Below are 72,089 nucleotides of genomic sequence, written 5' to 3' on the forward strand. Positions count from 1 at the left end.
GTGATCTTCGGTCCTGGATTTTCAAACTGTTTGAAATCCTCATCATGAGAGGATGAAATATCGTCAGAGACCTCGGACGATGCCATGAAGAAATATCCAAACTGAGGGGAATCAAACTGGATTTTTTTAAAATATTTTTTTGTAATAAAAAAAAGATCAACGATCCAAATTTAACACATAGGAGATCAGATTGTTAGGAAGATCTAATCAGAACAATTTTTATTTTTATTTTTTGTAATGAAAAAGATCAACGATCTAAGTTTAACAGATGAGATCAGATTGATAGGAAGATCTGATCAGAACAATTTGTAATACAAATAGAAAGAAAGAATTTGATCACCCAAATGCATGTCATGTGTGCAATGGACGAGACATAATAATGGACCAAACAAATCTACTGAAAAAAGAATTCTCAAAGTGCCATCTGATGCACAGGTTCCGCTAACTTTGATTGCGATTCCAATCAGAAGATCATCCACCATCCATCTTCATCATCTGAAGCACCAGTGGACACAATCATGATATACATGATCATCAATCAGGTGTACAACATGAACATGACTTGGAAAATGTGAGTCCAGTAAATGGGTGATGAGAGAGAGACTTGTAAGAGAGAGAGAGATGATAGATACATGTGAGAGAGAAACGTGTAAAACAGACGTCTAAGAGAGAGATGAGAGAGACGTTTGAGAGAGTAATGTGAGAGAGAGAGAGAGAGATGAGAGAGATGTGTTGGACTCCCCAACCAAAAAAAAACTTATCTTCTTAAGAGGGGAAGTCTCTGTATAGATCTAGCCACATCGCTGCGTTGATCGGATTGGAGAGAGGAGGCCTTTACTGCGTTGATCGAATTGAAGAGAGGAGGCCCTAGCCGAAGAGAGAGAAAAAAGGCTAGGTGACTGATGGCAGAGTATTGATGAAGAGCATAGATGTGATTTAGGGATCTGGGAGACAGATCTGACCATCGAAAATCAGATCAGTGGCCCAGGTCAAAAATCGCTTTGATACCATGTTGAAAGACATGATTTGAGGAAGAGAAGGCTTAATTTCTAAGAGTGGCATACAGCCGGTATTTATATAAGAATAAAGGAAGACTAAAGAAAGAAAACAATAAAGAAGAAGAATCTAAGAGATTACAGAGGAGAGAAATCTATGATCCTATTCTACAGATGAGCTGGCTGGATTCGGACGCATATTCGGACACGTTCCTACAACAACATTTTCTCTAACAAACGTACAAAACCAATAACAAAAGGGTGATCATGCATGGAACCAATCCAATTATGATCACAGTAAATTTGAAAATGAAGATGACTATGAAAGCATAAAGAATTCTCTTTTCATGAGTAGCCTTAATATATTGAAAAATGTAATACACAGTGTCAAGATGATGAAACTAGTGAGCCTTCAGAAACAGACTAACTATATTCATGGTATAGGCAATGTCAAGTCGAATAATTGATAGATAAAGAGGAATTCCCACTAGACAATGATACATCTCAGGTCTCAAAAGTCGAGAGAATACTTTCATTGAAAAAAAATCCTTTAAAAAATGACATCTTCAATCCTAATAAAGTAATGGAATGAGTTAAGATCTTTCATTTTAAAATTCTCTGCCAAGAAGAACTTGACCATCGAAATTTTAGTATCACTATCGCTAGTAATACATATGTCATTAATATATACTTCCAATATAGTAGTAGAGTCACCATACCACTTAATAGAAATGGAGTGGTCAAATACATGCCACTAAAAATCAATTCAAAATATTGTAGTACTGAAATGCTCAAATTGGTCTTGTGGAGACTATTTAAGCCCATACAATGCTTTTTAACGGACACACTTTCTCAGTTGACTCATGAGTAAGAAGCCAAGAGGATACATATAATTTTTTTCTTGAAGATCTCTATTAAGAAAAGCATTCTTGAATTCAATTGATAAATAGGCGAAGAATGACTTAAAATAATAGAGAATAACACGTGCGCTAAATTAAGTTTAACAATCAGAGAAAAGGTATTTTCATAAACATAAATCTTTTAATTAAACTCTTTTACATCAAGATGACTTTATAATGAGCAGTAAACCCATCAGGGTTGTACTTCACTAGGTACACCTACTTACAGTTAATGAGATAATGACTATTAAGGGGTTGACCAACTTGTAGGTACATTTCTTTTTTAAAGTCGTCATTTCTTCAATTACTATTACTTTTGACAATGTATCTTAATTTTGTTCTCTTTTTTAGTACCTTGTTTTTTTAAAGCGGTCATCTTCTCTTTTTCAGTACCTTACTTTTTTAAATCGATCAACTCTTCAATCATTATTACTTTGTATAAGGGGGTCTTTGAAAATATCTATTATTTAAGAATGAATTAAAAATGAAGAAAAAAAACATAAAATCATAAAAAGTGAGAAAGACAATGATATGAAACAGAGTAACTAATATGGTGAGGGGAGTCAAAGCGATACCAAGCTAGAGGACAACAATGCATTCACATTTTAAACGACAATGGAAAGATTAGTAGAAGAATGAGACAAAGTAGAATTTATAGCCATAGGCAGAGACTAGTGTTGGCCATCTTTAGGCGAATTGTCTTCTTCACTGATGGTAGTGTCATTTACAAAAGGTAGGCATGGCAATAGGTGAATAGAGGAGACATTGTAAAATATGATACATCTTTAAAAAAAAAAGATAACAACTTTAGAAACATACCAATGTTTATTTTCTAGATAATAGCACTTATACCTAATTTGAGAAAATGATTATCCAAAAAAAATACACTTAACAAACTTATGTAAGAGTGTTTTCCTGAATAGGGCCACCAAGATTAACATAACTGATATATGTAAAATAAATAAAGGAGAGCATATTTCAAGCAGCTTAAGAGGATAAATCTATCCAAGTGACTAAGAGAGCATAATGTTAATTAAATAACTAGTAAAAAGAACTATTACATCCCAATAAGTTAAAAAAACGATCATTCCAGTAAATATTAAGCAAGCTACCTTTAATAAATGAATTTTTTTTACTCGAAAACTCTATTTTGTTGTTGGATATGAGCACGTGATGTTTGGCATTAAATACCAATATTAGAAAAAAATCATGTAATTCCTAACATACATATTCTTTACATTATCTATTCTTTACATTATCCAACCTATATTTTGACAGTGCGACCAAACAAAGTTCTAACGTAATTACTAAAATGTACTTTTTACTCAACTTTTCATAAGTAATAATTAAGTAAACTTTGATTGATCATCTATAAACAAAATATAGTAACAATATCCACATAATGACATAATGAGAGCCATTTTTCGCCAAAAAAGGATATGCGCGCTCTCTCAAAAATAGGAAAAGAGCGTCCAGTTCTCATACATCAAAATGTATTAAGTCAAAAGATTTAATAAACCTAATCTCGATAGGTAAATATGAACTATAAATATGCTTAAAAAGCTAACAAATCTCACACTATTAAATTATAAAAATATGAAATAAATATGAAAACTATGAAGAGCACTAACCAACACATGACCAATGCGATAGTAATATAAATAAATGTAATTATCTTTATTTACACCATGTGTACAATGGACGAAAAAGAACTATCACCTGGGTCAAGAAGGTACAACACGCCACTCTCATGTCCACCATAAAAAAAATTTCCTATCTAAAGATCATGAATCATATAAGAATTGAAAAAAAAAAATCATAAATCAGTTTTATTGCTTGGTTAGAGAACTAATTGAAAGTAAATTAGATGGAAAAGATGAAATACGAAAAACTAACAGTAAAGTAATAGACGATTTGAGATAAAAATATTATTTTTTAAGAACATGATAAAATGATCCATCAACTAATTTAATATGATTGCCTACTAGAGAATATGGTAAATAGTTACCTTCTTGACTACTCATATGATCAATGGTCCCATAATTGATAATCCAGATCTAGTACAATTCAAGGTGTGCCTGGACACATTGTGTGCAGAAATATATGAAGAGTCCCCTGATGGGATAGCATGCAGAGTAAGTGTAAAAGCTAGTAATCTCTTAATAAAGTTTGTTAACTAGTTGTACTTTAGTAACATTACACATTCCCTCAACTATGATAGTGTTGGCCCCTCATCGAAGCTTAAATTGAAGATGAGGATGAAGATTCATGATAGAAGAAATACTTAGTGTGCCCACGCTTACCATAATGTGTGTACACCAAACTATCATAGTTCAAAGGGTGAGAATCACCAAAACTAATATAATTAATTGTACTATCATTTTACTAAGACTTCTCCTCTTTTTTTTTTGTTTATACTTAATAAAGGTAAACATTTTTATAACAAATGAAGATAAAATGCTAGAAGTGTATTGAAGGACCTTTGGTCAATGTGGTTATAATTAATCCCAAAGAGGATATGGATTTCCTCCTTAGAATCTAAACTCTTTAAGGCTCAAAATCCTTACTGAGTCTTCTAAGAATTCCAAATATGTATAATTTTTTATACCTCTTGTATTAACTCTTCATGAATAGGAACTTGAGGCATGTAATGGTCAAGTTTCTTCCATTGTTGGTATATAGAGATTTGATATAATCCATTAATAAATCATATTATTATAAACTTGTAATTTCTTTAATAAATTAATATGTTCACATTAGAATATCTTTATGAGAATATATTTCTACGGCTGCATTCATCTCTTTAGTAGTGATATATAATATAAAATATCCACTTATCTTAGGCGTCATAAAGTGAAGCTAACTCTTCATGACATAATTATCACATTTTTAATCTTTGTAATTTGAATATTCAACTGAAGATTTTCTCTTGCTCTTATTAACATAACTTAACTTATGTTTTCCACAAAGATATATAATAGTGGATTAAAACCACATGAGATAGTTGTAGCTATTTAGTTTCCATGTTTATACATAAATTAGGGTATTAGTTAAGTAGATTTTTTTTACCCTCCTTCACAAATAGTAAAAATAAAATAATAGTCCAAATTACTCAAGATTAAACCAAATTAGACAACCGCATGTGCAAGCATAAAGGGAGATGGGGATCTTACATATAACAGTGGATGACTCGATGAAAGACAATGTAATCCTCCAATCGTAGGCAGCACTTTGCCGCTAGTGGTGGATGCAAATGGCTATTAGTGTATAGTGGCTTGATGTCACTAATGATTACGGTTGTGCCCACTAGCATGGGTAACTATCGCTGTTAGAGGTTGTGAGGGCATCTGTTGGCAAGGATAGCTACAGCTGTTGTCGCTAGTGGTGGTGAGTGTTGTTGTTATTGCTGATGGTGGCAAGTGCGATTGTTTTCGTTAGTGATGATGCCGATGACGACGACGATGCCAAGGATAATAACCGGAATAGAGAGAGAGAGAGAGAGGACTCTAATACCATGTATAAATTAGGGTTAGGGTTTTGACTCTCTCACTATTTATTGACATAAAAATATATATTAGTCTTAAGACTATTTACAACCCATATACATTTACACTTACAAATTGTTTTAACTATCAATAATTATGAATTAAATATATCAATGAGCTAATGTTGTACAGCCATCTATCTTTTGGTCAAAAGACAAATCAAAGCCCGCTTTTGAGGTATTTTCATATCAGTGCAAACAGTTTCAAGATTGTAGTTAAATAATTACTTCTTATCTAAAGTTGATACGTATAATATACGATTGTGTCATGACCCCATATTTGAAACCTGGTTAAAGCTAATCTCAACCCCAAATTTAGAGTTGTGACTTAGGTTTAATAAAGAAAACAAATATTAATTCTACCACATTTAAAATCAACCACATAAGCTGAATAAAATCGGCATACTTTATTTAAATAATAATCCATCTTTCATCCAACTATATATCCCAACCAAAATGCATTTAAATCATTAATTTCACTTAAAGTGTTCAACTGTCATAGCGAGATAAAGGAAATCTAAATTTTATTTAAGCTTGAATAGATAATCCATGTAGAGAAAATGATCAATGTTATCAAATTCATTCAGTCACCTCCTGAGCATCGCAACTTGTTCCTTAGTCTGTGGTTTTTCCATCAATGAAAACCATAAGCACATAGCTCGTGTAAGAATTCTGTATACAATACAGAATAATAATATTTTGCAAATAAAAGAAAAATCTTTGAGAAATGTTAAAAAATATATGCATGATTCATCAACTCTTCAAGATACAGTTCATCAGTTAACATTAGGATCAATTCTCATTCAATTGATCAAATTTCACTCTTAACTCATATGAACTCAACACTTCTCTTTTCTCAATAGAATTTTATCTCTTAGCAAGTCATCTCAAGGTAATAAGTAATCACTCAATACTACCAATAGAAGGCATGTGAAATTTCTCAGCCAGGACATCACAAGCATATTCCAAGCCAACATGAAGCATGTAAAAATCATCGTAGTGACAACAAGAGGTATGGAATAATCATCTTATCAAAGCCAACATGAGGCTTATTCACTCAACATAGGCAACACAAGGTGTATTCACTCAACATAACCAACACGAGGCTTATTCACTCAATATAAATAACATGAGACTTAATCAACCCTCACTATGGTGTTATAATGCATGAGAATATCTTTTTCAAACATAGTTATCTTCTTAAGAAAACTTTTCAAAATAATATAATACACGCTTTTCAAATATAACATATATCATAAATGCTTACAAATAAAGCATTATTTGTAAATAAAAACTTCTCAAATAGAGTAATGAATTTCAAATTAAAAAACTTTTCGAAATGAAGCATAAGTTTTCAAATATAAAGCACAATCATCAGAATATAAGGAACATCTTGGATATATAACCTCTTACCAGTACATTTTCACAGGAATATATTGGTCGCCAATCAAGATCCCTCATGTATACCTCATGCTTGGTCTTCTGTTTGAATTTCTTCTTCAATACTACTATCTTAGATTTCCTAGCTTCTTTTCTTTTATGTTTCATTCTATTTCAGGAAACTCATTATAATTACTTCTCCATTTTAAAATATTTAAGTTATTCATACATTCTCAATTTATCCTTCAACATTTCTAACCAAACCTAATTTTACTTAAGCGTATCCACAGTCTGTGGTGTGTGTGTGACCCTTGAGTGCATATGAAAACTATATCTTACTTTAGTACATGTAAAGACAATTTTAGCAACATAAACTTGGTTAAGTTATAATGTCTTGTCTCTAATTTTAGTCTCTTAAGATTCTCTTATACTTAGGCTAAAATCTTTCTAATGACTCACTATGAGATTTTTAAGGCCAACATATTGGTCCATAGTACCTTGAATTCAAAATCCAATTATATTTAATTAAATCAAACCCTACTTGAGGTATGTTTACCATCAACCAAACATTGATCTCTTAAGCCCAATCATGATGATTTGAGTCTTACTCTTCTTATTAGTATTCAATACAGAAAGATTTTTAAATCCATATTATTGAGCACACGGTACCATAGTCGTGATTTTGGGAAACACTAATGGGTCCTATTTGTTAAATAGTGACCCTATAAGTCTCATTCTAATTATAAGGCAAAAAATGATCCACTTCAACTTAGTGGGCTTGACATACGCCCACTAGGCTTTACATATGTGAAATACTGATACCCACTTTATTTTCAAATGTTTCTATTGACAATGGCCCACTAAGTATCCCATGAGCACATTAGTTCTAACACCCATAGTTTCCTAACTTATACTTCGTGTACATTAAACTTGTTTCATAGGCCCAATGATTCTAGAGCTTCCAACGTAGTATCAAAGTTGGAACTTATAGATTTTATAAAGTTGAGATATGGTCTATCATAGTTTCAAATGAGGGTCTATAGGTCATCCCAAAATTCCTCCTTAGAGTGTTTGGGCTCACGTCTTCGATATGGTCTTAGATGGTTTTCCCATGAACAACCTAATTTAGCATTGTTGGCAGTCCACTCAATTGACCATGTAGCTATATTTTATATCATTTATGTGTCTTATAATTTATTGATGATTCCCTAGCCTCTGCTGGTGTTGATAACCACCAGGCCTTCATTGTTGTTGTTGCCTCTGATTTTGTAATTTCTGTTAGAGTTGCAGCTAGGAAAATTCAAATATGGATCATGTGACCCTCCTTGTTACAGTTGAAACAACGACCTTGAAAATTCTGCGGCGTGTGCCCTATAGCTACGGGCCTTATTGATTGTTGATTCTTTTATGACTTGGTCTGAGTTAGAGCTGCATTAAATATAAATCTTTATTTTCACTCGCCACCCACTTTTAAGCATTTGGTTAATCCATGTCGTACATTTTTGTTGGATCATTTTATGCCTGGGGGCCAAATATGAGGTAGATTTCAACCTCAGGTGGGCCACACTGTAGAAAATAGTGACGATAGTGACACCCATCATTGAAACTTTTGTCTTCGGTTTAATTTCCACTAGCTTTTTTTTACCCACCTTGATGGATGCATCTCATCCATGCCGTTCATCCGATTTGTCAAATTATTTTAGGCCATGAACCAAAAAATAAGACCCATCCAAATCTCAGGTGGTCCATACAATAGACAACGGTGAGGTGGAGCGTCTACCACTGATACCATTTAAGAGCCTAACACGATGTTCATAGGCTACCAAAACCTATCAAGCCATCCATCTATTTCACCATAATATTTTAGTGACAAGGCCTAAATTTGATGCAGAGCCTGATCTCAGGTGGGTCGTACCAGGGCAAATAGTGTGGATTGACGCCCATAGTTGAAAACCTTCATAGAAAAATCTGTGAGAGGCAGACAGCCCCCTTAGCTAGCAACCAGGGGTCCCACTCATGAGACCTAGTCTGATGTATGCATTTAATCCACACCATCCACCTATTTTGCGAGATCATTTTAGACCTTGAGCCCAAAAGTGGGATAGATCTTGATTTCAGGTGGACTACACCATAGTAAACAGTGGGGTTGATTACCTACCGTTGAAACTTTACTTGAGCCTACATAGTGTTGGTTTTACCTGCACCGTCCATCCTTTTTAGCAACCCATTTAAGAGCAAAGCAAATCCAAATCTCGGTGGACCCCACCTATAATGGATGTGTTTTATATCCGCCTCATCTACCTTGTGGGTCCAACCGAACTGGGCAAAGGGTGTAACCACCGTGATGCACCTGTCTACCTTCAGTGTCCATCTATTTTGGGACAGCTACTGGACCCATCAAGATGTGTGTTCGACCCAAATCGTCCATCAGTTCTGTTGTCGAGAAATATAGCAGATCCAGTCTCAGGTGGACCTCACCATCAGGGAACGATGGTGATGAGACACCCCAAGAACAATAGGATAATGACACCTAATGTTGAAACCCTCTTGAATAGCAACCTACCCAGCATTTTACATGGTGTTGTTTGTTTACCACTTTTTCAGAGCCCGTGGAACTCAGTATGATGTCCCACCATGATGTATGTGCTATGCCCTAGAGGGCCCACCATTTTGATCGCCACAAAGGCCAACGGGCCTTGGTGGGCCAATCTACTATTGGGTGGGCCATGTTTTGTTTACGGAATGATGTTTTGGGCAGCCTTGTTGGGCTTTGTTTGCTCTGCTTTAAAGACCTGTGCAAGGGCCATGGGACCCATCATGGACACCCACCAATGTGTAGATGAGGCTCCCAGGTGGATCTACCAATCTGGTCGCTACAAATGGCAACGAGTCCTTATGGGTCATTGGATAGTTAGTATGAATAGTAGCCCACTTGACACTTGTTGGACAGTGGTACTGCCCACCTGTTTAGTGCACTTGTAAGGCCCATTTTAGGGTCCCAGTTGGTTGGGTGTGTGGGATACTTGGCCCTACCTGAGGGTGGAAGTGGGGCCTGATCAGAGGTTGACCCCACCAAGAAAGTAGTGGTGATTGAATGCTTACCATCAAAAACTTCCTAAGACATACTATGATGTCTTACCTGATGTATAGTTTTACTCATTTCGCTCATCTAGGGAATGATTCCAAAGTAATGTATGTATTTTATGCACACTGTTCATCTATCTTGACAGATTATTTCATGACAGGGGCCACCCAAATGTACGTGTTGTATTCAGGCCGCCTATCTATTTTGACATATATTGAAGACCGTGAAACCACTGTGAGGTATATGTTTTATCTAAACCATGCATTTATTTTACTAGCTCATTTTATGCACACAGGCCCAAGTACAGAGCCAATGCAAGTCTTAAGTGGGCCATACCACATGGATATTTAAATTTCTACTATGACAACCATTCGGGTCCACTATCTTTTTATTTAAGGTTGATTATCACATATATTATGCAACCTACATTTTATGCATGAATGAGAATATGTGTATGTGCCAAGATTGGTAGCATGCTAGTATACCTGGCCCAGATAAGGTTGACACTGATGATATGCTTAGTGTAATGCATATCATGCTCATTTATATGCTCATACACATCATACATATGCCTGATTATGAATGTGAATGTATCATAGCATACACCCAACCATGGCCGTGGTTAGTACTCATATCATGAATTAAATTGCTTGACAGAAATACAAACCTATAGTATATGCCTCATGGCTCATTGGGAACTCGTATGAGACAGGGTAACCTGCATGATCATTAATGATTTGATGCATGACTTGAATAGTGCAATTCATGCATTATGCATTATATATGGCACATTGCATCTACTCCTTAGAGACACCAGGGATGTAATCTCGCAACCAAAATGTGGTTGGCGTATATGAGTATGGACACCAGAAATTATTGAAGTTATACGGTGTCATAGGCGTCCCTAGGTGAAAGTCCATAAACCTTATGGTACTGGTAGAATACTCCAATGTTTCGACTGAGTGGATTCATGAGCGCACGATAATTGGATACCGGTAGGCCGCATCTCCCACCGTGTTGGTGTCAATTGGAAGGGGGTTTCGGGGTTTGACCTTACCCATGTCAGACCCGTAACTTGGTATCCATTCTATTCCGTTAGGTCCCGCGGTCCTTCCGGTCGAATTTCGGCAACCCGCGACCTGTAGGTTGCATTTGCGATGATCTTTAAGTTTCGTCTTATAAACCCGACCTAATTCGACCTGAAACCTATGCCCTTGCGACCGCATCGTCGCCAAGGTTCCAACACCGCGTCTCGTGTGTCAATCCGAGTTGAAGATCAAAAGTTGTAGGTCACACATCATTTGGACTGTTGATCGTGATTGTGGGACTCACCTATTGCATGTACACATTTCGCTAGGTGATGACATCACCTTAGTCCATCATTACCTATAGCCTACCCTACCTAGCCTAGTTTATAGCCCAACCTACTTAGCCTAGCAATCATGGATTTTTCTTCTCCAAAATAATCATTTCTCTTCTTATACCATGTGTCATAATGGCTTTTCTTCCCAAAACCCATGAGTATCTTACAAACTCATGATGACAAAGCTGCAACTCCCCATCTCCCTCTCTTTCTCCCTCATTCCTCTCTCCCTCCATTTGCAAGAGAACTTGGGACGTCCCACCATTCTCAGATTTCCCAGCCCCTCTCTCTCTCATTTCCCCTCCATCTAGCCCTCCAAAACCCATCTCCTCCATTGAAACAACTCCTTGGAGCAAGAAGGACTTAGTGTTGAAGAAAGGAGGAGAATCTAAGAGGTGGGTGTGCATTCTAGGCTAGTTTTTCTGATTTTTCTTCTTACATTCCATTCTTGGAAGCTTGTAGGACCCAGCAATCGATGGTGGAGGTCCTCCTTGACTTCCTAGGTGTGGCCAATGGCTCACCTTGTGCATGCATGAGCCATGATGGAGTCATTCTCCATGGACCCCATCATGATGATTTTCCTTGATCCATAGTTTGATTGGGTCATCTAAACCCTAGATCCATGGTGGGGATGGTATCCCCACCTCAAATTTTTGATTTGTAAGGTCATGCATGTATAAATCCATGTGATATCTTGATGAAATATTATGATGTGTGGTTGTGATTGATGGAAAATGACTCAATAGTGGCAGAGCCCTTCTCCTATGGTCGTGATCATCTCTCTCTTTCTCTCTTATGATTTCCCTGATGTGTGTGGCCACCCGGTGTGCCTAGGATGTCCAGACCATCCAGCAAGGTGGGACACCCTTGCTGTCCATTTTCTGGATGTTGGGTGTCTCACTTGCTGCCCATTTGTGACATGCAAGGAGACTTGATGTGGTGTCTTGGTTAGGGCTCAAAGTCGGGTGGGTTGGGTCAGGTTGGTGCTCAACCCTAACCCAACCCAAGGTTCCTATACCTCAACCTAACCCAACCCAACCCAATCTCGGGTTGGGAATTCTCAACCCAAGCCCAACCCAAGCGGGCTCGGTCTGGTTGATCGGGTTGGTCGGGTGTATACGTGCTAATATTTTCGTTATTACATTAGTTTATTATATTTTAATATAGGACTTATTTTTTATATATATGATTTTATTAATTATATATGTGATTATTCATCATAAAGAACTTTCTTTTTCTTTAAAAAAACAAGTTAAAATATAGGACAACTACTCCTTTAAAAGTCATGTAGCATAGCACACAATCTATCTAGGAGAGAAATCCGACATAGCTTGTTAGCTTGAATACTTGGAAATGACGTGGACAAATGAGACCCGACCTCACTAGTGTGCCTTCGACACAAACGATCCACACGCAATTATAATTTATAAGTAACTAATATATTAATCGGGTTCGGGTTAGGTCGGGCAACCCAAGACCTCAACCCGAGCCCAACCTAAGTTTTATCGAGTTGGTGTTTGTATAGCCCAAGCTTGAGATCGGACCCGATATATCCTGCCCGAGCCCAACCCAATGTCGGATCAGTCACGGGTCAGTTGGGTTGAACCCACCCAACTTTTAGCCCTAGTCTTGGTCTAGAGATTTGTGGGGCCCACTAAGGTAGGCCACATCATGGTTTATTTGGGGTATTTCCCTTTGTCCAGCAAGTTATGGATTGATATGTCCAGCAATATGTTGTTGTCCAGATATTTCTGGGCTATTTTCTAGGCCATTGATTGCTGATTTTTATGTATGGAGTTTAAGCCTGTGTGTAGCTCTTCTTGTTCTCTGATTTTTGGGTATTCCCTGATGTGTGGACCCCACCTTGATGTATGTTAAACCCACCATTAGCCAGCCCTTGGTGGACGTCTTGGGATGGGCCTAAGGTGGGCTGGACAGTCCAAATTTCTGGACTGTCTAGAAGCATTGTTGAAGGGAAAACATAAATGTCAGCCTGATTTTTTGGGATGGTGGGCCACTCATGTGGACCCCACCTTATAGTACAATTAAGAGTGCATGCCATACGCCCATTTTTCCCTGATTTAGCGAACCTTGGGCCCACTTCAGGGGAAGAATCTAGCAGGACCAGCAACATTCTTTTTCAGCACCTTGCTGTTTAGAATTTGTAATTGTTATTGCAAGTGTTGATGAACCCCCAACTCACCTCCATTGTGGTCCACCTTGTTGGGACCCACCTCAGGTGCATGTGGACCATCCAGATCACCCATTTTTGGTGTTACCAGAGCTGGGCCAGCAACCCACCTGTTGGATGTTCCAGCTAGGTTGACGTCCAGCAGGGGCTGGCCATCCCTAGCATTGCAGGTCCACCTTGATGTTTATTTTATATCCACGCCGTCCTCCCCTTGTATGGCCCACTTGGACGTGGCCCACCCCCTGGTGGGACGTCCTCAGGTGGGGCCCTCCTTGCTTGTGTATTGCCCAGGCCGTCCAGGCCCTTGGACCGTCTTGAGTGGGCTAGGATGCGGCTGGACTTGTGGTCCAGCAGTAGGCCCACTTGATTTATGTGTCGTATACACACCTTCCATCTGGTGGGGCCCACTGTGATTACTGCTGGCCATCATATCATTGTTCACTCAGTTTTACTCTCTGCTGGACCTCGGCAAGCCCAGGAAGTTAGGTGGGCTGAATGTTTAGCAAGGCCTTAAGAAAATTGTACATGTAGCTGAATACTGTGAAGATGAGAGGCCTATCAAACTGAGAGAATTGTGTACACACACCATGCTTATATTTTCTGAGATTTTTGGGCTTAATTAGTGCCTTGGGAGGCCCGCTTTTGGCCTGATTGTTGAGGACCATGACAGTTCAAATTTTTTGACGTCCAGCAGGCCCAAATAGTATTGGACATCCACTCTTGAGCCCAGTTTGGTACATGGACCGTTTTCACCTTATGCTGGACCTTGTGGGCTGAAAATTGGATCTTTGTTGCCCATCTATCTTAACCAGTTTTGGGCTAAATTGTAAGGTCCAACTTGGCAAATATTGGGCATGCCTTACCTATGTATTTGGGCTTATGGGCTGCCCATTAGGTTTATCATAATGCATGAATTCAGTGGTCATTGTACTTAGGTCACGATTTGCCCTTTTTGGGTGCATGTTAATGTATGTAGGCTTTGAGCCATTTTCTTGAGGCCCATCATGTGATATAAGATGTATGTATTGTTGCCTATTTTATTTACATGATTGTATTCGGGACATGGGCCTTGTCTTAGCTTGACTCCTTGATGGGTTGTCTTCTTGGGGACAATGGTGGTTGAATGTCCACATTATGCACCCCTCTAGGCCCCTTTGTTAGGCCCATTCTTATCTATTGGTGGTTGAATGTCCACCTTAGACCTTGATTGGGCTCATTCTTACCCATTAGGCCCATAGTATTACTTACTCAGACTTTGTGGGCTACCCCAACCCGTTGGGCCCCCACTATTGGTTACACTACTTCCATACCATGTAGGATTATTTAAGTACCTAGACCCGACCTTGTTAAGAGGAGAGTACAACATCAATGCATATTATGCTTAGTTATCTTCATGATTCATTCTCATGTGCATCATATGTATGCTTGGTTAAGGAGTGATTGATCATTGTACGTGCCATTGAGCAGGTTGTTTATGGAACTCCCTGAGTGATGGAGTTGCCCCTCATAAGCGTGTTGTATGCGCAGGACTAATGCATAGTTGATTGGTATGATTCATGCATCTTGCATTGCATCGCATAGTTATTATTCGCCCTGGGATCATCAGGGTCGTAGCCTCCACAGGCACATCATAGATGGCTGGATTTTGACACCGAAAATGTTTGGTTCTAGCACTGTGGGCGCGTAGGATGTCCTTTGGTAAAAGTCTCAGAACCTTCATGGTACCAGGAGATGCTCCAACGTCGATACCGCGTGAAAAACATGAGCGTCGGTGCCGCTACCATTAGGCCGCGTCTCCCACTGTATCGTGGTCGGTTGGAAGGGAGTATGGCCTTATCCGCCCGAGTGAAAGGGCTATAAGCTAGGCTGAGTTTAACCAACTCGTAAATGGTTCCGCTACCGGCAAGCCTTGTAGGTATTGGCTGACCACAGGCGGGTAGTGAGGTCTCTTATGCTCGCTGGGTTGTGCGGCTAAGGAGGCGGCAGTCAGTGTGGAGTTTATTTGACCCCAGTGATTTTTCAGAGAGGAACTGTTCTAATATGTGGACTTAATATGATGACTGGCATAATCGTATTGCATATTGCATATGGCAATTGGCTATATAGGCCCCGCATCGCATAGCCCTGATATGGCTGATGACATTCCTACCTTGTATTACATAGCCTTATTACGGCCGGTGGTTTCATAGTCTTGCCCGCATATTCTGCATACTCTATTGCATACTTGGCACCCGTCCTACACACGTACACCACCCTCTAAGCTTTCTGTAAGCTTATACACGATTGATGCGTGCAGGTGACGCTAGGCAGTAGCTGAGCAGGAGCAGGAGCGTGTCGCGGAGCTTTCTTTTGGGAGTTTTATTATAGTTCTTGTACCTTTCCCTTCATGTGTCTTGTATTGTAAAAAGTTTTTATTCTTAGTGAATTTTGTAATGATGTTCCTGTGGTTATTATTTGTGGGTTATGAGCTTGGTTATGCCGATTATGAAACAGACTTATGTTATAAAAATCCTCCTTGTAGGATCTTAGGATCGGAACCTGGTGTATGGGTGTCAGGAATCGAGAATGACGTACTACGGAGGCTGTCGATGCCAGATTCGAAAATATGGAATTTTGTGAGCCCGGTTTCTGAGTTTGAGGCACGACATTTGTTGGTATGAGAGCATATGTATGTGAATAGTGATTAAGTGTCATGCCCCGAAATCCAAAACCCGAGAACAATGACCTTAATCCCGAGTTCAAAATAAAAAATAATGAAAAAAATAATGAATTCAAATTCCAACTCCACTACCATCATCATCTCTCACTCATAAGTCTCAAATTTATTTTATTACAATTATTCAAATAAAATAAACTTTTTTAAAAAATTTTAACACACACACTCACACCCCACACACACCCACGCAGTCACACCACAATGGGTATTCGAAACCATCACCTCATGTTTAAACTCTTGTGAGTTACCATTAAAGCATGAGTAAGGACTCATTTAAATAAAATAAACTAAAAGTAGAATTCTAATAAAAGTAATCATCTAAATATTTTGTCTATACCATTCATTCCTCACCTTCTGAACCTAAAATGTCATGATATTGGGTGAGATAAAAGCTCAGTAAGATTATATTCATCAAAATTTGAATTCCGAGGGATATACCATATGAAACAACTCTAGTAATAAAAATGAATGAAGTAGGATCTCAACAAAATAATGTCATGAATGAAGTTTAAACAATGATGGCATGAATGTAGTAATATATGCAATTGTATATTTTATTTTTATATTTTATTTAATCACTTTTTTGAAATCTCATATAACTTTGACAATAGGAACATTTTATAATCCTTACATGCTCACATATTCAATCTATTAAGGTGCATACTCAAATTCAATTTATTCACTTTTTCAACATCTCACATAGATTTGACAATAGAAACATTTTGCAATCCTTACATGATCACATATCCAGTCCAGCGAGATGATCAATGCTTACATGTGCGCCGATAAGTAATCCTTACATGTTCATCAATCCAATTTCCAATTAAATCCAATTCCAATTCTTCACAATTTTAAGTTTCAATTAAACAATGATACCAATGTAACTAACCAAATGAAATTTCATATATTCCATGATGATGATATAACCAAGAAATCAAAATCCAAACATTCCATGATCACAATGCAAACTGAGTTTTAAGCACTCTATGAACATGATGCATATAGATTCCATGAATGGAAAACCTTGACAAACTATTATTATTTGATTAAGATTTTCAAAGAGAAACTAACATTTAAGATAATAATTCACATGTGAGAATATAATTATAGTTCAAGAAAACATACAACGAATGATATTTCAAAGATAACTTTTAAAAAATCATGTCAAAAAGATTGAAATTCAAGATAACCAACGTCGAGGGAAACCGACAATGATAGGGTGAATTCAAACCTTGGGAATCAAAACTATAGTGGTAAAAGGAAGCCAGTGATTCAAAAGGGCATGAAATCAGTTATTCCCAAATGAAAATAGTCAAATTCACAAGAAAAGAAAAAAAAAAAGTTTAAAATTAAATCAAACTGGTAAAAAAAAGGAGGTAAAAGGGCTAAACCCAAAGCAAAAGTGCTAAACCTAACAAAAGGGCTAACTACATGTACACCAAAAATTCAATTCAAGAGAAGCAAAAGAGACCCCTTGGGATATTAAATTGCAAATTTAAAGAACAAAGAAGAAACAAACTTGAAAAATATAAATTAAAGAAAAATGTGATACAATGCAGAGGGAATTCATAAGAAAGGATCAAGACACAGAAAGAAAAAATCTGAAAATCAGGCTTTCTTCTCTTTCTCCCTCATTTTCTCTTTCTTTCCAAACTTGATACTCATAATGAGCCACTGGTTGGAATATGTACAACATCAGGTAATATGTACGTGGTCTTGATGATGGACAGTTCGGATCGTTTGATTTGATGAATATATAATTACTCCTTGTTTCTTGATGATGTCATCACAAGAAGTTAGTTTTTCTCTTAATAATAGTTTTTCTCTCAATAAAACTCTTCTCATCGTGTTATGTGTGCAATCCCACATGAAGATGAAACTAGTACAATTGATGGAAAAAGTATACACCACACAATGAATCGTCAAAATTTTTTATGGGCCATTCGATGGATATGATGAATATAAACGATGGACAATTGAAAATTTTTGTAAATAGGAATTAAGTGGTATATAGAGTACCTTGATGGGTAAAGAGATCAACATACGGTTATTTATACAGATAGATTATCATGTTGTGAGATATGGTACGACAGATGTAACGGTGGGTGTATGGATGCATGTATGGCTTCTCTCCTTTCTAGAAAATATAAATTTGGCACGAAAGTATGTCCAAGGACTCTGGGCCCCAAAAGCAAGTTCAATCATAGTCCAATGCAAAAGGTAATCTAGTAGGTTTCTCAGGAAATATGTGAGGATCATAACCGTGATTTTTTATTTTTTTTTTATGTTTTAGTGGACCATCAGGTGGATATGATGAAAAGTTTCGATAGACAGTCGGATATTATAATGTAGCTAGTGAGATTAAGGATGTCTAGCTCAAATAAATCGAATGGCCTTAAATTAAATTCTCACCATGATTGAACATATGCAAATGAGTTTTTGAGAAGTAATCGGTGGGTATACTTATAGCCACAAAAATGAGAATTCAACGGTGAAAAATATTTATAAATGAATGAGTAGGGTGAACGGTTTATAGATATGGGTGTGTACATCGTTAGATTCCTAGTTCGAACAGTTGATGTATGTAGGGCCATGAGGTTAGAAATTCAACGGATATTATGATTCGTGTCTGGTCAAAGAAATGGGTGGTCCGGATGGATTGATACATGTGCCATTTTGTACGAACACAATTGATTTTGAATGGGTAATTTAAAGAACGGTTGGTTTAATAAATGGACGTGTATAGGTATAGATGGATAATTTGGATGAACACATTCATGAATGAGTAGATGCACAATGTATGAACGGTTAAATTTGGGTTTACCAATGAACGGTCTAATGTATGTGATGGACGGTTGATCTAAATGGATGATGGTTAGATTTGATGATTGGATACTCTTGATAATCGGTGGCAACTGATGAATATGATTTAGTAAACGGTCAAATATATATATATATATATATATATATATATATATATATATATATATATAATCAATTAAATAAATAGTTGAATGGTTAGATTCATGTTTGGTTGGTATAGGTGTGACCTGATGTATAGATGAGCAATTAGTTTGAATGGTTAAATGAATAGTTTTAATTTGGTGGATGAACAATTCAACGCTAAAGTACTGCATGATTGGATTATCAGATGGATGGGTTGATGATCACTCATGTACTTTTATATGTGCGAAATTTTATGAGTTATTACATTAAGCATTAGAGATCAAGATCTCATTATTGTTATCTAAAAAGGCATCTACCCAACGGGGCCTAAATATATTTGGAAGTAAGGTTGGCTTTCAGTGGGGACTAGAAGGCGTCTATATCAAGACCATATTAGAGGTTAGATCGGGTTGATTTTATGAGGTCTCACTTTCGAACATAGACCCACTTCAATGTGTTCAACTCTATATCGAAACACGTCTAACATGGTCAGCTTGAAGAATCCATCTGGTTGACCCAACTTATCTGCAACCTGCAAATGACAATTTACTCAAAAGTTGGGTCATTTGAGGTTAACTAGGTTAAACCTAGGCAAGAAGTAGGCCCAGCCTGAATTATTCAACACATATAGGATGAATATTTTTAGATGGGCCCGATTCGTTAACTCATGGGCTCAGCTGGACCTGATTCATCATGGGTGAGCTGTCCTTGGACTCAGTCCCTTATCACCTTGGGTGGAGTTGGACACGCTTCAGCAGCCCAAACACCTAACGAAAGCTTGTGGTATTAGGAAGAACCATGGAGAATGGTAGAGGCATATAAAAATTATCTGCTGAAACGGGTTTCTCCTATTGTATATGTGGCCCTTGAGTTTGACATAAATAAAAGCCTAGATCCAGTTCCCAATTTTACCTTTACTTGGATTCACGGTGAACACTATCAAATAACATGGAAAATTGCCATTATTGATAGACAAATCTCTATTGGTTGATCCTTAAAAAAAAAAAAACCCTTCTTTTGAGTTAGGGAGTTGAGCCACTGCCTCTCCAAACACCCCTCTATCTCGATCCCAGGCGACACCTCCAGAGAATGGGTACACTTCAAGTTTGCAGCAATCTCATGGGTAGCCCAATGTTTAACAAACTACAGAAACCTCGTGGGTGGTCCACTTAAATTTTGCAGTGGTTTTAACCATTCATTCATTACACTTTAGTGATCCGTTGCTTTACATATTTATGACCATGGCTAGTTAGCACTAGCCCGGTCCTATTTGCCTAAGCCCTGGTCCTAACCACATTAAAAAGCCATAACCAAAACATGATCTGAAAAAATGCTTTTGAAACCGCAATGCGCCACATAACCATCATCAATGTTTTTGGACCGCTGAACCATGCACCCAGCCTGTACAAAAAAACTGAAGGCTGCCCCCAAAAGCATCCCATACAATCTATACTGGGGACTACACCTCTGTAAATTATAGGAATAACTCTTATATGAGGGTAGGAGTATCAGAGCTTGGGACACGACTGCTTAACGATCATGCTGATAAGACGGTACTTAGCCATCACAGCAATTCCATTATTTCCATCCCATGAAAATAAAGCCACCTTTTCAGTTAGGACTTAAAAGAGTGGTGAATTTCGCATTGTTTCCTGCAACAGCCAAATAGACCAATCTGATGAAATGGCAATAACAGTGACTAGTGCTGCACTGCCCAAGCAAATATGGCGTTTCATAGTGAGGCTCCCAAGCACGTTAGTAGTTGATGTCCATGCAAAAAGCCTGTAGGCATTTTAATTCACTACAAGAAAGTGCGGCATATCCGGCACTTTTTTAGCGGCGGCCATCACCAACTGTGCACGCTCAGTCGACTTTTAAAAAAAGCCCTATCTCTCTGTCTCTCTTTACCTCTCACTGTCTCTCTCCCTCTCCATCTCCGCCGTCTCGTCTCTCCCTCATACTCTCTCGATCTCTCTCCCTCTCCCTCTCCCTCTCCCGTCCTCGATCTCTCTCCCTTCCTCTTCCTCCCCCTCTCGATCTCTCTTTCCCTCGTTTTCTTCAACGTGTTGTTCCTTCTTCGATCTCTCTCCAACAATCGAATGAAATTGAAGAAAGAAGAGAAAATCGAAGGTTCTCTCTCTCTCTCTCTCTCTCTCTCTCTCTCTCTCTCTCTCTCTCTCTCTCTCTCTCTCTCACTTCCCCTTTCGATTATCAAGCAGCGGCAGCCATATGCGCCGTTGTTCATGGCCGCTGACATCTGCATGTTAGTTGTTTGAAGAAATGCTTCAACCAATAACGTGTACCACTGTTGTACATTTAATCTCTCTGTTTCTTTCATACTTTTTTGGCCCATCCATGAGTGGACTAGCCTGATATATGGGAGGGGAACAATCAACATAGATCCACCTCATTAGAGGCAGTGATCCCACACATATACCACTTTAGACCATGTGTTTGTGTGGATAGGGCATTCCTCCTCTGTTTATTCACTTCGATGATCAAAACTGTTAATATGCTGGCCCTCAACCTGGATGGCTAATGGCTAGCAGATCTGACCACTCAATCTGACCATTAGAAGAACTTCAATAGACCTTAATTAAAGGCTTTGAAACCCTTAAAAAAGGATGCATCTTTAGACCATAGATCGGCCATCAATCAAAAGGATCAATGGACGATCAAATCACATCCCATTTAATGTTGTAATGGCCATGAGTTGAGTCAGATCTGACCACCTAGGCAGCCACATTTTGACTCACTTTTTAATTTCAGCACAGGACATGTATTGGGCAGATCCAGGAATGTGGTGTTTTGGTATGCATTGATGCATATGGATGTATTGCCTGTAATGTTGTGGATTGTAGGTTACTTGGCTTGGTTATGTCTCTATGTGTTTTGTGGGGAGCATTTATCTGTTGTTGAGTTTGAAAATTGATTTTTCAACTGATTTCTAATGTAATATAGTATAGGTTAATTGTTTCTGAAAACGTGATTTGGGATGTTGACTGGACTGTCCATCACCAAATTTATGCAGGGAGAAGAAAATTTGGAAGCCAGGCAGGGGAAAGCAACATTCTGCCACTACTTTTCAAAGATTTTGCACACCAATTTTTCTGGAGGTGTGTTTTGCACAGTTTGCTTGCTGCCTCATGAAGAGGCTTGTTTAATCTAATGTAACTATTTAAGTACTTCTCATGGCAAGGTGTAGATTATTTGAACTATGATAACTGTTACCATGATGGATCAAAGCCTCAATACAGGTAACATTTTTCTCAGAAAATGAGTTCCTGCTGCACATGTTTCAAGTACGGCCAAAACAGGAAGTCAAACAAGTGAAGTTCATTGGGATATCAAAAACATTTTTAATCCATTTTTAAAGAAATGGGTTTGACTAAATTGTTTCATTTCAATCAGCAATTGTCATGTTGCCATTCATATCCATCATTGTTGTCATTAACAATCCACCTGCAATGTAAATAAAAATTAGTTCATCTCATTTTAGTTAAGAGTATTTATGTTTCAGTGATCTTGGTTTATATAAATTATGGGTTATCAAGATTACTTTTAATCATTACCAAAGTCTCTAAATAAAGTATTTTAAGTCATTTTAAGTGGCAACCAAACAGGGCCTAGGATTTGATTTCACAGTCTAATATTTATTTACCTCTAGTAATTCCTTGCGACCTTTTTAAAATTTAATGTTATCCATGTCATTGATATAAGAATGTGAACCTTTCATCCATGACTCAAGTTTTTCCCAAGACAAGGTGTGGTTGTGAAAGGGTCCAGGGAAATTGTTTTTCATGATTGGTTGAAAGGTCAATTGACATCTCGTCCCATTTTGCTTTGTTGGATACCACACATAGTGAAGGTAAAGTGTCTGTTTACTTGTTAGTAAACATAAAGCATCTCTCCAATTACTGTGGCAAATGGCTGCATTATTTGAGTAGCTGTTGTTGGCATTAACAAGTCTGGAAGGGCTTTTGCAAACTCATCATCTCTTTCCTTGAGGTGGGAATTGAGTGGTTGTGAGAAGCTGGCATATTGGAAAGAGAGTGACAGTTCGGAAAGGTCTGAGTCCTCTTGGGAGAGGTTTTTGGTTTTGCAAAATGCAACAGGACTGGTAACAACAAATTAATCCTTTTGATGTCCATCTTTAATCATTTGATTTTTGATATGATTTTTTTTTTGTTTTAATGAATGCAGTAGTTGGCTTCATTTGTAGTATTGTTACAAAGGTTTAGCCTCACAAGGATATTTACTGTGTTCAGGAACCTATAATGATGTTGTTGCCCTGTTCTCAAATTGTTTCACCTGGACCTGTGTAAAGCATTTCTCTGACCTGTATGGAAAAACACCTGCGATTTCTCAACTACTGTTTTAAACTGATTTTTGGTGTAGCTGATTGGAAATTCAAAAGATTTTATTTTTGGGATTTTTTTATTTTTTATTTTTTTTAAAGTTTGAATACTGTTTCTGTGATGGGTTTGGCTGAATTCGTATGTTGTTGGATTTTTAGTAATGAAGTCTGATTGAGTTTACTTTGATTCTCTTTTTTCCAATTCGGTTTTGAAAATTTGAATGTTAGAGAAGTGCTACTGTGATTTGTCTGGATGTATTTAAGTGACTATTTTGTGTGTTCTCTACACCATAATGAGTCTTTTAGTTTACCTTTGCTAATCTACTGCTCTGCTTTTCTGGGCGAGGCAGACTCCTATGATAGCTCACTACCATTTTGAAAATGGTGGTGTCTCTACATCCTCAAATGTGGCACTCATGTACGTCTATACTATCCAGATCATCAGGACTGTGGGCACACTTTGGATGGAGCATATCACTAACGCCACACTGATCAAGCAACCCTACTTGTCCAATTGAGGGCGAAATGAGATGGTTTCTATCATATTTTCAGTGTAGTTTTTAGGATTATGCTCCACCAGCAATTCTGGATTGCCATATGGCTGTGCCATGTGCAATGTTGAAGTGTCACCACTCACCACCATTTTAAGTGGTGAACTATATGAATCTACCCTTCTAGGTGGTGATGCATGATGCATCTTTTTGGGTTTCATTGGTGCTAATGGTTTAGCAAATCCACATCTTAGTCTCATCCACTTATAGATTGTCAGATTCTAGTTTTTTTTTTTTTTTTTTCAAATGTTATTTTTGTTTTTCGTTTAACTGTTGTTGTCATTTTGTGGTGGGGCTTCTTCCCATTTTTGAATTGTTGGTAGTGCTTTGAACTCGGATACTGTTTCATTTTCATTTCTCTAATAATGTTTCTTATCACGTATGAAAATACTGTGTATTTTCTTTTTAATATAATTGTGTATGTTTCTGAATGGAGCTTGCACTTGTTGGTATGAGGTGGTTTTGGTTCGGCCTCGAAAAAGGCGGGACTGGAGTTTTTTGCTTCTTTTAACAATACATTTTCTTTTGGCAACATGTATCCAATCACCAGTGTAGTATCTAGCATGCATTTGAATTTTTGGCTGGAAAATTTTCTTCCTGCAACTTTGCACGCTGAGTAACTGACCTCAGTCCGAGCTCTCCAGTTAGGCAGCAATGTAGCAGTTTGTTCTCCATGCTTGTGAGTTTTATCACTTTTTCAAGGAAGATTCAAAAATTAAGCATTCATAGATAAAATGAGCATTCCTAAAACATTTGTGTAACATCTACGTAGTCTCTGTGTGGCATGAGGCCCACCCCACCATTTGTGTGGCATCTAATTAACCTATCCAATAGGATTGCTCTATCAGAATTGGGGTTTTCGTCTTTTGATGATTTTTCAATTGGGTTATTTTTTCTTTTTGATTTGGATGCAGAGATTTCCAGTAAAATCCTTTTTTTATTTGATTTGGTGTTTTAATACTGATTTTGATCTTCTTCTTCTTATTGTTTTTTAAATATAGCTAACATATGCTCATTTGAATTCTTTATCTGCCATTTTTGCAGGATTAAGAAACACATCATTTGCAGGTTAGTTCTCATTACACAAACTGTATACGCAAGGCAGTAAATTTTGTTAACTTGATATATGAAACTCGATTGCAGTTTATCTTTCAAAAGAATAGAGCAAGCCAAAAGACTTCCTGGTGACCCATGGGCTGAGTTATGTCTATTCCTAACAGAGCGAGCCATATGACCTCAAGTAGCCCAAAGGCCTAATGACTAGGCACATCCAAGCCTACCATTCTTGTAATATTTTGAACCTTGGTCGCCTCTAAATACGTTATCAAAACCGTTGATCTGATGGGCCTCAAATGGGTTTGCTGTATGAACTTCTATATTAAACAATTGCTGAACATTGTAGTATTTACCGATCTGGTTTTTGGGATTTTCTTCTTTCCTACTCAAAGTAGAAATGTTTATATAATGATTATCAGCTATTCATACAGCAAACACACTCATAAACGGCGAAATCTGGATTGAACTGAATTCTAAACAAAATGAATTGTAATTTTCACTGATTTCTTTAAAACTATAATTTGATTTTGGGTTTTCAGGGATATGTACTTCTCATAATCCAAGCACATAAAAAGAGCATGCGGCCGACATTGCCATGCGAGAAGTCGTCGTGTGTGAAAGGTGGCCAAGCTCTATTGTTTTACAGTGGAATCTTCTTAATGGCGTTGGGAGTGGGCGGGATTCGAGGGGCACTTCCAGCTCTAGGTGCAGATCAATTTAACCAGTAGGATTCCAAGGAGCTTTTTTTTTTTCTCGATAGCAGGCACATTTTTTAAAGAAAGCTCAGGGTCTTTGTCTTCTCTCTCCGAAAGGTTCTCTGATGGGCAGGTGAATTTGAATTTCCTTGGAGTTTTATTCTCTCTGTCATTTTGGGGTAGGCGATTTTGATTTGTGCAAAATGTGGTTATTGAAAGTGTCTTTCATGCAAGCAATGGATAATCTAGTGGAAATTATTTGCATCGATTTGGAGGTGGTTTGGCAGCTTGGATTTTGGCAATTTTGGTGCTCTTGAAGGAAACAAATATTCGCATGCTTCCCCTTTTGCAAGACTAATGGAGGGTGGTTATGCTCGGCAGCTTCTACAAGTAAAGTTGTTTTCTTGTATTTCTTTGTACTTCACCGTTTAGCATATAGATTGTGGAACCACAATATTTTTACTTATCAGCAACCATGTCTGAACAAATGTATTATTATTATCATATCTATTATTATTATTATTATTATTTGTTTCTCTATTGCTTTCTCATAATTCAATGCTTCAGTTTCAGCATATCCTATAATGTCAAATGTTAAAATGTCTCTTCATCCAAATTAACTCTCTTCTTTAACAATCCTACAGCACATTCACGTAATTTTTATATGTACTTTGTAATTGTGGGTGTTATATCTATATCCATGGCCATGATATGTTATTAGTGTTATATCAAGCAACCTTGGGGGCTATGAAGGTTCTGCTTGTTGTAGGTGTAAATGTGGAAAAGGATGAATTTTGTGTTGTACATTTGACTTAATTACAAATTTAAATTCATGTTTTCAGCTAGAAAAAGGTGTAGATGGGCTATGTGATAGTTTTGCTAGATTGGATTCACGTGTCTCTAGCGTGGGACTGATGATGCAGAAAAACTGAATTCTTCTACTTGTGGCAAGCAGAGGATCCAGATTCATGTTAACCCTTATGTCTTTTGTTGTTCTGTTTTTGAGACAGATTGCCAGATTTTGTTCTGAGACACTGTTTTTGTCATCTAAAAAACATAATTTCTTATCATTGATTTATGTTCTCTTATTTAGTAATTTTCAGGTAACAAGTTTTAGAAATTCCAATCTTAGTTCTATAAAATGGTTGTACATCTCGTTTGAATGATCAATAAAGTTACAAGTGGCGTGCTTTTACTTTTCTGGGAAAAACGTATTGTATTTTTTGTGAGTATGGTGTTTTTTTTTTTGTTGACTCCTGCTGATAACATTGTATTTACTATTTGCATAGGAAAAGGGCTCAGATGAAATTGTCTTCAAGGTGATGGGAAGAGTTATAAATAAAATTGTTATGATCGTGGAGCTGATTAAGGTGGAGTATCTTATATCAATATTCTATGTTTCCTTTTTTTTTTTTTTTGGTTTTTAGTAGTTCAGATCCAAGTAGTAAAGATGGGAAGGACCACCTATATTCATTATCAACTCATGTTGCTGGCTGCATTCTCATTCCTTTTATGCAGAGAAGGATTATTGGTCTCCATCAGAATACATCAGTTGGATCAACTGACATAACTGACAAAACTGTTTCCTATCACTTCTTATGTTGTTAGTCTCCCTATATATTGTTACACATACAATTTGTTATTGGTAGACTCTCATGTCTTATCCAATGGCATAATACACACTAATAATTAGCCATTTGCATTGATTAGTCAATGCCAGGTGTCACAGAGTTCGTGATAGCAGAACTGCTTTACTTGCAATGGATGGGATCCAAACCAGCCAATTTATCTTTACATCAATTCAACTGGAACGACTCGTGATGATGGTGAAACGGTATGTTGGTTCTCGTTTCCAACTTGGTTTAGTCTTAGACTCAGCTGGACAAGGTTATAGGTGCTTCAAATTTAAGTTTTCGAATCTCTACTGTTCCAATTTTCTGAGCAACTGTTGAATTTGTTCAATGCAAACCTGAATCTTAATTTTTTTCTAGATTCTGTTAATATTTGTAGACTTACCAGTCTGTTTCTTTTGTTCAATGCAAACCTGTGTTTTAAAGAAATTGATGGTTTTTTTTCTTTCTTTCTTTCTTTCTTTCTGGTCTGGCATGTTAGGTCCCCGGATGCATCAGGCTTTTTGAATGCACAATCCGTATAGTTGTGAATGGAATCAATAGATTACCTTGTCAAATTGCACGGCCAAGGCCAACTACACCCGATCTTTGGGCATGAGATGCACCATCCCCAAGTTTGTATGGAAAGAAAACACATTCCAAAGATTTCATTGTTATGTCATTCTCTGTAATCTGGCTTTCTAAAGTTTGTTGTTTGTTCTTACATTTCTCCTCAGAGTATTTTGGCTTTGGTCGAAATACATGTTTCCAAATGTTTGTAATGAGGAAGTGGCCTTCAAATTGCAATTATGTTCTTCACAGGTCCAACTTGGAACTTGGAAGTAATGTGACTGCAATTTGAAGCCTTGATGCACTGTATGAATGCTAAAGGAAACAACAACATGCCAATATGCTGGCTAATACTGTTACCTAATACCTAGGTAAATGGAAACAAATTGGAGATACCTTAGCTTCTTATAGCTTCCTAAAATCTGGTTGCTTGGGTGGTCATGTGTTGTGGGTCCTAGCTTCAAGTATGGTTCATGATAAGATCAGGCATTCTTGTGGGCCATGGCAAGGTGCACATTCTATGAGCATTATTATGTTTGAAGGCAGTATTTTGTTGAAATCTTAGTTGTAAGAATCTTCTATCCATTCTTGTTTCAGGATCTTGCTCCTACTATTTGACCTGCAGTTGATCCATAAGATCTTTTGACTCACAAATTCCTTAGATGGTGTACCATATTGACATTTAGTTGAACCCTAATGGGCAGATGCATTCTGCCAAATCTCAACTGGGAAAGAAAAAGTTCCCAAATCTCAACTGGGACAAAAAAAAGGAAGAAGAAGAAGAAGAAAGATAGAAAGAAAGAAAGGTGCCCAAATCTCAGCTTGTATAATAGTGTTGAGGTGGGAATTGTTCTATTCTTATCACAATTGAGATTTGGGGCAGAAAATAGCAGTGAAATGGAATCCCTGGTTAATCCAATTTATAATTTCTATGTCACTCCAAATGCAAGGCTGGTGGTTCCTGTCAGCACTGATTTGGTGGTACTTCGAAATGAGACCGTAGCAGATTTAATGTGGTTTCAGTTTCTTGCACTTATGGTCATTCTTAATCCATTGCTTGCTTCTCAGGTGCAAAATCAGATGTGCAATAAAGGAGGAGAAAAGAAACGTGCCTTCCTAACATTAGAGGAATTGCAGCAGTTAGCAGACGACACAAATACATACAAATCTATTGGTAATGAAACGATATTTAATGAAAATATATTTCTTGCTAATTCTGAATTAGAACGGCTAATTATTTTGAAAGAAATATAGGTAAGCAAACTTTTTTGTGGGATAGCATCGTAGAAAGAATGGAAAGGAAAATGGTGTCCTGGAAGTGTAATGTCTTGTCTCTGGGGGCGGAATTAACTTGATTAAGGTTTCACTCTCTAGTATGCCAATTTTCTTCCTGCCCTTATTTCTTTCTTCTAAATCTGTTATTTCTAAAATCGACAGGATGCGGAGAAAATTTTTGTGGCTAGGGAATGCTGAATCATTCAAGTTCCCTTCGCTCCAATGGCAGGAAGTTTGTATTTCATATGGTGAAGCAGGGGTGGGTATAAAAATTTGGAATTAATGAATAAGCCCTGCTAGCCAAGTGGATTTGGAGATTTGGGATCGAATCTAACAGCCTTTGGAGACAAGTGGTTGCTGCTTCTGGATGGTGGATGAAAGAGTCCTCTATGTACAAAACCTTGCTAAGTTGACCCCGTGCAGTCAAGAGAATGTTTCTCTCTTTTGGTGATGGGAATAGAATTAGATTTTGGCTGGATCGATGGTGCAGCGCAACTACCTTGGCTGAGGCTTTTCCTTTGTTCTCTATTTGCTCCAACCCTTTTATTCCTGTCAAAGATTGTTTCTTTCATAATGGTAAAGGTGGAATCTGGATCCCTCCTTCCAGAAGAAATTTCTCTGATGAAGAGATTCAGTAGTTTATTGGGCTTCTCTCCCTTTTGCAGCAGCTCCATCCCAATCCTAGCTCTGATGATTCCATGACTTGGAAGCTGTCCAAATCAAGAGTATTCTCTATCAAATCCCTCTACAACTCTCTATCTTCATCAGGACCACGTCGCCTATTCTTTTTTTTCTTTTTCTTTTTTTTATAATGAGAAGGATTTGCTCTATGGCTACGGTTTTTTGGAAGCCTTAAGGTCTATGTCTACGGATATAACCGTAGCATTTGACCATTTTTGAAAAACTTACGATTAGGAGCGTCCAGCACAACCGCGGGTAAAGGTACCTGACCGCCAGGAAAGGCTTTACCGATGCAACCTTTACTGGCGGTTACCTGACCACCGATTAAAACCGCCGGTAAAGGCCAGTTTTCTTGTAATTAAAAGACATTCATAAAAAAACCACACTTGAAAATAGTTCAAAAGCGTGCATAGTTTTATTAATTACATCTTCACTTCTCAATCTTTTTTTGACTTAGAAGGAAATTCTATTTTTTTCTAGATCTTCTATGGGCAGTAGGAAAACTGCTCATATATTACAAAAATAATAATAAGTGTCTGGTGTTGGTTTTTGGGGAAATGGATCATCCATCATCATCCATCATAAGCACACATGATAATCCATGAATGTCTTAAACAGACTTTCATGAGATGAAGAAATGCTTCTGTTTATCCCCTGGTTCTGGGAATTGGCTGAAAAAAAAATAACTCAGTTTCTCTTGTCCACTTCAGCGACTGCTGCCCTCATCCTTATTGCTCATCTGGGGAGTGTATTGGCTGGTGGATGACGGTGAGTACCCCGGCGCAGTAGGTGAGTAGCCAGCACTAGGACTGAAAATAGAAGGTGAAGTACTAAGCTCATGCCACTTATGAAAGAAGGTAACTTGGAGAACACTAGACAACTGAAATCCACATAAAAGACACCATACCTGTACTGTGGAGAACTTGGGCTGTAATCTGGGCCAACGCCTGAACTGTATGGACTGCAGAACAAAAGGGCAAAGACTGCTGTTAGGTACTGTTTCGACATGAAAATCCCAATGTAAGAAAATTTCTACAATCATCGGACATAACATCAGTCCCACATCAGCTCTAAAGAGGCAAAGATCTTCGAGATCCCTGGGATTTTTTCTTTTTATTATTATTAACTCTGCCCATTTACTTCGAATTTTTACATGTGCCATCAATCATGCGTACCAAAAGCACATAGAATCAAACTAATCAACAATCTTTCATCAATACCACACAACACTGGCTACAACTAGTTTCCCTCTCTGAGATTCCAAGGCACGGGTCTTTGGTAGCAAACCCAATCCCATGACATGAGAGCCAAAAGATTCTAAACCGGCTTTTTGACCACACTGTTTTATGCATTATCTTGTACCATAGTTACTCAAATGCACAAATGCTCAAAACTCTGACAGTTAAAATAGTTTGTGGGTCCTGGACCAAGAGATTCTTGTTAGTATGCCTGTATCCCATCTTATACATTGATTTGTGGTAATTAAATGAGTTCGAGTAAATAAACAGTGATGCATTGATGTTACACTGATAATTTGATTTTAGTTTTTTCTTCTTCTTTTTTTAAGCATATAAAGTGCCCGAATCAAGAGTTCTACCTGCAAGGTAGACACATGAGTTTATTTCATTTCTAAATTTGCTTGGATGGGTTGCGTGTGCAACTTCATCCCAGGGTAGCAGGGGTGGGTGATTTTTATTTTATTTTTTTGTTTGGGGTGTGTGTGTGTGTGTGTGTGGGTGTTGTATATCCTCGTGATCTCAGCACTAGACATTGGAAATAGTTTTCTAAGTTAAGGTCAACCAATGGTTTGTGACACTATAAGTCATCATATTCATCTGAGCTAGCATCCCATGGTTTTCAAGCATCTCTAGTGGAATTAGTCCGGTATCAAATCATCCAAGGATCACTTGAACTAATCTAAAAGGTCAGCAATCAGCCACAAACATGTCCCAAGACCCAGTTATTGGAAGTATCGTACGACAGAGTTTTCAGGATAACTACATCTAGATGTAGAAATTAGAGAGGGGGGACAAAAAAAAGGACTTTTTTTTTAACATCTTTAGACTATTTTAATATAAAAAAATATTTTAAATACCATTCATCCATTCACGGATCTAATCCCAAACCCATGGATCTATGAATCTATGATCTTGAGTTGAAACCAGCTAAAACACCAAAATGTTTAAAAAAGAAATCTTATCTCAAAGATGAGAAACCGCAATGGGTATTTTCCATCTGAAACTTTGGAAGGCAAATCCAAAGATTTGAAAGCGCATTTATCTTGAAACGGATGGCAATAGTCTTCAAAATCTTACTCTCCTATTGAACTTTGGAAACAAGAAAAAAGGGTGAAAATGGGCTTTGGAAAAACCATCCTCGTATTTATAAGCTTCCGACAGGTTGCATTGTGCAACTCTTCCTAATTAGGTCCATATCAGGTTGAATTGTACGGTTTGACCAGACTCGTCTTGAGACGAGTCGGACCAATTAGGGACTTAGTCATCCGATTTTAACATATTGGTGGTCCTAGACTCCTAGTCGCACCAATTCCACCAAAACTAATATGACTACGGTGCGCATGACATCCAAAACCATGAAACATCACATGGCAAATTAACTTCTTTTTTTTATTATTTAAATTTTAAACACACTCACACACACCCCACACACTCACGCTAGTGGAATTTCACCACCTGTGGGTACTCGAACCCTTGACCAGGCGTTGAAACTCCTTAAGAGTCTACCACCGGAGCAAGAGTAAGGACCACTTGCCAGCATGTTATCCCATTAAAAGTGTGCCCTGATTTCTGTACAGTTGGTACAAGTTCTTCCCTAAAACTAACATAAAATTCCACAGCAGTTGAGATTTTACCAAATAGTGTCTTGAAGAACCAAAATTCTCTGATGTTGCTCCTTAAGGGAAGAAATTGCATAAATGCCCTTATTCAATTTTTCTTTAAAGAAGTGGATAATCGAGAATTGTGGGCACCATGGTATTTGTTTGACATCCAAACGATGCAACAGATGCACCTGACCATGATTATCATACAAGGGGAAAATATGGCGGATCCAATCATAAGGTAGGCCAAACCATAAGAAAATGATGTACACCACTCAGAAACATCAGTATGATGATTCAATTGGCCAGATTTTTTGTTCTTCTGATCACCATGATTGGTTTTGGACAGGTTGGATGTTATACATATACCATGCAGGCCCCACGATTCTTGACTTTGCTACTTTTAAAAGAAAATTTAAATAATAAAATAAATAAATAAATTTAAAAGATGAATTTTAATATTCCGTCCTCTTCATCATGGGTGGTAACCTTATTGTTACTATGCCAAATATATATATATCCACATTCTGAATCTTAATATAACTAGATTAGGTTACCCACTCTTGCTTACTTCAGGACCTCATACCCTGGGACCACTAGAGGTATCAACTCCTACCCTATTTCTTCACTTGTTCCAGTTTTTTCCCTTTGTTTTCACTTCTATCGTTCTCCATTGAATCAACAATTCTGTGTGTTTTTCTTCCGTACTCTTGATGAACCATCATTTATATATAGATGTGTGAGGATTTGTTGTAATAAGCCCTTCATTGAGTAGGAGAAGAGTTTGCTAGTGCATACATAGGAAACCAAACATGCCCACCAGAGCAAGCATGTCCGCACCTGTGCATGCATCACAATTCCCATCCACATGAAAAGAGAGCACAACGTAGTTCACAAGCAACACAAAAGATGCTTTGAAGTAGTGAGAAATTTACCTGCTGGGACTATACGTAGGGCTTGCACGAGAATATGATGGCGATGTTGGCGAATATGATGGTGAAGTTGGGCTGCAATAAAAGCAAATATAGAAGTTAAAGTACATGACAGATAAAGGGAAGATGAATAAAAAAGAAAAACAATATTAAAGTTGACAATCCAATCTCAGCCTGTGACTTGCCCATGGTTGGAAACAGAGTCGAGTTAGAAATCATCCCAACAGACAGGAAGAACTTAATGTAACAAATAAGAATCAGCCAATGCTCAGCAGATACAAGATGACTGAATGGCTGCTGAATTGTTCTTGTTGGAGAGATCAAAAATAATTTTTTTTCTTTTTTTCTTTTTTGGAACAATGAGTTCAACTCATCACAATTTTAACTGATCACAACCCACAAGATCATGTCCAGCGAATCACTGAGGTTTCAACTTTGACAACAGCAAGTTTCTCTTACCTGTAATTTGGAGATGTCGGACTGTAAGGACTGGATGGTGACAATCTGGGACTGCTTGGGGAGTACGCCAGCGATGGACTGTATTTTGCAGAAGGGGGATTGTAACTTGGAGAAGTAGGACTGTAGCTCGGAGATGTTGGGCTGTAGCTTGGCGATGTTGGGCTATAACCAGGAGAAGTTGGACTGTATGCAGGCGAGGTGGGGCTGTATGAAGGCGAGGTGGGGCCGTAGCTTGGCGAGGTGGGGCTGTATGAAGGGGAGGTGGGGCTGTATGATGGCGAGGTGGGGCTGTATGCAGGAGAGGTGGGGCTATAGACTGGGGAAGTCGGACTATAAACTGGAGAAGTAGGGCTGTAGCTTGGTGAGGTGGGGCTGTAACTTGGTGAGGTGGGGCTGTAGCTGGGGGAGGTGGGGCTGTAGCTGGGGGATGTTGGGCTGTAGCTGGGTAAAGTAGGGGAGTAAGATGGGCTTGTAGGAGAATATGCAGGACTAGTAGGACTATAGCCTGGAGAGCTAGGGCTGTATGTAGGTGAAGTGGGACTATAACCAGGCAATGTAGGACTGTATCCAGGTGAGGTGGGACTATAACCAGGAGATGTAGGACTATATCCCGGAGATGATGGACTGTATCCTGGCGATGAAGTAGGAGAGAAGGCCATCCCACCAACATAAGGAGAAAACTGAGCATCTGTAATGGGTGACAAACGGGCATTTGGGCTAAACAAATAGCTTGGTGACGACATGCCTTCATAATATGGAGTTCCAGACATGGGTGAACGGGAAGGTGTCATGCCAAAATCCAAACCCTCCATATAACTAGGAAGCTGAAGTTTGATTGCTTGCTGCAGCATCTGATCATTTAAATACAAGGCACAGTCCCCTGTGCCAATGGGTGCAAGCTGCCCAAGCATAATATTTTCAGTGACGCCTCTGAGATGATCTGTCTCAGCATACAAAGCAGCATCCAGAAGAATGTCCACAGTTTCCTCAAATGAACATCTCATCATTGGCCCAGTGTCATTCCGATTAATGCCATGGCGGGTGATGGCCATTAAATGACCACGGTAGGTCATAGTGTCACATAGAATAGCCAGGTGCCTGTAATTCACGTAAGACCCATCAAAAGATATGACCACCCGTAACTCATCCAGCAGAGATCGACGTACAGCCTCAATTCCAAGAACTTCAATCACTTCGATCAAGTGATTACTTGTTGTCCTAGTTGCATCAACATCTTCATGACACATAACAGCCAATAGATTGACACCTTCTGTGTCCAACATCCATTCTATTTCAGGTTTAAACCCTTCATTCTCATCAAACTTATTTATCTTTCCAGACTTGATAAACACCTTGTTGATGTCCGGGATGCCTCGTAGGGCCATTTCCGTCAACATGTTGCTCTCAATCTTCTTGAGGAAGACATCATCTTCGGCAGATTCATCTTGCATCTCCCCCATTGGAGCTTCATCATTCATGATACGTATACGAAGAATTAGCTTCTCAGCATTGTCATCATTAAATGTACAAGTCAAACCATCATCAAACTCGAGGTTAATCTTCTCCGCAATGTCTGCCATGCTCAACTTCTTATCCACCATCATTTCACGATTCAACTCTATGCGAAGCAGCCAAGGAGAGATTTTCTCTGGGGCGACCTCTTCATCTGGCATTTCATAATAGGACTTCACAAACTCAGCATCCTCTTCGATGATGGTGCTCATAGGATCTGGATCATACCACACTTCAGTTGCTTGTATTACACTGCGTAAAGTGGTGTATTCCAAAGCACACTGGACATTCTTTGCCCTCTCTTTCGTCTTGTTGACTTCAGGCTTTAGGTACACAGAAAGTGAGGGAGTTTTAATTTTCTTTGCAACGTTTATGATTTCCCTCAACCTAGGAACTCCTAGAGTAACATTTTTGGCACTCACACCAGCATAGTGGAAGGTATTCAAGGTCATCTGAGTGGCTGGCTAACCTATGGATTGGGCAGCCACACAGCCAATCATTTCACCTGGAGCAACCAATGATTGTAAGAATCGAGATTCTATCTCACCAATTACCCATTCAAATGCTTCACGAGTTAGCCTGTACTCTTTCAACACACGCTTACTGGCGAATGTGCTACGAAGCAGAATGTTGAAGAAAAGGGTTGCATTTTTCTGAGCTTCCATGCTCAGAAAATCATCACCTGGAACGACTTTCAACCTTTCCTGAAGCTTGTCAACTGCTTTAACAATCTCCATAGGGTGCATGTCAGATGGCCTTCTCAAGTCAACCTTAAATGTCTTTTGAGCATTCCAGATAAGCCTCTTGAGGTTAACAGGCATAGGCCATGAGTTATCACCTGTAGTAGCAATCTCTGTACCAAGCTGGTATCGATCTGCTTCCAGTTTCTGAACTTCAGCATCAAAAACATTGCGGAACTCCTGGATGGTTTTCAAATCCTCAACATGCTCAGGTAACATGTAACTTGGATTCCAATTGGCATTGTCAAATTCATACCTGAAAACATTATCGAACTCATGCTTCTTCATTTTCAGAGAATCCAACTTCTGTGATTCAATCCAAACAGCATCCATACCATCTTCTCCATACAAAAACTGAATCACATCCCCTAATGAGTTCCTAACAGTACCATCATATTTGACCATAATGTCTTCCATAGCCTTCACGAGTCGCCTCTGAATATACCCCGTCTCAGATGTTTTCACTGCAGTGTCAATCAGACCTTCCCTACCACCCATAGCGTGAAAGAAGAATTCCTGTGGAGTCAGCCCGCGGAGATATGAGTTCTCCACAAAGCCCCGACTTTCGGGTCCATAGTCATCTTTGGTGAAATGTGGTAGCGTCCGATCAATGAAACCGTAAGGAATTCGTTTACCCTCGACATTCTGTTGTCCCACACAAGCAGTCATCTGTGAAATGTTGATAAAACTTCCCTTTGATCCTGCTGTCACCATAGCCTTCAGATTGTTACTTTCTGATAAGCTCTTCTGTGCACTACTCCCAGCATCATCACGAGCCTTATTCAGCACCTGAAAGAGAATGTGTTAAGAAATAATTCCAAGTATAGTGGGGAGGGGGAAAAAAAAAATCATTCAGCTTGCGCACCTGGTTCACCCTGTTCTCAAATGATTCCATCATAGTTCGCCCGGGTTCTGCCTCTAGCTGCTTTTCTTGGGCAGCCTTAATAAGTTCCTTCACTTCATTCTTCGCTTTCGATATTGTTTCATTAATTTTTTCCATAGTTGATGCATCTGCAATTGTGTCCCCAATTCCAATACTAAATCCATTCTGCAAAAGCCAGTAGTTAACAAGCCACTGTGTGTGGCCCAAGAATTTGCGGGCAGCATCTGGACCAACCTCTTCCCTGCACATCCAAATACAAAATTGACACAAGGTAACACCAAAAGCATCCACATGGATCACAAAGAAAAAGGGAATAAAATCAAAAGTGGAAACCAGTCACAGGTCACATACCAGATGACATGAATAAGACTACCAGTAGATGCTCCAAGGGTCTTCTGGCAGAGAGTGCCAGCAAGCAGCTCGCCTCTCTCTATTCTAACTTGTGTATCTCCTGGAGTGATAAATCCTGTTTCCGCTTCTGAGTGCCATGCCGAGGTTCTTATGAGGTTTATCTGCTTGGGAATGATCAGATTGAACACTTGCTTTCCTGTCCAAAGAGGTCTAGGCTTCAGAATAGTTGGAGCAGGTATTTTCCCATCAAAATCCTCCCACCACATCAAGATATTCATAAAGACATCCTGCCAAAATCCAATCCGTATTTAATTTCCCACAATCTTAGAAGACAATACTACTAACGGCAAAGAAGACAGAAATGAAACCAAATCACATGATATTACCTTCTCAATGAAGGTATCTCTTTTAGTTATCTCCCGGGATCCTAAGAGTGTATCCTGGACAATACCCATAACAGGGCGATTTGATTGAGGTGAGACAATGCATTTTGGTACCATCATCAGCTCCAAGACTTCTGCTCTAGTTTCAAATGACTGAGGAACATGCATGTTCATTTCATCCCCATCAAAATCAGCATTGTATGGAGAAGTTACAGACAAATTCAAGCGAAAAGTTGAGTATGGCATGATTTTGATTCGATGCCCCATTATAGACATTTTGTGAAGACTAGGTTGACGATTGAAAAGAACAAAGTCCCCATCATTCAAGTGCCTCTCCACCTGCAAACAAGATGGCACATTTTCAACAAGGTGAAACCATGATTGCTTGGCAATAAAGAATGAAAAATAGATAATCGTGTACCTTATAACCAAGCTCCAGATGATGATCACTACTTTTTTTCAAGTACCGAAGATCAAGCCTCTGTCCGTCTTCCCTTATGATGTACTTGGCACCAGTTTTACCAGGAGGAGGATGGGGCCCATATTCTACAAGTTCCTTCAACCTGACAAGTACAGGAATTATTTTCAAACTACATATATGAAATAGAAGGGAAAATTACATAATAAATAGAACTAGAAAAAATAAAAATAAAAAATTGACACCTCTCAATGTTATATGGTGTCACAGTTTCTGGATATGTTAAATTAAGAGCAATACTCCATGGCATTCCAAGTTCATCAATGTTAATTGTCGGATCTGGTGTGATGACAGTTCGTGCTGAAAAATCCACACGCTTTCCCATCAAGTTGCCTCTAATCCGACCTTCTTTAGCCTTAAGCCGACTGCATATGGATTTGATAGGCCGTCCTGACCTCTGTGTAGCCTGAACAATAAACCAGAAATCAGTCAGTCAGATTCCTCGTCTAAGGCTTTTTGTTTAATTCATCATCTAAGAGTTAATGAACATATGTTATGCATACCCTCGGCTGACCAGGAAGCTCATTATCAAAATATGTAGCAATATGAAATTGCAGTAATTGTGCAAATTCTGAGATGATGTGGGCAGGAGCTCCATTTCTCTCCTGCCTTCTCAGATTCTCGTTGTGTCTAATAATCATCGCCAACTGATGTGTCAAGTCATCCTGTTTCCAAAAAAACAAACGTTCTGGACTAAATTAATAGCAGTCATAAAATATGTTGGACAAAGGAATGATATTTTTGACAGCACAAAAATTTAAAATAATAATAAATAAATAAATAAATAAATAAATAAATAAATAAAACCTTGTTGATTGTTGGATAAAAGTGTAGCGATCACCATTATCAATTCAGAATTAGGAACGTGTAAGCCAGACATCGACAAATACATTTTAATCCATTTCACTCTGTTTAGAATGGCATGAAATGGAACTCTAAAAAGTTGTATCAAAAAGAAGTGTTCTATCAATAAACCCTTGAACATGAAGAACTTCACCAGTATAGATAAGAAGCAGATAAAACAAGATAATGAAACTTGCAAGATCGCAGAAGCATACCTCACTCCTAGAAGACGTATCCATCATCACAGAAGGTCTCACAGGAGGAGGGGGAATTGGGAGGACTTGTAAAATCATCCAATCTGGACGGGCATACTTAGGATTCAAACCCAACAGTAGGCAGTCCTCATCACTTATCCGCTTGAGAATGCTTAGAACCTAGAAAAAATAGAAAACCATAGGAACAAAAATGATGATAAGTACAGTATTTTAGCATGCATGACAGAGAGTGACAAAAAGAAAGAGGAAGAGCATAGGAGAGGTAAGAAAAAAGAATAGACATGCAGAAGAGAGACCCTTTCTGCAGAAAGCTGTTGTTTTCTTTCCACAGGTTCAGGAAGCTGCTCTTGATCATCATTCTTTTTCCTTGTAGCCTTGTATTCTGCAATCATTTTCATACCTTCAACAGTGAGCTTTGGCTGTTGAGCACCACAACCCCCTCGGCGCTTCTTTACCGGTTCTTCTAAATCTTGATCTCGGACCTCAATATCATCACCACCTTCACATTTTGTTTTATTCTTACATGCATCCAAAACCTTCTTGAGTCGATGTTTTGGATTTCTAATTTTCTGAGATTGCTTGAATTTGTGGTCTTCCTGAAAGTAGTATAAAAGTAAGATGTATTTGAAAGCTCTGGGTATTGGTATGGCGCCAGCAATGCAACTAACAAAGAAAGCAACCGAAAATGACACACAGGCCTATAAAAAGGTGCCTCTGCAGCAAGAATCCAGATTACTTCTATAAACACAGTCACTTCATGCCTGACAAAACCTACACAAGGATGAATTGACTCCACGTATGCAGTCAGCCCTAATGAATCCTGACAGGAAGCATATTTATTGGGCCCAATGATGGATGTGGGCTGGAAGCATAGGCTCAAAATCTTGTGGGCCAACCAACAAGAACGAAAATAAATAGGGTCAATCATCCAACAGTTTCTACACCTATTGGATGAATGTCATCATGATAGCATGTCTACCCATTTATGTATTAGTGTGCATGTTCTAGTCCAAATTGTGGCCTGCTTTAGATAACCCATGAGTTAAAAATGGCTGATACATTGAGCACAGGTTAAGCTAGTTTTGAGAGCTTAGTCAAAGTTGATTTAGGAAACATTTTTGTCCAAGGTTACTTATAGAGTTAATTTCTTGGGTGAAAAAAAAATAATAATAAAACAAATAGAAAGTCTTGTGGGTTTGAATTATGAAAGAAAAAGAATCCAATATAAGATCGGAAACCAAGTCAAAAATGTCAAAGATGTTGTCTTTGAGTGGTAATTTCAATTAAGAAACATATAAATATGTGAAATATCTGGAAATCCCTATTCATTGCCTTACAATTTTAGTTTCTTTTAACAAATTGCTGAAATTTTGAAATTCACCCTATTCATCACAATATTCTTTTCAAGAAGAAGATGTGAAATCCATACAAGTTTATCTTAAACTGAAGCTTATTATCATCAATCAAACACAGTGACCCATAAACTCCACAACAGAAACCATTGATATGATGATATCATATAAACTCCATATCCTTTTTATTCATCTCATCATCTGCTCCCCATTATAAGAACTAAGATTCTTCAAGGGATCCACCAATTATGCTTTGACAATCTTTGGTAAATCCAAATGACCAATAAATCCTTTTTAAACAGTGAAACAAGAAAGACATTTTCCAAGACAGATAGGGGTGCATTTGGTCCTGGTGTCATCCTGGTTGGACCTCCAAGCATCACCAAAGGTACTTGGTGCTTGAAGCAGCATAGTAAATGGAACACGCATTAAGCAGGCTATCTTTTCCTACTTTTAGCACCCCAAATAACGATTAAGATAAGCATACAGTCTCTTACACAACTTTGGATTTGATCTTATGCCAATCTTCATTTAGATTCAGCGCATCCTCTCCACCTTGGAGAGCAAGAACATGTGACACTTACAGTGAGTCTCTTACATAATCAAACAATTCAACATTTCCTCAATACAGTGATGTGTTACCATAAAGAGTTGCACAGGGATTTCTTTTCCACTTTTGTTTATTTGTTTTCTTCTTCTTCTTTTTTTTAATTGGGAAGGTCAGCTAGAACCTGAGAGCTGAATGTTGAATAAACAGCCTGTCTACCGTTGAGGTATGGGCTAGAACCCTTTTTGTCTTTACTTGCACAAGGATTCCTCAAGCTAAAAATTCATAAACAATACTTGAAAAATGGGGAAAAAGAATACCACCACCACATTCTAATTTTGATGGCAGTGATATTCATATTGATTAAAATGCAATTTTAGTCAGCCACTAATCCTAAACATAGCTAATCAAATCCAACAATTCAGACCAAAGAAAACCCAACAATCTACAAAGAAATTGCAATAAAACAATATTAATATTGATGTACTCATGAAGTATAATTCAAATTCAAATTACAGCCAATCAAAAAACTCAAGATGCATACAGACAAAAGGAACAAGCCACAGCTCAGCTAAGAAACTACCATAAAACATAGAACGAAGAATTTATAATGGGTACCTCATCAACAAGTATTTTAGAGCAATTAAAGCAGACGCAGCGCATGATAGAGAGCACGGTTTTCAAGAACCCGATATGGAACATGGGCTTGGCGAGCTCAAGGTGCCCAAAATGACCAGGGCACTCAGCCATGTTCGCCATGCACGTTTCACACTTCAACTTACGATCAATGGTACCAAGCCGAGGATCGCTGAGGCCACCGGGCTTCGGCTTTCCACGCTCCATCGTCTCACTGTGCTCGATCTGAACAACCGACATTTGCCGCTGCAATAAACAAAAAACGCCTCGATGAAAATGAAATCCCCATAAGAGCAATAAGGGAATTGACATCGGTGATGATCGGAGATTACGATTTCATCAGGACTGAGGATGCCGAACTGGACGACCCGGACTTTCGCGACCTCCGCTGGGGAGTACGGGAATCGGATGTCCATGGCGACGGATCAGCTGGATTGTCCGCGATTGCTCAAGTTCGGGTTAGGGTTTTCAGGAGAGGTAGATTACTGGAATTAACGATTGATCGAGTTAGGTTTAGGGCTTTCAGGAGAGGTAGATTCGTGGAATTAGAGATAGGGTTTTTCCCTACGGCTTTTTTTTTTTCGGTTTTCGATTGCCGGAAGAATCCCTCTCGTCTAGGGACTCCGAGACGGTACTGCAAAGAGTACGATAGTAACAACAATAGGGTTGAGGATGTATTTATAGGCAAGGGCGCTTCAGTGGTACCGGTACCACCGTAAGCTTACTGTGGTACGGCGAAGATGTGGGGCCCATGTGATGTACTTATTACCATCTAAACCGTCCATCATATGCTTCCACAGAATCTAACTCCATTAACGGAAAATAAGATTGATCTAAAAACTATGGTGATCTCAGAACAAGGAACAATGTGAGAGGAGATTAACTCCCTTGATTCTCAATGAGGCTCAGATGAATTGTAGAACAGCCTGATGTTTTGTCTTGACCATTCATCTAGAGAAGATGAAGAGTATGGAAGGCTTATATTGTGTATAAACCACGTTGTGGGCCCCCATGAAAATTAAAGGTGGGCGTTCCTCTAAAATCCTCCGCCTGTTTCGTGGCCCACCTGATTTTACTTTTGAGATGATTATTGGGTCGAAAATGTAATACGAGGATACACATCTGATGGACAGATCAGATTTTTTGAAAACATTGCGTGGGTCCCATTTCTGCCCGGTACCACCTTAGGTTATGGTGTAACCGGTACCACCGGAGCGCACCGCCTCAGTGGGGCGGCTATCAGTGAGTTTCCATGAACCGACCTGGCAAGTGCAGGGCGGTTTCCTCAGCTCACAAAAGGTGAACGCAGGTTGCTTCTGACCCACCGATCGGAGGCTAAGTGGAGTCGTCGGATTTTTGTGAGAAATTAACACCGTCCATCTATTTTTCTAACTTATGTTAGGGCGCGAGCCTAAAAACAGGGCATATCTTAGACTCAAGTGGGCCATACAAGGATAAAAAGCGAGGAAAATGCCTATGTTCAAGCCTCTTCTGGATCGATCTTGATGTTAATATGCCATATAAATCATGATATTTATATAACATCCAAACTATTAATAAAGTCATTCCCACTGGGATGGGATGAACGGACAACATAAAAATATGAGTATGATCCAAAAATTATATGACGGTATGAATGTTTCAATAGTGAATGTTCGGTCTCCGATTGTTTCTTTTCACGTGACCCACTTTGAGTTTTGGATATGTCCGCTCATGTCAATTTGAGTTGGAAAGAGAGATGCACAGAGTGGATTTCTTACAAAGATCGCGCCCTACCTAGCTTCCTAGAGCAAGAAATGGCAATCCACTTTTTAGAAAAATGGTTGCACAAGAGGATATGGGTTCCATTGTGAGTAACTCGTTGGGGCTAACCATGATATATGTGTCTTATCTTTGAGATCATCTGTTTTTCCAGCTCATTTTAGGGCATGAGCCTAAAACTAAAGCATGTTTAAAACTCAAGTACGGAACAGTGTGACGGAATACCTATATTGAAAACTTCTTAGGAACCACCGTAGGTTTGGATCAAACTGATATTTGTGTTTTCCCTTCTATTTGTGTCTATGTGACCTTATGAATAGGTTGAATGATGAATAAACATTATTATGAGCCCTAAGAAGGTTTCAATGGTGGACACCATTGCACCCCATTGTTTCATGTGGTGTAGTTTACATGAGCTTTGGACATGCTTTAATTTTTGACCCATGTCCTAATATGAGCTGGTAAAATGGATGGATGGCATGGATAAGACACGTACATCATACTGGGCTCAAGCATGGATAAAATACATACATCATGGTGGGCTTTACATGATTTACTTAGCCTACTGAGTTACTAGACATGTAATTTACATCCATGACTTCAAATGGGAAGAGCTGATTGCATGGGATGCCGATTGCCAGCAACCTCCAACCACACGAACTTCCTGCAAGCCTAAGTTAGGTGGTGCTTATGCCTCACACCACACAAAGTTTTTGCAACCCTAAGCTAAGTGGGGCTTATCACGATGTTTGTGAGAAATTCACCTGGTTGATATGCTTTTCTAGCTCATGTGAGGACAGAGTCCAAAATTGAGGCAGATCCAAATCTCAAGTAAACCATACCATATGGAAAAGCATGAAGGAAAATGCCTATCATTAAAACCTTGGAGTCCACCGTAGTATTTATATCTCATCCAAACCATTCACAGGGTCATTCCCATTAGGATGAGCTGAAATACAAAAACATTAGCCTAATCAAGAACTTTTTATTGCCCCACAATGTTTCACAATCCCCATTATTTCATGTCATGTGACCCACTTAAGTTTTAGATCTGTCTTATTTTTAAGCTCATATCCTCACATAAGCTAGCAAAATGAATGGATGAAGTAGATTTCTCACAAGCATCATGGTGAGCCCAACTAACTTTCCACTGTAGGAACTTCCTATGTCTAGGTCGTAGGCAATAGGCATCCAATTGTGTCTTGCATCCCATTGGAAGTTCAATCTCCATCATCCACATAGGAGTGCTATGTCACTCTCATCAGACATGGCCCCATCAGAAGTTGAAGGCAGCAATATTGTACCCCCAAAGTGAGTTGCTTGTGCCCCCACATGAAGTTCACATGTTCAGAAGCTATGTGGGCATATAGAGATCCCTGTGACAAATCCACTCCATTCATCCGTTTCTCAAGCTCACAATAGGACAAAAGCCTAAAAATCAGGTAAATCCAAAACTTAGGTGGAACATGCCACATGCTCATTGTTGAAAACTTTATGGGGTCGCAAAAGTTTTAGATTAGGATGATATTTGGGCCTACTGTTTATGCCATTGGTAGTAATCTTATAAACACTTTGGATGGCATATAAACATCACGGTAAGCTTTAAAAAGGTTTCAAGCCACCTAAGTTTTGGATTTGCGTGATTTTTAGACTCCCAATGGAGGGAGTGGATTTATCAGCAATTGTCTGCTATTACGGCCCCCTCATATGTATGTGCTCCAGCTTTAAAATGGTTGGAATTTTTTTTCATAAGCCACTTACCTTTTCAACTATAGGCCCTAAAGCTGTTTCTTTTTTTCTTTTTTAAAGTTATTGCTTTTAAATAATTTTTACATAAATACCTATCATTTACACCTTGTGGCCCTAAAAATACCTGCCGTGAGTCTCCCATACATTTTAACTGACGTATTTTTGTACGAACAAAATTACGCATCTCATTTTTAAACACAACCCTTTCGTAGTGTACTTTCCATGAACAACCACGGTCGCAAACTTCTTGAGCCTACGGGAGTTTTAGGTCTAAGTTGATATTTGTTTTTCCGTTCATCCAAGTCCATATGGTCTTATCAATGAGTTGGATGACAAATAAACATCATTGTGAGTCCTGGAAGATTTCAACTGTAGGCATCATTGTCCCCAATTCTTCCTCTAGTGTGATCTACTTGAGCTTTGGATTTGCCTCATTTTTATGGGACATGCAATAAAATAATATGGAAAAATGGATGGATGGCGTGGATAAAACACATACATCATGGTGGGACCTAAAAAGCTTTGCTAGGTATACATACTACCTCCATTTAGGAAGAAAGAAATGGCAGATGTTTTAAAGATGATTCTAAATCAGCAGAATCCTAAGTGCACATAGCAAAATAGTTTATCTCAGAATGGGTTACTAGTGCAAATAACCTTAAGGGCTATAATCTTTTTATCCTGGGAGCTTAGGTGGTTCACATCCTCAGAGTCAGCGCCCAGATCTCTTCTTGCATCTTTCTCTTTCTTTCAATATAAATTTTGTGACTTTTCAAAAAAAAAAAAAAAAAAGGTTTTATGCATTGTGCAATCCTAGTAAGAGCATTATTTGAAGTATCTCTCATATTATGGAAATATCTTCAATATTATACGTATCTTTAACTTGGCGACACTGATAACACTTGGTAGCGATTCCAATAACACCGAGAGTATAAAAAATTTCAGTTATTAGCAATGTATCACTACGTCGCTTGTATTGCCAATGTATTGATACTGCCGATAAGGTTCGGATAAACCTCTGTCCGGACCGACTCGACCCGGATACCCGAACCGATGGACCCGAACCGCACCGAACAGACCCGAACCGATAGGTGAGTGGGTAGTATGCAATATATGTTTTATTTTTTACCCTAATTTTCTTAAAAATGGATGGACGATGTAGATAAAACATATAGATTTCATAAAATATGTTGATCAAGTCATGGGGGACCCAGATGAAGGGAAAAAATATATATCAGCTTGATCGAAAAGTTTTATGGCGTACATAACGTTTTTAGTGGTCAAAATTCATTCAACACTGTTTTCTATAATGTGGTCCACTTGAGATTTCAATATACCTAGTTTTTTTTCTAACGACTTAAAAGGATCTATAAAAATAGATGGAGGGCATGGATGAAATACATACATCAAGGTGGGGCCCACAGAGCACGGACGTCCGGTGGCCAGGGGAGTAGCCAGTCCGTTTCCAGCTGTAATACCTCTGGCCGCCTCGAGCTGCAGGCGCTCCTCGAGCTCCGTGCTGTACAACGGTTCAAAGGAGATCAAAGTTATGGGCCCCACAGTGATGTATCTATCATATCTACACCGTTCATATAATTTTAGAAATAATTATAGAGTATTATGCAAAAAAATATATATATATATCCAAAGATCATGTGGCCCACACCACAAATAGCAGTAGAGAATGATTTTCACTGTTAAACCATTCGTGTGGTCCACTCGATAGTTAGATCCGTCTTATTTTTCGTCTCAAGCCTTAAGACAAGCTTAGAAAATAGATGAACGGTTTTGATATAACACATACCCTATGATTATATCTATGAACCTTGCTCACCCTGTACGACTCTGCTCGTGTGAAAGAAGTAGTTTGAATTTCGTGCACTGCACGTCAAGATTCAAAAAAAGTAAAAAAACGCTGTATACAATATACGTTTAGATTGGAAGTTTTTTCATACCCATGTGGGTCCCACCTTGATGTGTATGTTTTATCTAAGCCGTTCATAAATTTTTACATATTATTTTAACTATTGAGTACAAAAAATAATTATATTAAAGATTAAAGTAGACCACATCACATGAAACAATTTAATTAAATTTATATATCTAAATTCTACTCAACCTGATCCGACTTGGTTTTTCTAACCGAGTCAGACACTGTTCGAGTCACAAAAATCATGCAACGAATCTGTCCGAATTATGTGACCCAGATCAGGGCACGAATCGGATCGAATTCGGGTCAAGCCAGTAGAATTTCGGATCAGGTCGAGTTGAACCTAATCCGATTCCAATAACACCGAGAGTATAAAAAATTTCAGTTATTAGCAATGTATCACTACGTCGCTTGTATTGCCAATGTATTGATACTGCCGATATTTTGAACTAAATAAATTTCAAGTGTCTTATATTGCCAATGTATCAATGATATTTTGAAAAAATTACCATATATATATATATATAATCATTTCAATTTTATTTTTTAGAAGCGTGGTTGTATGCAATGTTTAATTTGTTGACGGTAGTATTGATAATATTGTGATATTATTGTTATCTCAACCTAAGCAATATCTTATGCCATCAATATTCTAAAATAACGTTTGGATGGAAGGTTTGATGGTTGGATTAATAGGTGGGATACTTGGATTGATTTTGTAGGACAACACATGCTTTTAGGCCCCCAATTAGATAAAACTTGTTATTTATTGTGTAGCTCACTTGGGGCTTGAATTTAAATCATTTTTTGACCCAAGCCTTAAAATCATACGAGGGAAAATGGTGACCACTTGAATTTTTTTTGTAAAGAACACAATGGCCCCACTATCATGGCCACCATCTTCCGCCGAACTTACACAGCCATAATTTTGGTAGGTCCCACTTTCATGATGCTTTTTGCAAATCTGATCGTCCATCATTTTTGCCATCTCATTTTAGGGTAAGGACCCAAAATTTAGGTAGATTCAATGCAAAGGTGGGCCCCACAACAGTACCATGTTAAAACTATTAGCGGTTCATTTTTTATGTTTTTACATCATAAAAACTGTTGAAACAACGTTCTCAGCCATTCACAAGTTCATAACCAATGGGCCGAATGTAACCAACAGTTTCTTATGCCTAATCTAAAATTTCTTGGGCATCACGGCAGTTTAAAGAGCATGTGTTAAATATGCAGTTTTACTTACTAATGTGGCCCACTTGAGTTTCAAATCTGGATCATTTTTGGGCCCAAACCCTAAAACCATATGACAAAAAATGGTGGTGGTTCAAATTTTTCACAAGGGGAGCCCACTATTCAGTAATCCAGACCATTGCTATGTTGCATCTCATTATGCGTGGGTCCAGGCTGACAATGAGGTTTGCCCATCCTACAAGCTTGTACAAGGGAGCATCTACAGGCCACCCCACGTGCCACCTGCGACAGATGTGCGTGTGATCCATATCATCTATATATATATATATATATATATAGAAATCAAATGATAGCTTAGAAACACTTTTCTTATTTATCCATTTATTTTAAAAACTATAGCTCACTTTATAAGTGGTCCACCTCCATTTTTGGCTAAGGGCATCTACACGTTGTGGACCCATCCATGGACGGCTTGGATCTCACAAACGTTGCCAGATTGGCACATGAATAGGCATGCAAATGTCCTTTTACACCTACGGAGAATGGCGCAAGTTTCGGACACGGAAGTGGATTTGATGGTGACCCGACACCATCCAACCAGGTGTGTGGGGCCTACTTATTCTATCCGAAGCTCAAATGAAATGTGCTACGATTAAGGACGCGGATTGCGTCTTATCTCGTTCGACCATGGTATATTTCAACGACTTGAAGCTTGAGCTCGAGCTCGACTTGACTCGAGTAATATATATTAATAATAAATATATATATATATATATATATATATATATATATATATATATATATATATATATTAGTAAAAAAGTTTTTATTAAAAAATCCTACCCAACCTAACCCGTCCGCATTCCTTCTTTTTCTTTACCATACCCTATTGCAGTAAACTTGACTCGACTCAAGATAAACTCGACTCAACTTGAACCACTAGCTCAACTTGAACTCGAATCAAAAGCTTTGGCAAACAAGCCAAGTTTTAATGTTGAGCTCGAGGGAATCCGAGTATAGTATAGACGAGTCAAGTGGAGCTTGGCTCACCTCGACTCAGATGTACAGCCCCACGCGAAAGTGGATTTGATGGTGACCCGACACCATCCAACCAGGTGTGTGGGCCTACTTATTCTATCCGAAGCTCAAATGAAATGTGCTACGATGAAGGATGCGGATTGCGTCTTATCCCGCCTGTCTCTAGCTGGGAATGGGCAGGAGGTTTGAGTGGCCGTCGTGATGTATGTCTATTATCCACACCGTCCATCCATTTTACCATGGCATTTTATAAGACAATACAAACATTTAGGCAGATCCTAGACTAAAGTGAACCACACCATAGGAAGCACCGGTGATAATGATTCTCACTATTGAAACTTTTCTAGGGCCTGCCATGATGTTTATTTTCCATTCAAATTATTCATAAAGTTGCATAAACCTGGATGAAGAGAAAACACAAATATCAGCTCGATCCAAAACTTCTGTTGCCCCCCAATAAGTTTTCAACGGTAAGAGTGTAATCCCCATTGTGTATCCAATATCTGTCTTGGATCTGCCTCAGTTTTGAGATTATACACTGAAATGATATGAAAAATGAATGGACGGTGTGGATAGAACCTAGACATCACGGTGGCCACTCAAAGTTCCTGCCCGTTCCCAGCTGGAGACGGGCATCCGCGTTCCTACGAGAAAACACAGTGATATTTACGGTCAACCAGGGGCAGGACTGATTTTGCCGCAGTTAACAGTTTCTGTTCATATATGAAAACGCCGGCGGTTTATGTGAAAAGTCCCAAAAACTATTGTAGTAAAGACTGATGAACCCCTCTCTCCTTCCGCCATTGCCGATGGCGACGCAGCTCTCTCGATCTCGGGCGCTCACTCACTGTCTTCAATTTTAAACATCGAAAACATAATTAGGATTTTACAATAGCGAATCCCTAATTTTGGATTTTCAATTTTCAATCCTTAATTAGGGTTTTGCAATGTTGAATCCCTAATTTGTGTAATTTTCAACCTCCACAGTAGTAGGATGGATTAGGGATTCAAAACTGAAAACCCTAATTAGGGATTTAAAATTGAAACTCCTAATTAGAGATTTGGAATGTTAATCATGCTTAATCGTCATACCTAATCAGGGAAATGGAGTTCAATTCCTTTGATTAGATGCCTGATATGCTTTTTAATCGATGCTATTGGGGGATTTGTTTTACATAATAGATGCCTGATATGCTTTTTAATCGATGTTCTTCCATTTGGGGATAATGTGGATTATTCTCTTACTTTTCCATCTGGTTACAATGTGGATCCTTTATTTCTTTTGAAGTGGAAGGCCAAAGCTCTCAATGTCGGTGAAAGTATTCCTTGTCCGTGAGCATTGTAGATCTTCTGTCAGGATAAGGTTTTGGTAGAGAGTAATTCATTCAATGCAGATTCAAGGGCAAAAAATCCATGATATTAGAGACTTTTTAGCACCTTCGACGTAGTTTAGAATTTAGAAAGGGTTGACATGTTACTTTTCATCAAATTTCCTAGGGAGGGAGGGTTGCAAAATGCTAGATGAAATCTGGTTAGGGAGATCTGAATTGACAAACCGGTCAGACCTTCTATGGAAGAGATTGAGGAGCTATGTCATTACTGTGCATTAGCAAGGGATTTCTTTTTTTCTTTTTTAGATTGTTAGCAAGGAAATTCTAAGGCAGAATCTTTAGCACATAAGGGAATTTTTAGGGTTTCCTAAAAAATTGGGAATATAGCTTCTTGTAATGATTTCTCTTTGCTTTTGTGTGATAGGGCTTCTAGGGGATTAGGCTCAGCATTTGTAAGAGGAAAGAACTGTTGGGTTTTGATAGCTGCTAATAAAAACCAAGACAGAGGCTGCTACATTTTGATAGCTGTACTTGTTTCGAATCTCTCTCATTTCAGCCAAAATGGAACACAATCTTCTGCATTTGCATGTCATGATGGTTTAACCTTCTGGTTCTTATGTTTTCTGTTAATATTAAGTGTTCCCAAAATTAAAAGACGAAGAAGTTTTTTTTTTTTTCTCATTCATATTCTATTTGATCTCTAAGAATGTACTCTTTGATTTGCTTCATTTTATATCAAGATTCTGTGCAGTTGGTTGTTGAGGGATGTGGAGCACTAGTGAAGTTGCTGGAACCCCAGGATTGTGTAGCTCGCATGCTTCCTATGATCGTTGATTTCTCTCAGGTATGACTATGACAGATATAAATGATCTTGTGATTATTTCTATAGTCATCTCTTTATCCTGCTTTGCGGGCAAGTTTCTTTATAGACTCATGATTTGAAACTTGTTTTTCATGCATGAGGGTCTACTCGGTTAGCCTTTTGCCTTTTGGGCAATTTGTCTAGGTTCATTTAACTTGTAGAAATCAACAATGCAACAAAAACTCTGAACATAGCATGATCTGCCATTTTCTGAGCTGGTTTTGAATGAGCCAGGTTCACATCAACAAAGTCAAATCAACCTTTGGAGTCTGCGAAGCAAACAACTGTCCCTTGTTGTTGGTGATGTGGGTTCCATTCCATTTGTGCAATATTCCATAGATGCATTTCCATGATGTGGGGCCAAAGCAGCCCTGGAAGGAAGTTCAATGGAACCTGCTCCCAATTGCACTCCTGAAGTGAAATTTTGAGGGATGCTTGTTGAGAAATCCTGGCCCCTCAGAGTTGGAGTGGTGAGGAGTGACAAAGCGGAGTTCTTGTTTAGGTTTGGAAGCCTTGTGGAGAGTTAGGGTCCAATGAGGCAGAGGTCATCGTGCTTAGGAAAGGATTGTCTATCTTTTCAAAGCTTTCATGAAAGCTTGGTTATAAGGAAATCTGTGTAATTTTTTTGAGTGGTTGTATCAATTCATTTGTTTTAAAAAATAAATTAATAAATAATAGAGAAGGCTAAAAGTCAGTAGAAAAATATTGCAAGGCTTGTGATGGGCTATTGTGTTGCTTTGTTTCTTTCATAAATTTGTTTACTTATTCAAGGTTATATATGCCTCAAAATGTATGGCTGTTTTGGTTTCCAAACTGTTCTGTTCTATTCAAGGAGCTTTCTTCTATTGGTTTTTGATGCATTAAAGAATGCTCAATAGTCTTTGTTCTTTCACTGAGATATCTATTGGCACTGAAATCTTCTGCATGCGCTACAGCTGTGACACCATTCCATCCTTTTTTCTTTCCACTTAAACAGGTTGCTAAACTTGGTTTTAATCCCTCACTAATGCCAAGAAAACTGAAGGCATGTTTTAGTTAGAAATGTAGGTACTTTTAAAGAAAAACACAAAACACTAGGACCTTGAACTCCCCATACATCCTTAAGTCTTAATCAAAGCTGGTACACAATCAAGTCGATCCGTTCTAGTCCAGGAGGCCCATCATGTCCAGGTGCTCCTCACCCTTACAGACTTTGGTATCTACATTATTAAAAGTCTGGAATCCTGCCTATCCATTTACCCAAATTGACGACATCCCTCCTCTGCCAAGTGTCTTCCACTCTTGCCATAATCCCATGCCAGCCTAAAATATTGACCAGAAAATCTCAACAGATATTCATCAAGTTTGATAAAGCTATTTTAATGATAAAAACAGAAAGATTAATGGTTAAAAACATTCAAAGTAAGGGAAATTCCTTCAATTGTTTGCATGAACCGAGAGAAATGGTTCCCTTCTAATAGAGAATGGGAATGGTTGTGCCCCTCGTTTTTTTTTTTTTTTTTTTGGCCCTACATTTCCTTCTATTTTGATGGTTATGTACAAACATTCATTTTATATTTTTTATGGTCATGGTTTGTACTGCTTATTGCTTGTCATGACTAAATGATTTCAACATGACTTACTTTACTGGGACTGGAATTGTCTACAATATCCACGTGACATGTTTCCTTTACTGGGTCTGGAATTGTCTACAATACATGTTTCACACATATAAAACACTCATGTTATGGAGAATCTGTCTATCCACCAGGTGTGAAGGATTATTTGAACTGTACCAACAAAAGATGATGCCGATTAAAAAACTCATATGGGCAACAACGTAAAATTGCGCAGAACTGCTAGCAATGTGGCCCACCTGAGTTTTTTATCAGGCTGATTTTTGTTTCTTCTTTTCATCTTGGTGAGTTACATCTGATTAACTTTGATGAAAGATACACATCATGGTGGCCCCGCATTGCAAACCTATGGTCAGATTCCCATCCCCATTGTGCCATGAGTTATGGCCCATCTGAGTCGTGGATCTAGCCAATCTTGTTCCAGAGGCCTAACATCAAGGATAGAACCTGAAAGATGGATTGGATATTCAAAGTACAACATGGTGGACCCCACAGATGTGGTGTTTTACACATCACGTGAAATAGGTGATGTAGAGGATTTTGATCCACTTTACTGCAACCAGAAGGTGAGCTATTTTACCCTACCTTCCAACATCTCTAGTAGGCTCAGGTATCCTTTCTCAAGTTACTTTCTCTTCAATCTTTCTTATCTCTAGACTTTAAAAGAGTAGGCATGCTTTTTGGAAAAATTGCTCCCATGTCTTGCACGTACACTCTTATGAGGTTTTTACACACATACCAAGGGGCTACATGTGCATTTGCTTTGAGCCATATATTAAAAGGACGTGTTGGCTAAGAAATTATGGATGGACACAAGAAACTAAGTAAATTGTTCCTATCCATCTATTTGTTTACACACTTTGTGGACCATCTTACCCACAACCTTGGCTAGAAAGGCTTAAATAAAAAAGAAAAAGAAGAAGAAGAAAGATAGAGGTTTGTTTCTCTTGATTCGGTTGCTACGTCTCTTAGACTACTTTTTTCTGCAAATTACAGACGTCTCTTTGAAGGGAAAATTTCTTGAAGCCATATTTTGTATTGTCATCGTTTTGGCATCTGGGTAAGAGGGTCCATGCTATGACTGGTACAATTTTTTATTTTTTATTTATTCTTTTATTGCATTATGTTAAAAAGATTTGGTAACCAAAGAAGCACCTTAGGCAGGCAGAAAACTGGCTGTTGTTCTGCCCTGTGCAATGGTTGGGGAGTTGTTTCAGCTTTCTCACAGCTTCTGGGAGTTATGGTATTTTCAGGTGCTGGATATTGTTTCTATGAGCAACCGGCTTTGTTTCTGAGCAATTCCTGCATCCCTGGTATTCGGCATTCTGCTTCAGCATGGTCTCTGTTAATCTTTGACCAGATTTTCTTTTGAATAGCATATTATTCAAATCATGGGAAGGCAATATTATTGTAGGAATGGTTTATTCCGAATGCCCCTCTCAGCTGAGTATTTTAATTGGTACTCAAGGATGGGCATGGGTTTTATGGGTCTGCTATGGACTAGCACATCTGCTATTGGCCATGTGGAGTTCGTGTAAAATTCACATCAGTGCTGAGACTTCTTTCATTGTTCTTTTGTTACACTTGATTCCATAGCTCTGTAGTGTTACCTATTTGGTTGGCTTCTTGGAGAGCTATCTTGGGTGATGATTGGCAGCATTTACTCCATGCTCATCTGGAAGCTACTATATGATTTGGTGCCGTTGGGTGCTCTTATGAAGTCTGCAGAGGGCCATTCTCAGGTTTTTTCATTGGTGCATATGGGTTGAAATTTTTGAGTGTTAATGATTGCTTCTATGTTCATCAGGCCTTGCTTCAGATTTACTATTGCATCTTTTGGAAGGTCACCTGGCTTTTATTCATTCCCTTCCCCTGCTGCTCCTTCCAGTTTTATCTACAGATTTTTGTCTTACGAGTCTGTTAATTCTGAGAAGACCAAACCCTTGTCTTTGAAGCTGCTACCTGGTTATCTTCCGTGACCTGGTGTGCAGTTCTTTTGTTAGCCTTATGGCTATTCTATGGAAATGTAGGATTTGAATTGTGAAATGCAGATTGGAAAATTAGTTGGTCGAAACTCTTCATGCTTTTTAACTGCTGGGACGTACTGTTCATTATTTGCCTTGTATAGATTATTTTTGTGCTTGTAATTGTTTTGGCGCTTGCATAGGCTGATGGAGATCGTCTCATAATCTGCTTCTAGAATTTGCTTTTGAGAAAGCTACATCACAGCCTTTATGGGAAGGTAGTGAGCATTAGTTGAAGTTGGAGCCTTCATTAATTCTGAAAGCTGTTTTGATTACGGAGTTTGCTTCCTCAACTGCTTGGCTCTTAGCATGATTTTCAGCACTTGAATGTCCTCCTCACTATATCTCAAGCAATTTTCTCTAAATTTCTATTGCAGAGGTGTTGCCTATAGGTATCTTTAGCATTGTAAGCATGTCATTGGAGGACAGATGAATAGGCTTTTCCACACAAATGAGATGAGTTCTTTGTGAACACCTGTCCTGTCTGGATGGTGATTTTGGTTTGAATTGTATGTTTCCATGCACAGTTTCTCTTCCCATGTGCATTAAGATTGAATTTCATTACATTAATGAGCAAGTGAGAGAAAAGAGAGTTCTCCTAAGCTACATTCCCACTAAAGAGTTATTGGCGGATCGCATGATGAAAACTATAGCTAGAGACCTGCTGTAAGTTCATGTCAGGCAAATGGGATTGAGAAAAGCTGGAGTGATTTAGCTATGTAACCCCATCTTTTATAATATATCTTTTATTTGTCATTAATAAATTATCACTCTCTCTCTCTCTCTCTCTCTCTCTCTCTCTCTCTCTTTTGTAGATTATCAATATTTACTTTGAGGTGTTGGGAGATATTTATTATCGACAGGCCTGTCACCCACTTGCACGGGATGACCAACCCTAATAAATAAGTTCAAGGTATTATTCGGATGACATTTACACGAGGTGTAAAACTTCCCTCTGTTATGAAGAATATAGGATGAGGAGAAGAATAGAGGACAAGGATACGAATGATGAATCATTGTGCACAATTGTTCATTAAGACTGAGGATGAGACTAATTTAAGTTAGAATAACATAACCGCAATTTTTTACTCGAAATCCATTGCTCTTCTATGTGGTGGACATTATTGGCCTGATGGTCGTGAGGAGTGAGACAAGTCATATTTGATGAATTGCATATAATAAACCCGGAATATGTGTAATATTGTCTACTTTAAAACTTTACAACATGAATTATAGCCACGCATATAGAAATATTATTTATAGAATGCTTCAATTCAGTGAAATCATTGCATTCACCATTTGTGACTGTGACTCTGTGTCCTTAACTATCATTCTCTCCTTAATAAAAGGATGTGATTGTATGTCACTACTCTAATATATGATGAAGGTCCTCAAGGATTGGGTGGGACTTGGTTAAACTAGGAAAGTGGCTTAGTTCATTTCGATTTACACTTCTGCATGGGGAAAATTGAAAACTTATCTGTTGGCAATATCGAGTTGTTGATTAGTTATGCACAAACAATTTGTTTCTTCTTCTAAAAGTATATATATTATATTAATACTTTAAAAATGATTTAAACTGGAGTTGAAAAAAACCATGTTTTCTAAATAAATTTAACAAGTTAGATTGTTGTGTATATTGACCGAATATGCTAGATGGGAGCCAACTGGATCTAGTGTGGTCATGCAAACTAAGACAAGTATAGTAAAGTTTGAATTATTAAGTGCTAATTAGGTGGTCATTTATTACTTAAATACCTATTAGAAAAGAACAATCTTTTAGTTGGTCCGATACCACTCTCATTGTTATTATTTGGTTTTGATTTAGTTAAAAAGCTACAAGGATGATCTATATTATGGTCCTCCCACGATATGATGAGTTGGTAAATGTTGGATATGGACCTGTGGGTCCCACTCATGGACAACCGCTAATTGGTGGATCACATACAAAATTTCCTTAAATGATCTACGAGTGTATCTCTTTATCCTAGTGCTTATCTTTCTCTTGAAATTGACAACATTTGAGGAAATGATAAAATCTTATCCCCATCCCAATAGATTCTTGATTCTCTCTGGTTCTTCTCCCTTGGTGGAAAAACATCACATTTAATAAATACCAAAGCCATCCTGACCGTGCATTAAAGTGGTAGATAGGTTCCATCTCACTCTTGTAATGACTTAGCGGATCACTAGATAAGGGTCGTTTATCTTTGCCTTTTTTGAGGTCCATCTTTAATCGTATAAGGATCCTATGTGTTAGTGCACTGATTTGCCCACTTATTTGTCAATCATGTGCATTTGTGTGTCAGTGAGTCGTTTATTTTTACCAAGTTGGAGTATGATAAGGGCAGAGAGAATTTTTGGTGGAGTGGTGAATTGCGTAGAGATCGAAAAGAACACCAATGAGGAAAGCCACTAGTGTCTCTTAACATTGACCCAAAATAATCCTTAAACCTCTAAATGATCCAAACCTTATAGATAAACCTTATTAATCATCCCTTAGCCTTAGAAGCTTAATTGGAATATAATAAGTAAGGCTAGAAGAGATGAGAAGCTACTGTGAAATTGTATGCCCAAAACGACAGTTTTTAAGTGGTTCTTGATTGTATTGATAGCCTGTCAATAGGTCTTGATAGAATCAAAGACCAGCTCGATGCGATTGAAGAAATAGTTCAACAACTAAAAAGAAAAATCATGGAGTTTCTCGATGGGATTGAAAGTCAGCTCGATCCTATCAAAGGACATTTGATCATATCGAAGGGCCTTTCGATCCTATCGAAAGAGTCATTAACTAGCTGTTTAATAGCCGTTGCAACACAATTTTTATAAAATAGGCAATTGGTTCTTGGGCTTGGAGATGGATTTTTGGTTTAATAGAAGCCCAGGTGATTATCCACTTATATCCTTCATCCGGAGCCTCTAAACCAATGAGATCTAAGTCGTCTTCTTGAGCTTTACCACTCTAATGAGGATTCCAACTTCCATGATGGAGATGAGCTCGATCTCTACCATTTTCTAGAGAATAGACACTTAGCTTATAGGTATATCATTATTTAAATCCTCTAGAAGAGCCATTTATGTGAATCTCATTTGGAAATCAACTATTCATTAGTTGTAAGAGATACTACCATCCTCTCTCCACCTTGTTTACCTCATCGGGGCATCATATGCAAGGCGACCGATCGTAGGAGCTGAACCATAGACATCAGCGATTGGGGGAGCAATTGAGAAGTTGATTGAAGTATGAAAGAGCATCGATTAAATATATCAAGCAAGACACTATAAATGCCTCACTCCAACAAATAAGTTGTCAATTGTAGAGTCCATTCACACTCATTCTTTATGTAGGATTGAGTATAGGGTTTGTGACCCAAACTCGAATAGGTTCTAGTGTAGGACCTAGGCTCTTGTGTAAGGCTGAATTCACCGGACACGGGTGTGTACGTGCTAGTCTCCACGGGGAGTCTTTGGAAGGAGTACGTAGGGCTTTGGATTGAGACCACTAGTGGTTGTTGGTTAGCCGATAGAAAACCAATTAAAATCTCTTGCGGGAGCCACTGACATGGGTAGAAACATGTTCCTCAGACATGAGAGTGTAGGTTAGTGATTAGTTTAGGAGAAACAATTGTAAAGGTTACGGGCAAACCTATTGAAAACTCCTAAGATAGTGAATACCAGTACACTCGAGGAGAGTGCGTCTGTTGAGAGTGGAGTAGGGACCGAACCACTATATACGCTTGTGTTTGTGATTGTCATCTGAGCACAATTATATTATTGCTTATGTGATTTTTTAGTTAAATTATATGAATGCTTGAGTTGAATTATATACTAGACACTTAACTTGCAAAGCACACACAAGCTCATTATCTCTTACGGTCATTTTCCTTGCATATGAAGTACTAATGAGGTGACCAAGGCAAGGGAGGTTGGGTGTGTCACACCCTAAACCCGGGGACGGACAGCTTCCGTGATGCCCCGAATTCGACACTCGACTTCCATACACCAAGACCCGAGTTCGGCACACCACAAGGAAGATTTTTGACTGAATTTTTTTTATTTATATACATAGTAATACCTGAGCATGAAGATCCATGATCAAACTACCAAGCAACACTCTCCATCATAAGTCCCGATGGTTACAAGTATAATGCTTTACAAAAGGTACGTAATGTCAACATTGCCAAATCGAAGAATAGATGCAATGCATCGAGAAAGCTAAGTCTTCCAAGTTACTCCAACCCTGAAAAAAATGGAAAATAGGAGGCTTAGGCAAAAAGCCTAGTGAGTACACACGTGTGTGCAATGTGTCCTACATGCAGGCAAGATAAATATGCTACAAGGAAATCATACCACAGCCATAACCATATTACATGCATCCGTAATCGCATCATCATCATCATATTGTCATGCCATAATTATACAATATCAGAAATACTGACAAGTCCATGAGTCATACAATATCAGAATACGCAATATAAACCAGTATGTAAATGAGGAGTTATAAAGAGCCAAATATTAGATGCCGAGGATGTAATGCAATATACAGTTCCTGATGAGTTCACGAATACCGTCAGTCGTATCTAAATACTGAAACATAGTAACCCGAAATGCTAAATGTTACTAATGCAATGCAACATGTGATGCGAATGAAATGACTATGCTGGAGTGAAGTCGGGATGGTAGTACGTAGTATCGCAGACTATGGGGTCTATCACAAAGGACTTCTATCCAAACTAGTCCCATACCTAATTTGGATAGTCAGACTCAATGTGGTAAACTCCTGATCTCAGGTTAGTCGCGCGCCCCAACCGAAATCCTGGCCATTGCGAAGGTACACGTAACAAATAGTTGCGCACCACCAGCCCGAGTGGATAGTGAATGAATGAATGAATGAGTATGCAACTCCTACTCAATAAGTCCACATATCAGTACAGTTCATCTCTGGGATCATCACCGGGGTTTAGTACACTCCAAATGACACTGTCTCTCTCCCAGCAGCACAGTCCAAGTGAGCGTAAGAAACCTCACTATTCGCCTGGCCAATAGTCTGCCAATACCTATCCGGCACGTCAATAGCGGACCCATTCATGAGCTGGTCAAACTCAGCCTAGTAATGCCCCCTACCCTCGGGCGGGAAAGGCCACACCCCCTCCCAACCGACCAAGACACAGTGGGAGACGAGGCCTCCTGGTATTCGGCACTCGGGCGCTCATATATCCACTCGGTCTCGACGTTGGGGCGTCTCTTGGCCTCGGAGGTTTAGAGATTTTCACCCAGGGATATCTATGGCGCCCGTATGCTAGAACCAAATATTTTCGGTATCCCATCTAGCCATCCACAATATACCTGTGGAGGCTACGACCCTGATGTCGTCGCTAGGGCACACAATGCAAGATGCATGAGTCATACAATCCAGTCATGCATCAATCTTGCGCATACCGTGCACTCATGTAAGATAACCTTCGCCTATCAGGGAGTCTCATAGTAACATGCTCAATGACATATGCAATGATCAACCACATCTCATAACGAATATGCAGATGATGCGTATGGGCATGTATCATGATGTTATGCTATCATGTACTCGTAATCGGCATCGTCAATTGCAATCGGTGAGAATGGGCCTAACAAGGCCTAAAGGAAGGTCACAATGTGGACATTCAACCATCATTGCCTGTCAATGTGGACATTTAACCAACATTACTCCCAAGGAGTGACCCACATAGACATCAATACATACATCACGGTAAAATCACACATCACATTGGTCCTCATATACATCGCTTTGGGTCTCTCGCAAGGGCCACACATTCATCGCATTGGGCCTCACTCGTGGGCCGCATATACATCACATTGGGCCGTATCATATGGGCCTTACACATCGCTATGGGCCTCGACACATGGGCCAAGAATACACCACATCAGGCTTCACAACCCAAGGGCCGCACATTCATCGCATTGGGCCTCACTCGTGGGCCGCATATACATCACATTGGGCTATATCATATGGGCCAGAAATATATCTCAATGGGCCTTGCTCATAGGCCATGAATACATGGCTATACTAATTATGATAAGTCTTATACTACAACCACTTCACACGTCACATAGTTAATGGCTCATATTTGGTGCTGCATAGTTAAGGGCCAAGAGCCACGTTTCATCGTACCATTTACGGTTTAGCGATCACAGCGTATAGAATCCAGGACCTTAATAGCATTAGCTTGGGTAATATAACTCTACATCACATTCAGTTAGTGTACAACTTAGTTATATGTGATTCAAGTGGCGGTATCTATATCGATAAGCACAAACCTACGTCATTGAATGGCCATCAATGCCACTTGATTTCATACGGTTAGGTGGCCTTGTACGTATTTCACATTCATACAATTAGATGACTACGTATACTACATATACTCCACCATTGCCTATGATTAGGCGGCTATATATACATCAAATACCTACATGATTAATGGACCAAACAGGTATATCACACCCTCACACCACTAGAGTCTACATATTTATTATAATTAAACATGTTTAAGGGTTTAGACACAAGTCACATGATCCTATTACTTAGGGCCGTACTTTAACCAAAGTGCCAAGTGATCAAGGGCTGTCCACGATCAACCCATTTAAGGGATTAACCATCATTACTTCAAAAATTACAATACCAGTTCGTCATATGTTTAATACATGGAGATTACAAACTCTTATCGAAGAGGCCTAATAGTTGGCCCAAAGCTACCACTGATGGGCCCACATGTCATTTACTTAAAATGGGCCTTAACATTCTTGGACCCACAAATAGATGGAATTTACAATGATTTATATATGGTGGAGCTCATGGGTCTTTCCCATGAGGTTAAGTCATATGTGACTCACTTAAGACTTAGGTCTACTTTGATTCTAGTCTAAATCCTAAAATGATATGAGGAAGTGGATGGTCCGCATGGATTAAATAGATACACCATGGTGGCCTTAGGTTGGATTCAATAGTTAAGTCCTTATTCTCACAGCCTTGTATTGTGTGGTCCAATTCAGGTTGAATTGACTGATCTTTGGGACAATGCCCTAGAGGGGACCCGGTACATGGGCTAGATGGGTTGAATATCTAATACATCATCAGGATGACCCATAATAAATTTTTAGTGATGAGAGTTCAATTTACATTATTTCATAATGAACGGCTATCTAATCATTGGATGGGCCTGAGTCTTGGTAACATACCGTCAAAGGGGTTGATAAAATAAATAAACGATGAGGATCTTGAATATAAATCATGTCATAACCATGGTGGATTAAGTGGCATAACACCTACATCAAAGTGGGCCATACCACACACAAGTTGAGAGGGTTACCCTCCCTTAAATATTCATAATTATTTGTTGGGCCCGCAGAGGTGTGGTTCATAAATCCAGCCCATCCATTATGTGTGTCCCACTTGGTTGAGGGGTCAAACCAAGTTTCAGATACATCCAAATTTCAGGTGGACCTAACACATGATTTTACATGCTTGAGCTTCGAGTTGTACGAATGGTTCAAGGAGATCAAAGTTATGTGGGTGCTAAAGTGATGTATTTATTATATCTACACCGTTCATCTATTTTTAGAGATCATTTTAGAAAATTATCCAAAAATGAATTATAACCAAAGATTATCTAGACATCTCCTCAATTAGTAATTAGGATAATGATTTCACCGTTAAACCATTCATCGGGCCCACCATAACATTTATTTTCCACCCAATCTATTCATAAGGTCATAAAGACCTGAATTAAGGGGAAAGACAAATTTTATATTGGTTCAAAACTTCTGACCCAAAAAAGGGTTCCAATGGTAGATGTTCAATCCTTGCTCCTTTTGTCGTGTGGCCCACTTGATAGTTAGATCTATCTTATTTTTCTTTCAAGCCTTAGGTCAAGCTCACCAAATGGGTGGATGGTTTAGATATAACATATACCACATGATCAGACCCATAAAATTGCTAATTTATTCAGCTTCATAAATTTATTTTATTTTTATTTTTATTTTTATTTTATTGTTTTGATGGTGTGGGCCACCTGAGTTCCATGTATGGCTGAAATTTGGAGGTGGCCCATTTTTAAACGGGACCCATCAAATGCATGGTACTGATGTTCGACATGCATCAACGTGGGGCCTGTGATGGGGCTCACTTTCCTCCAACGTCAGCAGCCTACGCTGCTTGCTGCAGCGTCATCCAGACGCTGCCGACAGCAACATATATATATATATATATATATATATATTATATATATTTTTTTGTTTTCAAATATGGGGCCCACAACAGAACGATCCAGTCCGACTGTTGTGTGTGTCCCTCGTGGTTGATGGGTTAGTCCAAGTTTCAGATGCATCCAAATTTCAGGTGGGGCTCAGAAAGTGCTTTTATATGTTTTACCCATGACTACACATTATTTTAGATGGTGTTGGCCACTTAAGTTCTTTGTACGGTTGCTTTTTGGCGTGACCCATTTTTAAGAGGGGACCCATCAAATGCACAGTGCTGATGTTCGACATACAACAAGGTAGGGCCTGTGGTGGGGCCCACCTCTTTCCAGCGTTAATAGAGACGCTGCTTGCTGCAGTGCCGGAGTGTTTTTTTTTTTGTGTTTCTCATATATGGGGCCCACAACAGGACGATCCAGTCCATCTGTTGTGTGTGTCCCACGTGGTGGAGCGTTCAATCCAAATTTCAAATGCATAAAAATTTCAATAGGGCCCCAGCAAGTACTTTTATATGTTTTAACATGTCTTCACATGATTTTTAATGGTGTGGCCCGCCAGAGAACTGAATTAGTTTCATTTTTCGGCTTAACGCCTAAAATGAGCTGGAAAATTGGATGGATGGCGTGGATTGAATACATACATCATGGGTGGGGCCCGTTAGGGACCCAAACTTCTTTCCTTCTTTTTCTTTCAAGCGGCAGGGGCGTCTGGACGCTACTTGCTGCAGCGTCCAGCCTTCCTCTCTCTCTTTTTTTTTGTTTTATTTATTTATTTAGTGTGTGCACGTGTGTGCACATATATGTTTGGCCAACACAATGGCCTCACTTTGGGATGGTTTGGATGGCCTACAAAATTACAGTGGGGCCCACAACCAATGGGTCCCACAAAAAGTCTATAAAAACATTGTTGTTATTATTATTATTATTATTATTATTATTTTATATTCTCCCATGAATCCACACCATTAAACACATCATTATCACATCATTATGATCAATATCATCTCCACCATACAAAAACACAACAAAAATAAAATAAGAATGAATAGTGTGGGTGTACTCACCTTGATGAATTAGATGGATGGAAGGGATAAAATTAATGGTTGAGATGGATGGAAGGTATGGGATTGATGGAGTTGATAGCCCACTAAGATCACTCCTCTCTCTCTCTCTCTTATGGAAAAAAATGGTGAAATGTTAAGGAATAGAGGGGTATTTATAAAGAAATGGATAAATTTTTGGTTAAGTTAAGCTAATGTGATTAATATTAGCTTAGGCTAGGATTATGGTACTTAATTCATGCTTTGTAAGTAATGGTGGATTAAAGGAGCATGTGATGGCATGGTGTGGTGATGTCATGCATAGTGTATGGCATGGAGAAAGGTTGACTTTTCATGCACATGAGAGAGAAGAGGTATGGGTATGTGACATCACACACATGGGTAGAGATTCTCTCACCCATGTGTGGCATGTGCATGTGTGTATGACATGTGTTGTGCACATGTGTGGAATGAAATACATGGTGCCATGCGCACATGATACACTTATTATTCTTCACGGTGTATCTCACTAACAGATTATCATACCGACGAACGGGTGGTACCTCCACGATCGCAGTAATGGGGCGGTCGATATGAGATAGGTTTCAAGGTCTTGAGGTCCCGGTCAGTTGGGTGTGTACTATGAACGGCTAATCTAGGTTTAGCTAAGGTTGTCGATCATCGTGCATATATGCATAGAAACTGGTACGGAATGGACTGAGTATTACAGGGTGAATCTCCTACTACTTATGGGAATGTTTTAATCATGGGAGATTTACCTAAAAGCGTCTTCTAAAGAGTTTGGACATTGATTTGACTATAGCCACAATGTCTAATATCTAGAAAGGTAAGAGTTTATTCACATCTTCGAATAAGAGCATTGAATGTTCATTAGAGTGAGGGATCACAAGAAGATTGACATGAAACTCTTTGGATAGATGTATAGGATGTGTGGTATGAGTGAGAAAACACCTAGCTTCTATTTGCACTGAAAATCCTTCAAAATTCGCAAGGTCTGAATGCCCTATATAAAGTGAACCAAGTTCCAACGGTAAAAAAATAGTCAGTTCGATCGATCGAGTGATGCCTTCGATCGATCGAGCTCCCCTTTGAAAGGATAGAAGTTTAGTTCAATGGTATCGAGAAACTTTTCCATTCGATAGGATAGAAGGCTAGTTCAATAGTATTGAGAAATTTCAGAAAATATACATTTTGTTGTTGGACATTTTGGGCACCTTCGATCTATTGAGACTAATTAAGGATCGCTCGATGGGATCGAGAACCACATAGAAACTGTTGTTTTGGGCATACGATTTCACCACAATTTCACATATCTTCTAACCGTACTTATCATATTCCAATAAACTTCTAAGGCTAAGGGATGATCAACAAGGTATACCTATTAGGGTTAGGATCATGTAGTGGTTATGGGGATGTTTTAGGTCAAGGTTAGGGTCACCAAGGTGCACAATTAAGTGCACTAACAGATTCAAAGTTTTAATCACTTGAAGAAGATGATGATCTTCCTCTTTGCTTTTTCACAGTCTTCCTTGCATCATTTGGTACGAGAGCGAGGCTCTTCATCAGTTCAATGACATCTAATAATGGTTTAAGCAACAACCTCATGGACGGTTCTCTAGGGAACAATCTTATGACAGTAGTAGTGTTTGTAGCTTTCAAGCAAACCAAACACACAGAGAACACAAGGTTTTATACGGAAAAACCCTTGTGGAAAAAAACCTCGACACAAAGTGACATCAAGTCCATTATAATAATCAATGTTACAAGAGATGAAAGAGCTTATCGATCTGAGAATACACACTAAAAACCATAAAAAAAATAAATCCTAGCTTTGAACTCCCTTTGTGTTGAGATGTGGAGCCACATCTGGACAGGACTGCTCAACCGGTCGAGTAGCCCACTCGACCAGTTGAGGACTGGCTCGACTCAAAGTCCAGTGAGCAACAGTTTTTAGGTTTCGAGGTGCTCGACCAGTCGAGGGTCCGCTTGACTAGTCGAGTAGCCTGCTTGACTGGTCGATTAGTTACGTAGATTCGTTTTACGGATTCTGCACGGACTGCAGAAATTTGAGTTGATTTCGCAAGGGTGCGAAATGAGAGTTGCCTAAACTATAAATAGGGCTCCCTAGGGCTTTTCTAGGTATTATAAGAGTTATTCCAAGGTGTGGGCAAAGTGTATTCTCTGTACTCCCAAGGGAGAGGTTAGTATATTACCTTGTAATCTTCGTTTTTCATCATAGTGAAAGTTTGCATCTGTGGTTTTTTACCCTTGTTGGGGTTTTTCCATGTATATCTTGTCTTGTGGTTTGTTTGGATTGCTTTGATTCTTCTTCTAGTTTATATTTCTTCTTGTTTATCGTTTATGGGTGAAACTGGAGATTTGATCTCGGTTCACTGCGTTGTTGGTGTGCTGCGCAACACTTTAGTCACCAAAAGCCCCAAGCATAATTCCAATCCCCTAATCCCTGCTTACAAAGCCTTAAAAAAGATTAAAATCAAAATAGGAAACAAAACTTGTACTTCCACAAAACTTTGCGAGTCGGTTGATGGGAGCTTCGATCTTATCGAGTGCCATCGATGACCCATTGATGTGATTGAAGCCACCTTTGATTAGATTGATTTCGACAAAAAAAACTGTCCAACGAGCAAAGGCTAAAAGTTGAATTTTCTTGATGGGATCGAGTGGTTGTCAATGCTATCGACAAACCGAGAGTCAGACAAATTTAAGACATATGATAACAATCTCCACCATGTCTTCAATTATTATGAACCATGACTCCAAACTCCATCTCTAATTGCCTCCATCATAGCTCTACTATCGTTGCCACTTCTCGTGCACAATCCTTATTCGTCAAGCCCAGAAAAGTCACAAAAAACTTAAACTTCTCTGTATGAACCACTTTCGTAAGCATGTCCACTGGATTAACACTTGTATGAATCTTCTTAAGAGTCACTCTGCCTTCCTCAAGCACCTTTCGGATAAAATGATGACGAACATCAATATGTTTAATACAAGAATGGTAAACTAAGTTTTTTACCAAATTGATCGTGCTTTTGCTGTCACAATTTACTGACACAACTGCTTTCTGAAGTTCAAGTTGATTTATCAACCCTCTTAACTAAACACATTCTTTGAATGCTTCCGTCACTGCCATATACTCTGCTTCGATTGTGGAAAGAGCCACCACAAACTAAACCTTCAACATCCAACTGATCGCACCACCTACTAGAACAAATGAGTGACCGAAAATTGACCTTCTATTATCCACATTACTTGTGTAATCGACATCCACATACCTTATCAACTTATTGTATGACTTTTCAAATGTCAAGATGTAGTTCACTATACCTCATATATATCGAAGTAACTATTTCATTGCATTCCAGTGTTTCTTGTAGGGGTTAGCCATATATTTACTTACAACATTCACTGCATATGAAATATCAGGTCTCGTAGAGACCACACCATACATCAATCTACCAACAATGCTCAAATAAGGCACACAAGACATCACTTGCTTTTCTTCATCTGTAGTAAGATATTGTTTAAAAGAAAGCCTAAAGTGAGCAGCATGGGGTGTGCTAACCGGTTTCGCCTTGTCCATATCGAACTTAACTAATACCTTCTTAAGGTATTCCGCCTATGATAACTGTAGCCTGCTCCTCTGTATGTCTTTGTGAATATCTATGTCGAGAATATTCTTTATAGCCCCCAAATATTTTCTTTTCCTAATCTGAGTCTTCAACGTATCCATCTCAGACATGTTATGGCTGACAATAAGCATGTCATCACGTACAATATCAGTATGATGAACTGTCTATCATTCAATGTCTTGTAAAAGATATAATGATCATATTTGCTTTCGATAAATCGCTGATCCATCATGGAAGTATTAAATCTTTTGTACCACTGCCTAGGCGATTGTTTCAGGCTATATAATGATCTCTTTAACTTGCAAACTTTATTCTCTGCCCATTGCACTTTGAATCCTTTTGGTTGCTTCATGTAAATTTACTCCTCCAACTCCCCGTGTAGGAAAATAGTTTTTACATCCATTGTCCCAATTCCAGGTTGTATTGGGCAACCAACGCCAAAAAACAAATATGATAGACACCTACTTGACCACAGGAGCATAAATCTCACTGAAGTCGACACCCTCCTTTTTCACATACCTTTTCACGACCAATTTCGCCTTATATCTATCCTGCTTCTTCTTGTAAATCTACTTACAACTGATCGCTTCACGCCCCACTGAAAGCTCCACCAACTCTCATGTCTCATTCTTATACAGAAAATCTATCTTATCATGCATGACCGTTATCAACTTCTCAGCATCAGAACCATCCAATGCTTCTTGGAAAGTAGACGGATCCCTCTTATTCGTAATGAGGGCGAATATAACATCCAATTCATCCCTGTATCTAACTAGCAATTTGTGATCTCTTCACAGATTTCTTTTGAGAGGTGGTTGCTCCACCTACTTTTGTACCTCTATTTGCGGCTCTACTTATGTATTTTCTTTTTCAATCTCAACATCAATGACTGCTGATTTCTCCGGTTCCTTGCACCCTTTCACACCATCACCATAGCGCATAAAAATACACTTCTTAGCCCTTTGATCTAGTTTATTTCTCTCAACTGATGGCACATGAAAGTGTTAGAACCAAATATACGCAACCGTGAGTAGTCTACTTCATGACCACTCCACACTTCTTCAGGAATCTTACAGTCTATCAGCGTAGACGGGGACCGATTCACCAGGTAACAACCCGTGTTAATGGCCTCCGTTCATAACTCCTTGCCCAATCTAGCATTACTCAACATGCTTTGGGTTCTCTCTAAGAAAGTCCGATTCATTCGTTTTACCACTTCATTCTGCTCAAGAGTGTGCTTCACCGTATTGTGTTTGACAATCACCTCATCTTTGCAAAACTAGTTGAATTTCTTTAAGTGAATTCACCTCCTTTATCAGTCCTTAATACCTTCAGTTTTTGCCATGTCTACCTTTCATTCATCGCCTTCTATACTTTAAATGTGATGAAAACATCGAATTTACTTTTTAGGAAATAAACCCACACTTTCATGAAGTAGTCATCGATGAATGAGAAAAAATACGATGACCCCCGAACAAAAACAATAGGCGACGTGTCCCATAATTTGAATGTACATACTCAAGCACACATTTACAAACATGCTTTTCAGTTTTAAAAGTTAAACTTAACCGTTTACCATATATACAATGCTTGTATATACTAAGTTCAATACTTTAAAAAATAGGAATTAAGCAACGATCAGAAAGTGCCTTTATGCCGCGGTCGCTCATGTGGCTTAGGCACGCATGTCACAATTGTACCAATGTGGCCGCTATAGACGCTGCAACTCAATCCATTTTAGTGCTTTCGATCAACTTGTATAGATTACTGCTCCGTTGCGCTTTCATCACATTAAGTACCTATTTCAAAACTTTAAGGACCCTCTCATAACCAACGAACTTGCAGCTAAGTGCCTTAAGAGCCTTTATAGATATCGAATTCTTCATGAGGTCCAGAATGTGTCGGACATCTGTTAGAATACGCTTCGCCTCATCGAACATTTTGATGCTCATTGAACCGATTTTAACAACTTTACATAGAAACCTGTCCACCGTTGTACTTGTTGTATGTGGTAAACCAATCCTTGTGAGAAGTCATGTCGTATGAGGCATCCAAATTCAAAATCCAGTTGTTACTAAGGTAACTAGATTTGGATGCGGTTAAGGCATCACCACTATTCACCTCCTCGCATGATTGCACTATGTTGGCCTCTTTTGGCACATTTTCTAATTTTTCTTCCTTTTGAGCATTATGGTTCTTAAAATCCTTATTCATATGCCCTGTCATCTCACAATTCCAACACTTTATCTTGCATTTCCCTTTCGATTTGGATCATGATCGAGAATTGCCCTTCTCCCTTTCAGTATTCATTCCCTTAGCAACCAGAGCGTCCGTAAAGATACCACCGTTACTGTCTTTATTTCTTAATTGCTTCTCATAAAAGGGCTGAGATAACGGTCTCTACATTGATATCATCCTTACCATGGATCAGTGTATCTATTGGATTCTCGAAAGATGATGAAAGAGAATTCAAGAGAATCAAGGATCAATCTTCCTTTTCGATCTCAACATCCGCATACGTCAGTTTATATAACAACTCGCTGAAAGTGCTCATGTGTTCATTAATGTCAGACCCATCTATTATCTTAAGATTATTGAATTTCTTCTTAAGATATAGATGACTATCTAGGGATTTCTTCATGTATAAACCATCTAATTTTGTCCATACCATGTGGCAGTCTTTTGATTTAAGATATTATATAGGACATTGTTCACTTACACAATTGTATCGAGGTTGTAGCCCTCTCGTCTAGTTCATCCCACTCTTCATCAGTCGTAGATGTAGGACGCTCCGCCTTGCCAATGAGAGCGTGTTGCAATCCTTGCTGAACTAGGAGACCTCTTATCTTAACATTCCATAGTTCAAAGTTTTTTTTCCTAGTGAACTTCTTCGTTTCATACTTATTATTAGATCCCTTAGAAAACATGTTTTCAAATAAAAAAATAAAATTCAAAATCCATACGTTAGCTCTGATACCACTTGTTGGGGGGACGCGTAGAAATAATCCCAAGTTAGAATCAAATAATAAGAGATCAAACAAACCAAGCACACAGAGCACACAATGTTGTACATGGAAAAACCCTCGTGGAAAAAAAACCACGGCACAAAGAGACAAAGAATCCACTATGATAATCAATGTTACAAGAGATGGAAGGGCTTATCGATTCGAGAATACATATTGAAAAGTACAAAAACCCTAGCTTTGAACTTAGCCCATAAAAAGCTCTAAGCACGATTCCAATCCCCTAATCCCCCATTACAAATTTACACATGTAAGGACGTGTTGAGGTTGAACACTGTCTCCGTCAAGGGATAGTTACTCCTAATCCACAGAGTTTCTCTGAACTCCTCACAGAGATGCCTCAAATCCACGAGGAGAGATAAACAATAATTCTAATAAAATTTGAAATAAATTGATTGATTGATGTGTAATGTGTATATGCCTGTTACACCTTTAATATAGGGAAAAAAAAAATTTGTAATTACCAAAAATAGTAAAATTCCAACTTTAATAAAAATCCTAATTCTAATAA

General features: G+C 38.6%; 1 protein-coding gene, 2 long non-coding RNA genes and 1 pseudogene across 10 annotated transcripts; 2 read left to right on the top strand and 2 right to left on the bottom strand.

The window, feature by feature from the left end:
• The first annotated feature begins 21,130 nt into the window (after positions 1-21,130).
• Positions 21,131-30,022, top strand: LOC131227648 (uncharacterized). 8 transcript variants are annotated; one of them, XR_009162403.1, is made up of 8 exons: positions 21,131-21,249; positions 22,151-24,706; positions 25,072-25,314; positions 25,623-27,148; positions 27,489-27,612; positions 29,027-29,132; positions 29,396-29,809; positions 29,899-30,022. It is a non-coding gene; the product is annotated as an uncharacterized LOC131227648 (long non-coding RNA). The 8 variants fall into 8 exon arrangements; XR_009162404.1 differs by lacking the exons at positions 29,027-29,132; positions 29,396-29,809; positions 29,899-30,022 and adding exons at positions 27,297-27,381; positions 27,891-28,202; XR_009162406.1 differs by lacking the exons at positions 29,027-29,132; positions 29,396-29,809; positions 29,899-30,022 and adding an exon at positions 27,891-28,202 and having other exon boundaries at positions 25,623-25,911; positions 27,068-27,148.
• A 285-nt stretch (positions 30,023-30,307) lies between these two features.
• Positions 30,308-42,741, bottom strand: LOC131226625 (DNA-directed RNA polymerase II subunit RPB1-like; annotated as a pseudogene).
• Positions 31,958-33,034, bottom strand: LOC131226626 (uncharacterized). The gene is made up of 2 exons (XR_009161951.1): positions 32,683-33,034; positions 31,958-32,531 (listed from the first exon to the last, which is right to left on the bottom strand). It is a non-coding gene; the product is annotated as an uncharacterized LOC131226626 (long non-coding RNA).
• An 11,730-nt stretch (positions 42,742-54,471) lies between the features above and the next one.
• On the top strand, positions 54,472-55,731 carry LOC131227855 (uncharacterized). Its single transcript, XM_058223683.1, has 2 exons — positions 54,472-54,903; positions 55,373-55,731. The coding sequence occupies exons 1-2, from the start codon at positions 54,689-54,691 to the stop codon at positions 55,542-55,544; spliced, it is 387 nt and encodes a 128-aa protein (XP_058079666.1). The 5' UTR covers positions 54,472-54,688; the 3' UTR covers positions 55,545-55,731.
• The last annotated feature ends 16,358 nt before the right edge of the window (positions 55,732-72,089 follow it).

Source organism: Magnolia sinica, chromosome 15 (assembly GCF_029962835.1).
Source record: "Magnolia sinica isolate HGM2019 chromosome 15, MsV1, whole genome shotgun sequence".
In the NCBI taxonomy this organism is placed as follows: domain Eukaryota; kingdom Viridiplantae; phylum Streptophyta; class Magnoliopsida; order Magnoliales; family Magnoliaceae; genus Magnolia; species Magnolia sinica.

Bases quoted from the DNA above. Each gene is read 5' to 3' on its own strand.
- LOC131227855 (XM_058223683.1), top strand. From the start codon at position 54,689: ATGTTAAAAAGATTTGGTAACCAAAGAAGCACCTTAGGCAGGCAGAAA. The intron at 54,904-55,372 runs GTCTCTGTTAAT...TATGTTCATCAG, and splicing joins CGGCATTCTGCTTCAGCATG to GCCTTGCTTCAGATTTACTA.